The following is a 72089-nucleotide window of genomic DNA, read 5'->3' on the forward strand; positions in this document are numbered from 1 at the left end:
AAGCTCTCCTAATTGATCAATAAGGTCTTTGATTCAGCCTCAATGCTATCGAATATGTGTCAAAGGTGTCAAAGGTGAAGAGATCGTATAAGCTCTCCTAATTGATCAATAAGGTCTTTGATTCAGCCTCAATGCTATCGAATGTGTCAAAGGTGGAGATAGTATAAGCTCTCCTAATTGACCAATAAGGTCTTTCATTCAGCCTCAATGCTATCGAATATGTGTCAAAGGTGTCAAAGGTGAAGAGATGAAAAGGTATAGAAGTTCTATTATGAACGAGATTTTAGTTTTATATTAAGAGTTTCATGACATGTTGGTTATTTTATATTGATTCATATATATTAAGGATGTGAACAAATGTATGGGGAGAGCTTCTTTCTCACGTGTGGGTACACATAAAGGTGTAAATTTAGGGCTCGGATTGCACTGAACCATATTGATTCGTGTACCAGTACAACCTACGTGCGCCGAATGCCAGACCGATCAAGGTAAATAATGATCATTAATCATTGATCTAAGCTTCTATATAAGGAGTGCGATCATAGGCAAGGTACACACAACAACACAAGCAGCAGTTCTCCACCTTCATTCCCTCCTCTGTCGTGCAACTCTTACTTAGTAGAGTGCGCATGATTGCAATCGGGTGCCACTATCAATTTCTAAAACCAAACATCAATTTTTCATTTCGTTCCAATTCCCCATCCTCATATCATCCAACCAAGCACTCCCTTAGATTTTTTGGGGGCTAAATACCTTTAACCCATATAGTATTTTACCCTCTATATTTTAAAAATAATATTTAGCCCCTACTAAAACATAGATATAAAAATATGTACCAGAGATAATTTCACCTTGTCTTTTTTATCATTTTCTATAATAATTTTAAAAGGTAAAAAACATATTGAATACATCATTATATATTTTGGACATTACAAAATCTAGAAAAGAATTTTATAGGCTACTGTGACTACAAATTACTACTTAAATATCTTAATATACTGCATAAACCTAAAACCACATATAAAGAAATAATGTATGTGGATTCTTTTGATAGATGAATGAAATAGAAGAAAGTACATAAGATTTTAACAACTTCACTTTCCAAAAGTCTAGGAATTGTACTTAAAAATCATAATACTTAATAGAAGAAAGGTTAAATATTGGTATAATTTTACTACATCAATACTTTACTCCTATTTTATTATATGTGATATTTGATGATGAAAAGATTTTAATGATGAATTTTATTTCATCTTTATTTGAATTTGATTCATCAATTTAGAATTTTGATTCTTTTTGAGTTTGGTGAGAATGATAGAATAAAATTTTGACTAGTTATTTTTTTTTAGAGTTGTTACTATTTTATTATTTATATTGGTCCATGTATTAATTTTATAAGGATTTTATCGAAAGATTTAATAGTTAATTTAATACTTAAAAAAAAAGATAAAAAAATGATAATGGCACAGTCACGCTTTATAAATTTTCTTAACTTTTGGCAAAGAGGATTAAATATTCTTTTTGAATTACAAAGGGATAAAATACTACTTTATAGTAAACACAGGCATTCAAGGTATTTAATTTATTTTCTAAAAAATAATGGAGGGTATTTTCTTAAAAAAAGAGACGTCCAAGAAAATGTTACAATTCTAGCGGCCGAAAATTGACATGGAGAAACCTCTGGAAGTGAAGCAAAAGACAAACTATATATTCACTCAAAATAATTGAAAAATACAGAGTCAAAGTAAATAAAAAGATAATTCAATTCTATTTTTTCTCAGTTACACAATCTATGTTTTTTTTTCTTTTTAGAATATTGACATTTTTGCTAAATTGGAATTTATTTTCAATAAAATTTGAGAAAAAGACAATTAGTTGGCAGGTGAGCACCATATAATCTATAATCACTGTACGTGGCGTGATGGGCTCCAAATGATAGTGTCGGATTGGAATAGCGATAGACTATTTTTGAAAAAATGTACCGCTTTTGTCTTCCACGCGTCAGCTTCTCCATATGATAACGTTTTTAATTACTATTAAATTAGAAAAAGGAGGGTCTTTGCCAAACGTTTTCTTTTCTAAACGTGTAGTATTTTATCCTAAAAATCCTTCAATTAACTACGGTTAAGTTTTTATCGGAGAGCAACCGTTTGATTATATGATAATATAATTAGCTAAGATGGACAACTCCTTGCTCTGTCATCAAAGATTCGTGATGTGATAAGGATTCGAGATCTGTCCTACGTGTATTATCAATATTGCAGTACTGTAGAGCTAAATTATTTGCTCTAAACAGATAAAATTAATTTTAATTTTCAAGATACGGGAATGCAAGCAAGCAAGCAACACGTGAACTTAAATGCGAAGGAGAATTAAACAAAAAAAAATCAAGAAATTATGAAAATTAATTACCAACCTGCGGGCGAAGGGAAATCCGTAGGAAGGGGGGTAGCAATCGAAAGTGGCGGCGGAGACGATGGCGACGAGGGAGTCGGCGAAGCGCTTGCCCTTCTTGAAGCAGGAGAAGGCCGAGGCGTCGCCGACGCCGAGCGATATCAGCGGCTTGTTGTTCTCCGTCTGGCGGGCCACCGCTAGCAGCTGCGCCACCACGCCCCGTATCGACGTCTTGCTCTCCGACAGGATCGGGTTGCACCTGGCCGCCAGGGGGCCGTTCGCCTTCTGGGCGGCTGCCCCGATATCGGCGCCGGCATCGGATGCGATAGGTTCCTGCGGAAACTGGTTGCTCGAGATGCGAATCTGGGACGTGGGCGCCATTGAAGGGAGGGAGAGAGAGGGAGTGAGATTTGGGAGAGACGCAAGTTCTTGTGATGTGAAATGGTTGCTTCGACGAAGTGTCGCTTCAATTGTTCTGTTTATAATTATTTGGACCACAAACATTGTACAAATCACGAACGAGGCGTGGGGTGTGTGGACTGTATTCACTTAATTGGGAGCATTCAATTCATGACTGTAATTAGTTAGAGATACAATCTTTAAATTATGATAGGATACTGTAATTAATTAAGAATATAATTTTTAAATTATGATAGGATAGATAGTATTAATTAGTATTTAATTTTTATTTAATTTTTTACTATAATTCATATTATGTTATATCATTATATAATGTATATTTTTTCGATAAATAAAGTATGACTTCTACCTAAAGGTTTGACATTGTATCAGAGTCAGGTTCAATCTCTACCATGATTGTCGAAATTCCTTCAACCGACCTAACCACTCAATCCAATTAACTCGCCAGCCAAATTACCTTCGGATCTGACATAGTATAGCTCCGATAGGCCTAAAACTGGATGACTCCAACTATGTTTTATGGTCCCAGGTGGCTGAAATGTATATCTCAGGCAAAGATAAACTGAGATATATCAATGGAGATTTCCCTCAGCCAGCCCTGGCCGATCCGACTTTTCGACGATGGCGTACTGAGAATGCTATTGTCAAAGGTTGGCTAATCAACTCTATGGATGTTTCCCTTATTGGGAATTTCATTCGTTTCCCAACTGCGAAATCGGTATGGGACGCCCTGGCCACGACATACTTTGACGACAGCGACACCTCTCAAGTGTATGATCTTCACCGTCGGGTGACACGACTTAAACAAGCTGGTGGTTCTCTACAGAAGTTTTATTCAGATCTTTAAGGACTTTGGCGAGAAATTGATTTTCGACGACTAAATCCGATGGAATGTCCTGGTGATATTGAGCGGTATAATTTCTTGGTTCAAGAAGACCGCGTCTACCAATTTTTGGATGGTCTTGATGATCATCTTGATAATATTCGTAGTGATATTCTACAACTTCAGCCGTTTCCCACACTAGAGCAGACTTTTGCCCATGTTCGTCGAGAGGCTACTCGACGATCAGTAATGACCAACCACCCTGCAGATGATCTACATAGAGCAGGCTTAGCAACACGAGGTTCTAAGTCAGGTCCTCGGGTTCCACCTCACGTTGGTGCTCAGTCGAGTTCTGGTAGGAGAACAGACCCTACCACCAAGGCCCTTCCTTGCTCGCATTGTGGTAGCATTAAGCACTCCCGTGACAACTGTTTTAAACTTCATGGATACCCCAACTTGTGACACAACCTCCAGGCCCGCAAGAGGAAAAATAGCAGTGGGCAGGGCTCTTGGTCAAGCTAGGCAGGCAGACTTAGCAAGGCATCCCTTATTGACGGGCGAGATATTGGAAAGGAGGGCAGTTCATTTGGTGCAATGGTTAGACCAGGCCGAGTTGCAGTGGCAGGAGCCGCTACCCAAACAACAGGGCAGAATATTGATCTAGGCCAGACCAGTGGACAAGATGTCCCAAACCGAATAGTCGAGCAACAACTGTCCATCCTTCCACCTGATGGTCTACCTACTTCTTTAGGTAATACTCTTCTTGGCTCGACCCAAGGGATAGCAGATCATTCCTGGATACTTGATTTTGGTGCGACGGATCACATGACTTTTGATGTGATGGATTTTAGTCAACGCACTCCTCCCAGGCGAACCACAATTGTCAATGCTAATGGCGACATATCTTTGGTAACTGGGGCTGAGATTGTGCAATTGTTCCCTACCCTATCCTTATCTAATACCCTATTAGTGCCTTCCTTGTCCCACAAGTTACTATCTATTGGCCAACTTACTAAAGATTTGCATTGTATTATACTGATTTATCCCACGTTTTGTGTCATTCAGGATATTCTCACAAAAGAGATCATTGGGCGTGGTACTAAGGGGGGGGGGACTTTATTACATGGATGACTTCATCAATGGTAGTGCTCACCACACATCTAGTGATTATCAAGCACAACAGGTTCTTCTGTGGCATCACCGACAGGGCCACCCTTCTTTCAGTTATTTGCAGCATGTGTTTCCAGCGTTATTTGTGGGTTTACCTTCTATGGATTTTAAATGCGAAACTTGTTTATTAGTAAAAAACCACAGAGTCTCGTATCCATTATGACATAATAAATGTGATATTCTGTTTGCATTAGTCCATTCTGATGTTTGGGGTCCTGTTCCAAATCCCACGTCGTCTGGTTACCGACGATTTGTGACATTTATTGATGATTGTACCCGCATGACTTGGATTTATCTACTGCGCCATAAAAAGGAAGTGTTAACTATATTTTAGTCTTTTCAGACTCTTATTTAGACGCAATTTGGAGCTAAAATCAAGACGCTTCGCTCCGACAATGGAGGCGAGTATATTAATCAATCCTTCTTTCAATATTTTAGTTCACATGGTCTCATTCATGAGACCTCTTGCCCTCATACTCCCCAACAGAATGGTATTGCGGAGTGAAAAAATCTATATATCCTGGAGACTACTCGAGCTCTCCTTCTTGGGGCCCATGCCCCGCAGCACCTCTGGGCTGAAGCTGTCTGTACCACCGTATATCTCATTAATCGAATGCCCTCTAAAGTATTAGGGTTCCAAACTCCGTTACAAGTTCTGGCGACCGCAATCTCATTACCTACCATTCTGATGCTTCCACCTCGTGTTTTTGGATGTGTGGCTCTTGTCCATCTTCCTGAAACCCAACGGACTAAGCTTGATCCCCGTGCCATCCGTTGTATTTTTGTGGGATATGGTACCCACCAGAAGGGGGTATCGATGTTATGATCCATCGACTCGCTGTACATATGTTACTCTGGATGTTACCTTCATGGAATCTGAATTATGTTACTCCCCCACTACTTCCCTTCAGGGGGAGACGATATCAGAAGGGACTACGTGGCTCTCGTATGACCAACTAAATGAAGCAAGTATTTCACTTTCTGACTTAAGAGAAACAACAAAAGAAACAACAAATTATTCGGAAGATTGCCCAGGAGGAACCTCTCCCTGTCCGGGCAACACAGTAAAGCTGCCGGAAGAATCTCACTCTGCCCGAACAATACCATGCAAGTACCGCTCGAGACCCCTCCCTCGCCAGTATCCACCAGTCTATCTCCTGAGAATATCATTGAGGTACATCCTTATGCTAGTGATAAAACTACTATTGTTGGCTATGAATTACCTTTCAGGCACAATAGGGGTAAACCTCCAAACCAGTACTCTCCTGAAGGGAAAACTAGGCAGTCTAAATATCCCATTGCAAATTATGTATCTACACAAAGATTATCCACCCCTCTAAAACACTTTGTATCTGAACTATCTTCAAATCAAGTTCCTACAAGTGTAGAAGAGGCATTGGGAAATCCTAGGTGACTCAAGCAATGGAAGAAGAGATGGCAGCATTGCTTAAAAACAAGACATGGACGCTAGTATCACTACCAGAGAATAAAAATATAGTGGGATGCAAATGGGTATTTTCTATCAAATATAACGCCAATGGATCGATTGAGAGATACAAATCAAGGTTGATAGCGAAAGGCTATACACAGACAAATGGTATAGACTATCAAGAAACTTTCTCACCAGTAGCAAAATTAAATATTGTCAGGGTACTGTTGTCTCTTGCAGCAAATCTTGATTGGTCTTTACATCAGTTTGATGTAAAGAATGCTTTTCTCCATGGTGACCTAGAAGAAGAAATATACATGGAAGTGCCTCCAGGTTATCAGGCAGATACTTAAACTAAAGTGGTATGTAAGTTGCAAAGAACTCTATATGGGCTGAAGCAATCTCCTAGAGCATGGTTTGGTCGTCTAACTACTCCCGTGAAAAGATATGAGTTCAAGCAAAGCCACTCAGACCACACGTTATTCTTAAAACATCATCAAGGTAAGATAGCTGCTCTAATAGTATATGTGGATGATATGATCATTACAGGAGATGACTCAGAAGGAATGACTAATTTAGAAAGGAGGCTTGCCACTGAATTTGAAATGAAGAATCTCGGAGGATTGAAGTATTTCTTGGGTGATGCGGATATGTTGAGGGGCCCAGAGGGAATTAATGGAAAGGAGAGGGGCATTTCAGTCTTTTGGGCGTGAGTAGGGTTTGGTGTTAAAAGGGGGGGGGGGGGGGCGGGTAGCAGAAAAAGGGGGGCAATTTTTGGTCCGCCGCCAATAGGACCTTCTTCCTCCTTCCTCGTCGGCACCGGAGCCAGCCGCCAGCTGCTCCTCTCCTCCACCTCCTGTCCTCCAGCCTCCACTACAATGCCGCCACCAGGAGCAAAGGGGGTTGGGCTCGTGGTTTTTTCCGCCGCCGCCAACAGGAGGTCGTCTTCTTCTCCCTCCCACGCTCCTTGCCAGTGCCAACGCCGGCTGCCGGCCGTCGGCTGCCCCTTCTTATCTTCTCTCCCTCTATTATCGCCGATAGCCGCGACCGTGGCCTAGGACGCCGCCCCTGACTCCTCTGCTCTCTCGCTCCTCTCCCCTCGCCGGCAGAGACCACCGGCCGTAGTGGCCTCCCCTTTCCCGGCCCCTCATCGGCGGGCCGAGCAGGTTCCTGTTGCACGCCCTCGTGTTCTCCATAGTCGTCTTGACCTCGTCGACTTCACCCTTCGACAGCCACCCGACTCCGACACCTGCACGTCCATCCCGCCACATCCCATTCATGCCGAAGCCCACGGGCCAGCTGCCTCTATGCGTGGCAGCCACCTCCTCGCACTGGCAGCCGCCGCTGCCCCCTCCCGCGGCCACATTCACCGCTGGCAGCCGCTGCTGCCTTCTCCCGCTGCCACAGTGGCAGCCGGCAACCGCCGTTGCCTCCTCCTGCGGCCATGGCCGCGTCTCTAGTGGACGTCGTTGCCTTCCGAGTCGTCGCAGCCTTCATACTATTTGTCTACACCGACCTTCGAGCCGAGAGGGTGTTCGGTCGACAAGCCGATGTGGTTCCGACCATCGAGTCGTTGTGCTTCGCGATTCACACCGTTATTATGCTTGGGTGTTACTAGTATTATCCAACCTGTGTGCCGTGTGCCGGCCTGCGAGCCGCTATCATATCAGGCCTGCGTGCAGTCTTCTTTGATTCTTACTGCACTAGACTCCCTGTCGTCGCTTCCAGGTCTGGCTTCTCAGCTGGCTCGCATACATCCACTCGTCAGGGTTGCGATGGCTCGATTCACATCGCGACCAGCTCACCGATCCATCTGAGGGCGCCCCGGGGCCAGGGTATGTCACCATATTCATTTCGTATTTATTGCACTGTTCTACTATTATTCGACTGCTCATATATTTATGGGATTCGCCTTGAGCACCGGGGGACCAGAGACCGGGTCCACCCGGTCGCTGGCTGCAGGGATTGTTGACCAGAGGACCTCTGATGACTTGGTCAACACAGGAGACAACTCACCATCCGGGTCATGGAGATGCGGTCAACATTCCAGACACGACACTCCGACAGGTCCATCTTCTCAGATTCGCGACAGGATCATTGGGCATTGAAGTTGCTCGCTCGAAGCAGGGTATATTTCTTTCTTAAAGAAAATATGTTCTTGACTTATTGGCAGAAGTTGGACTACTAGATTGTAAACCTGTGGACACCCCAATAATCCAAAATCACAGGCTTGGAGGATACATAGATTAGGTTCCAATAGACAAGGGCAGGTATCAAAAATTGGTGGGGAAATTACTTTATCTCTCCCATACTCAGCCTGATATTGCATATGCAGTAAGTGTGGTGAGCTAGTTCATGCACAATCCAAGTAAAGATCACATGAGAGCGATAATTCGTATTCTCCAATATCTAAAGTCATTTCTAGGAAAGAGACTTATGTTTACAAAGAACAACCATTTGTTGATTGAGGGGTATACAGATGCTGATTGGGCCGGAACAATTTCGGATAGGAAGTCCACCTCTGGGTATTTTACATTTGTCGGTGGTAATCTAGTCACTTGGAAAAGTAAGAAGTAGAATGTGGTGGCTCTATCTAGCGCTGAAGCGGAATTCCGAGGCATAGCAAAAGGGGTGTGTGAACTCCTCTGGCTAAGGAATCTATTAACTGAAATATGCTTTGCGTCTGATCATGAAATTGATCTATTTTGTGATAACAAAGCAGCTGTTGCTATTGCTTATAATCCAGTTCAACATGATCGGACGAAGCATATGGAAGTTGATCGGCACTTTATTAAAGAAAATCTGGAGGCAAAGATAATTCGATTTCCTTTTGTCAAATTTGAAGATCAACTAGCAGATATACTTACAAAAGCAGTATGTAGCATAAATTTTCATGACTCGCTCGACAAGTTGGGATTGCGAGACATCTACCTATCAACTTGAAGGGGAGTGTTGGAGTGAGTTAGAAAAGATAATCATTGAGTTGACAGTATTCAATTCTTACTGTAATTAGTTAGGAATATAATCTTTAAATTATGATAGGGTAGACACTATTAATTAATATTTAATTAGTATTTAATTTTTTATTATAATTTATATTATGTTGTATTATTATATAATATATGTTTTCTTGATCAATAAAATATGATTTCTACCTAAAGATTTGACATGGACTATTGTGGGCTGTTAATTTCCAATTAATTAATTTTCTGCTGGTCTGGTTAAATTGAAACCACAAGCTACTAAAGTACAAGGACTGTTTCATCACCATCTATATATCTACAAACTCGAGGACGAAGACTTTAGTTAAATTAATTATGGCGGAGGTATTACTAATAACGTGGAGACGTTCAGGTCACCATTATGTTGAATACACATGACACATCTCGAAGTTATTCTTTATCATTAATTCTGAATAAAGATTGACTACGGATTAATGTGGTGAGGTTGACAGTAGCTAGGGGAATTAATTAGCAACTGTCAAGTTTGTTAATTAGATTTCAAAGGAGAGCGTTGATTAGATTTCTTGGAGCGATCCCAGCAACAGAAGCTGGAGAAGATAGGTGTCGTTCGTTTGGACAAGAAGTGCGCGTCCCAACCGTCGAATGGCTCTGTGATTCTGAGCACATTCCAAGTGCTGGGAAACTTCCAAGGTGCCATCCGGCAGACAGCCTGTTCGCCGTTGATGATTTTTTGGTACTTGGCTTTGAGTTAAGCCACCACATGAGTGTCTCACTCGAGAGAACTCCAAAATAACTCCCTGTTCATGCATGTGCATCTGAAAAAGAGCAACAGCGACAGAGTAACTTACGATGGCTCCACGATATTCTTGCGATGGATGGATTCAAGATTCTGTTATAAGACGAACTACCATGAAGTGTTAAATTGAGAGAGAGGGGAGACTTCTGGACCTCCATATATGGTATATATATGGAATAATGGTCTAGTAAGTAAGATACTATGAAATATTCAATCTAAGATAGATTCACTATGGATAAGATGGGTTCATCAATATTATAGCAAGGGAGTTAACTTTTGACAATGGAAGGTCAAGGTCTCGGACTTTCCTTTGATCAAGTGGTTGGTGAACAATCGAAATCAGATAATCTAGAGGCTACACGGGCAAGGGGAAGCAAATATGACATTGCTGGTGTCGCTTGCTTGCGGGAAAAAAGTGGGACTTGAGTTTTTCAAGTCAAGGGGACATGTGGCAACTTGGGCATTGGTAGTTTGAAGGCTATAACTCATGCCAAAACACTGTTTTTTTTTGTGTGATTGCTCGCACATGGGAAGTTATGGATATCAGACAAATTACTATATGAGCCAAATAAGGTTTGTGCTCTATGCCGACTGCAAAATGAATCAAATGTGTATATCTTTTTTTGACTTCCCCATCACCCGGGACAAGGTTAAGAGATGGATATGTTAGGACCGATAGAGATAGGAGGGTGGATAGTTTATTTCGATTTCTTATTTGTAACATATACTTGAAGTTTAGAATGTTACAATGCTAACAACTTAATTTACTTAGTTTTCACCTCCTTGAGGTGACTAATTGATATAGGCACAACCCGTGTTGAAGTACAATATGAACCTTTAAAGTTCAAACAATCATAACTTTTGACTCGGAACTGAAATCAAGCTCTGTCAGTCGTCATGCGTGAAAACCTACATTTGTTAAGGGTGAAACTATAATTGTCAAATTTTCAGTCCCAAATCCCGCCGTTTGAACCCTTTTTAGGGCCTTTTTGCTAATTTTAGTAATTTTTATTTTTTTAGATATTTAGGTAATTTTCATATTTCTAGTATTTTTAGAGAGGATTTGTCTTGATCTGCATCTTGATTTGAGTTAATATCGCTAAGTTAATTACTTTCCTTTTCGTGTAAAAATATATTTCCTTTCTTTATAAGATTGAAATTAAGATATGTCAATTGTAATTTCTTTTCTTATTTGAGTTTTAGGTGGTGGTCAATATAAGAGTCATGTTTAAAAGTTGAGGGATCAATCCTCTAGAACTAATAAAAAGTTTCCTTTTTGGAGGTTCCTCTTCTTGTATTCTCCTCAATTTTTCTCTTCTTGTTAGCCCGCAGGATAATCACTATCCTGCCGGCGTTAGTTGGTATCAGAGCACAAGAAGGTCATCAACAGATCCAACAGCGGGTCGTCGTGGTCATAGTCACGATCGTAACAGTAGGCAGGCTTCAGCAGAGGAAGCTGAGCACCGTGGTCATAGCGTCCATGACATAATGACGATTGAGGATTTATAGAGGTAAGTTGCAGATTTAACCCAGCGTATGACAGCGCGAGATCTCGAAGATCATGAGATTTCATATCGTGGATCTGAGTCTTCTTTTGAGAACCCATATCACCAGCGAGACTCACCTCAGGAATGCTGTGAACGAGAGGAGTCTGCTCGAGACTTTGGAATTCGAGATCTGCCCGAATTTTCTGGTTCGTTATGAGTAGAGGACTTCACTGATTGGATCAACGAAGTACAACTGATCTTCGATTACAAGCAAGTTCCAAATCAGATGAAAGTGAAGTTAATTGCCATCAAACTCAAAGGACGAGCATCAGAATGGTAGGAACAGATACGACACTTTAGGGATAAACAAGGTAAATCCCAAATAACTGTCTAGGAAGATATGAAAGAAAATATGAAGGAATACTTCATTCCTTTCGCCTACACTCAGACTATGTTCTAGTGACTTCACTCATTAAGACATGGCGTAAGATTGGTCGATGAATATACAAAAGAGTTTTTACAGCTGGTGGCCCGAAATGACCTATCAGAGATAGAGGAGAAGTAGGTGGCACGTTACTTAGGAGGTCTGCGCTTGGCCTTGTAAGATGCCCTCAGTCTTCATTCACTCTCGATGGTGTTAGAGGTCTTTCAACGTGTACTGACGGCTGAAAGTCAACAAAATAGGAAACCAGTGGGGAGGTGACCAGAACAATCAGCTACCTCGCCCTTCAGAGTAGCAGCCACCGCAGCAGCCATCACAGTGACCACCGCAGCGGTCACCATATGTTTATTTTAAGGCCCTTATCAGATGTTATCAATGTGGTGAACAAGGACATATGACATACCAATACAAGAAGCCCTCTTCTACTGATCCGAAGGGTAAAAACTTGTTGATCGAGGAAAAAGTGATAGAAGATACAACAATAATTAGCGATCTGATGTATGAAGCATCTGATGAAGTGATTTATGGCGATAGCCATGAGACTTTGGTCGTTTATAAGAGTCTGCTGACTCCCAAAGGAAATTTGGGGGATGATTTATTGAGAACCAATATTTTTCATACTACCTGCACCATCACGGATAATGTTTACAAGATGATTATCGACAACAACAGTTGTGAGAATGTAATATCGGTAGAGGCTATCCAGAAATTACAATTGAAAATAGACCGTTATCTTAAATCCTATAAGTTATCTTGGTTGAATAAAAAAATGATGTAACAGTAGACCAGCAATGCCTCGTTTTCTTTTCAATTGACAAATATTTTAATAGTGCTTGGTGTGATGTGGTGGTCATGGATGCATATCATATATTGTTGGGATGACCTTAGCAGTATGATTGTAGTGTTGTTCATGATGGGCAAAAGAATACCTATACCCTTAATGTCAAAGGAAAAAAAATTGTGTTGGCACCTCGGCGGGAAGGAACTACTCTAATTTTGATAGCTAAAAATACTAATCTACTTTCTATATCCAGGTTTTTAGATGAAGTGGAGCAAGGAGTTGCATATGCAAAGCATTGCTCCAACCATGGACGTTGAGTTACCATCTGATGTACAAGAGCCGCTAGCGGATTTTGATAAGCTGATGCCGAAGGATCTTCCTTCTGGGCTATCACCTATGCGAGATATCTAACATCAGATTGACCTTGTTCAGGGGTCGAGTTTACCTAATCGACCAGCTTATTGCCTTTGCCCTAAGGAATTAGAAGAATTACAGTATCAGGTGATGGAGTTGCTGGAAAAGGGACACATCCGAGAGATCGTGAGTCCTTGTGCAATTCCTACCCTACAAGTATCGAAGAAGGATGACTCATGGCGTATGTGTGCCGATAGTAGAGCTATCAACAGGATTACAATGAAATACAGATTTCCAATTTCCCGCTTGGACGACATGTTGGATTAGCTATCTAGTTCTAAGATCTTCTCAAAAATTGACCTTAAAAGCGGATACCACCAGATCCGAATAAGGCCAGGTGATAAATGGATGACGACATTCAAGATGTAGCATGGGCTATATGAGTGGATAATCATGCCTTTTGGATTGTCCAATGCACCTAGTACCTTTATGAGGTTTATGCATTAGATCTTGTAGCCCTTTATGGGAAAGTTTGTGATGGTATACTTTTATGACATCCTTTGTCATAATAAGGGGCACTTTGGATATGATAAGACGTTGGCCCTCATCTCTATCAATTTCTATTTAGGGATGTGCAAAAAAACCGACAAACCGAAAATCGGACCGGAACCGGTAGCTTACCGGTTCTAGTTTACCGGTTAATTGGTTAACCGGTTTTAACCGGTTCCGGTTAACCGATTTTAACCGGTTTACTAGTTAGTTCCCGGTTTTGGATTTTTTTTACCGGTTTAACCTGTAAACCGGTAAAACTGGGTCATGTTTGATGTTACCCTAGAGCCTTTCCTCATTCAAGATCGATGCTGTTAATTCTATCCCATCTCTCTGCCTAATCAGCATACCCTTTCAGTTTCAAATATCAGTGTTTACACTCTTTATCCTTGCTTTCCATCATTCCAGGCTCTGGATGCCGCGTTTACTCATTACGATGCAGAACAACATAAGCATTCAACAAAAAATGGAGCCAAACCGAATGGTTTTGTTCAATAACAATATTTTTTTTCATCTGTACATTTAATTAAATTTTGATATAAACATATTCTTGGAGCAACTTTAAACCGAAGAGAGGAGAGAAGACTACACATCGACAGTTATGCTTCAGATGTTTATGGCACTTCCTGCATCCACAATAGGCCGGTGAATTTTTGAATCTGTTGGATCACTTGTCGCTTGGATTGGTTTTGTGCCATCATATTCTTTCTAGTTACACATTGTGCATGCTACTACATGTAACTCCATGTATCAGGATTATGACAAGGAAACAGTTATGTCACCCTTCCCCATGTATGTTTAGTTCATCGATCTACCGGTTCTCGGTTGGAACCGGTTAACCGACCGGAACCGGTTCAACCGGAACCGATAGAAGCCGATAAGATACCGGCCGGTTAACCGATTTTAAATAAATCATGATAAACCGGAATTAACCGGAACCAATAAACCGGTAAACCGGTTAACCGACCGGTTGAACAGGCCTATTGCTATTGGCCCAAGTTGACTAGTGATGTGGCTCACTTTGTTGATCGATGTTCTGTATGCCAGTGATCTAAGGGGGGTTCTAATCAATGCATGCTTGTACACTCCCCTACCCATTCCTGAAGCTTCTTGGCTCGATGTCAGTATTAATTTTGTATTGGGAATACCCCACACCCAACGAGCATCAGACTCAGTTCTTATTGTTGTTGATAGATTTTCAAAGATGGTGCATTTTGTAGCCTGTAGGAAGACTATGGATGTTTCTCAAATTGCCCATCCTTACTTGAAGGAGATCATACATTTACATGGCGTTCCTTGGTCTATTAATTTAGATTGAGATACCAAATTTATTAGTCATTTATGGAAGAGCTTATGAGGGAAATGGGGAACACGGTTAAACTTTAGCAGTGCTTACTACTCTTAGATAAATGGACAAACCAAGGTGGCGAATTAGAGTTTGGGTAATCTTCTGAGATGCCTTACAGGAACTAAACCAAAGTAGTGGTATTTGAGGTTACCTCAAGCAGAGTTTGCCCACAGCAGATTGAAAAATAGGGCCACGGGATTGAGTCCTTTTGAGATTATCTATGACTAGAATCCATTAGGAGTTCTAGACTTAGGCCCTATTCTACATGTAAGGTGAATTAGTCTTAAAGCAGATAGGAAGACAGAGCATCTTCGAGGTATTTATGAGCAGCTAAAACTAAAAAATTATGGAAAGCAATACTAAGTATAAGGCTCGGGTCGATCATCATTGTCGATAGGTACTTTTTGAGATTGGAGATTTTGTCTAGGCCGTATTGACTTGTAATCGTTTCCCTGTTGGAGAATATAATAAGCTAAAGGATAAAAAAATTAGACCATGTGAGATACTGCAGAATATTAACGACAATTTTACAAGTTGTGCTTTCCTAATAATATAAAGACTTCTAATATCTTCAACATGAAGCACCTAACTCCTTATTCGATGTATGCTAATGAGGTTAATCTAAACTTGAGGGCGAGTTCTTTTCAACTGGGGAGACTGATGCAGGCCTAATCCATGTTGAAGCATAATATGAGCCTTCAAACTTCAAACGGTCATAACTTTTGATTCAGGACTCAAAATCAGGCGGCTCTGTTTTTCGTCACACATGCAAAATTAAAAAACCTACATTTGTGATGGGTGAAACCATAACCATTAATTTTTTAGCCCTAAATTCTGCCATTTGAATCCTTTTCAGGGTCATTTTACTATTTTTAATAATTTTTTTTGTTGGTATTTAGGATAATTTTCATATTTCTAGTATTTTTTAGAGAGGATTTATCTTGATCCATGTCTTAATTTGAGTTAAAATCATTAAGTTAATTAATTTTCTTTTTGGGTAAAAATATATTTTCTTTCTTTACCAGATTGGAATTAAGATATGTCAATTATAATTTTTTTTCCTTATTTGAGTTTTATGTGGTGGTTTATATAAGAGCTATATTTAGATGCTGAGGAATCAACCCTCTAGAACTAATAAAAAGTTTCCTTTTTGAGGTTCCTCTTCTAGTTTTCTCCTTAATTTTCCTCTTCTCGTCAACCCGCAAGATAATCTCTATCCTGCCTGGCATCACTAATCTAAGGGCCCACACTAGCCGTCACAGATTCCACTATGAACTCTCCTTCTTGGACCAAACCGAAGGTGGAGAAATCCTTTACAATAAGCTTTCAAAGCTCTCAAAAGAATATAGCAACAAAGGAGAAGAAGAAAGGAGGTCAGATCCTCTGGTCCAGAAGATTCTGGACCAGAGGAGGCCCTGCATGTTCATTGGTGGGATGAACTGGACCCCATCTATTTAATAGGTGGGGTACAGTCTACCCATCCAATGAACATGCAAGGGTCCAGAATTGGTCCAGGAATCCTGGACCAGAGGATCCCGACCCAGAAGAAAGAAAAGATTACAAGTTTTTGACTTGGTTCTTCTTCTCTTGATTGCTTGAAGATTGAAGATGAGAACTTGGCTAGGAGAATAGTTGTAGAATCGCAATGGAACAGTGTTGTCGCTTTGTGCCTAAAATCTTCCTTTTGAGTGCTTCGAAATCTAGCTTTTTCTCATCTTTTTGTTGCCGTTAATCGATTAACCAAAATCTCAATCAATTACGGATTTTCTGATAGATTCGTTGAATGCTACCAACTTCATATCGACGAATGAGATTATTCCATTTTGAATCCCAATCGATTTGTATCAAACACTGATTGATTAGTCACCTTAATCGATCAGTCAATCGATTAGAAAACTTTCTATTTTCATAATGAAAACTTCTCAATTAATTAGCCAATAGATTGCTAATCTCACAATTGATCAGTCAATCGATATGAGACATTTCTGTTCTCAAGAAAAAAACATCTAATTGATCAGCCAATCGATTGGTAATCTCCCAATCGATCAACCAATCGATCTAAGACCTTTTTGTTCTCGCAAAGAAAGTGTCCTAGTCGATCAGCCAATCAATTGACAATCTCCTAATCGATATGAGACCTTTCTATTCTCATGAAGAAAGTGTCCCAATCAATCTTCCAATCGATTGGTAATCTCCCAATCAATCTGAGACTTTTCTATTTTCGCGAAGAAATCATCTCAATCGACTAGCCAATCGATTGGTAATCTCCTAATCGATTAACTAATCGATCACAGAGCTTTCTGTTCTAGTGATACATTCTTCTTAATCAATATCAGCTAATCGATTAATAATTTACAAATCGTTCAGCCAATCGATTGTGAAGCTCTTTGTGTGCTTGAATTTAATTACCAATCGATTGACAATTTTATCCAATTGATTGATACACTCTTTGGTTTCCAAGTTTTGGGTTTTAGCTCACCAATCGATTTGTAAACTTACTAATCAATTGGTGAACTCCAAAATAGAATTTTCACCCTAAAACCTTTAGCACACGCTCTCTTTGATCCCAAATACCTCATGCTAGATAAACCTCCTGTTCACTGAATTTTGTGTCCGGAGTTTCCTAATCTCTGGATCTTCATGCTAAGAATCTGGTCCCTGATCTTCTTGGACTTCTCTTACTTTGGCCATCTAGTCTTCTGACCTATGAGGACTTCTTCTAGCTAAGAATCTAGTCCTCGATCTTCTTGGACTTCTTTTGCCTTGCATCCGATCTTCCGACTTGTAAGGACTTCTTCTTTCCAAGAATCTAGTCCTCGACCTTCGTGGACAATCTTGTTGCGCAAAATTCTAAATCAAATTAAATCCAATGTATTAACCTAAACTTAAATAATTATCAATTATTGAAACTTTCAGGACATGATTATACTAACAGGATAGACATCAGATATGAGATCCGAACAATTGAAAAGTTATTCTAGATTTTAAGTTAGCACTACAAGAGCGGATGCCGCATTATAAAAGCAAGACACCTTGCTATTTTGAGCATGGTCTCTGTATTGTAGGAAGCTCGTAATAAATATCATTTTAAAGATCTTGGTCTTGATGTTGATAGGAAGTTTTATAAGCTACAGATATATGTGTATGGACTTATGGACTTTTAGTGATTGTAACTCATGATTGTATGTTGATTATAAATTGTTAGTGCTTTCTCTTGAGATATTTATAAATTCTTTATTTTTTGGGGGAGATAGAGAGAGGTAAAAAGGAAAGAGAAAAAAAACAAACTTATTTAACTTATTTAACTTGCTAAAAGATTATATTATTTATAAATATAACGAAGGAGTTGAGGATGTATTAATTTAGAAGAGGAATATAATTAAAAAAAAATTATTTTATTTTTTCTCATTGTCTTTTTTTTGCTAAAATTTGACTTAGTCTAAAAGTAACTTGGTGTCTTCCTACATTAAAGATATTATTATATTTTTTTAATACTAGATAATTTAATTCAGTATCGTAATTTAATTAACCACTATATTATTTTATCAAATTTGATTTGACAACGACCAAAATAATTTAGTTTTAAGTTGACAATGCAATTTGGTTATTTAGACTTCGTCTTAAGAAAGAAAGGCCGATGGAGTCTCCACTTTGACCTTAATATTATTATTATTTATAGGGATACAATTAACTAAAGGGGTGTGTCAATATTTAAAGGAATGACTCGACGTCGATGAACTTACCCTACATCCATGAAATTTTTTTGAAGGAGTTCCATGAAGATGAAGCAAATCCATAGAGAGTTCCACCGATTATGAGGAAATAATTCATCTATGATATTAAGGAAATCTTAGACCATAATCTTCATAATGAGAAAAAAAAAAGATAAAGAACAAAATTCTTAGTTTTTTGGAAGGGAAAACTTGACTAGGAGGTTACTTGCGAAAGAAATGTTACACTTCAACAATTCGAAAAGAAAATTGAGGTATAAATGTAGAAGCGTTCCATGAGGACATTGAGTTCTTTTGGTGGGGGAGGTTAGTTAGTCCCCTAATTCGATGGCAAGGCTGGGCATAAGGATTGGGTCGTTTCTCCTTTGACCTAGCCTATTGGGTATGTGTATAAGGAATGTCAAACAACGATAGGATTTATAGCAACACGCGGTTGTTATTCAAGCACAATTCAAGCAAGAAGTAGATTTGGATTATGATGAGAAGATGCGAGGATTGGACATGTTGACAACATTTAGCCAAGCAAATTTGCAAACAATGCGAGCGATGACTGTTAGATCTAAAATAATTTACATATCTCCATAATGATATGATATTGTCTACTTTGTTGATGCATCGTCCTTGGGTCAAGTTTGACTAGTTTGACTAATCTCAAGTTGACTCGAGCTTGAGTTTTGATGTTTGACAATATTTGAGGGAAAAGACAAGTAGGTTAAGGGATGACCAGATACTTGTTTGAGAAATTCCTAAATGAAGGTTGGATAATGGAAAGACCTAACTGGAAATTAGGCAGTGGAAATCCTAACTGGAGGTTAGACAATGAAAAGGTCCTAGTGAGTGAAGCTAGACAGTGGAAGTCCTAACTGGTGGTTAGATAATGGAAAATCCTTAGTAAGCGAAGCTTGGCAATGGAAGTCTTAGTGGAGCTAGGTAGTGAAGACCTAATTAGGAACTAGACAGTGAAAGTCCTAGTGGGGCTAGACGGTGAAGACCTAGTTGGGAACTAGACAATGAAAGTCCTAGCTGGGCTAGCTAAGAAAAAAGTTCAAGTGGATCAAAGGTTGATTGGATACTTGGTGAAAAAGTCCTGGTAGGTCAATGTTGACCAGATGCTAGGTAACGAAAAATCCCAATGAGTCAAGGATGACTTTGGAGTTGGACAAAAGAACCCTAAACTTGGGTTCAGAGTTTAGGGTTAGTCGATTAGCCTTAACCCAATCAATTAAGATAATCGATTGGAAGACTCTTTCATGAAGCATAGAAAAATATTGAATCGATTAGGCTAATCAATTCAGTATGACCCAATCGATTGGGGCAAATTTATTGGATGGTGTTTCATGAGCATGGAAAGATGGTGAATCAATTATGGTAGTCGATTTACCTTCCTTAATCGATTAGGCTAATCAATTGGGGTCTTTTTTGTGAAAAAATAAAGAGTGCGGGAATCGATTGGGCAGGTAGTTTTTTCTCATGAACAAAAAATTTCTAAATCGATTAGGACAATCAATTAGAATCTGCCAAATCAATTGGTATTACTCACCAATAGATTAGATGAGCGAAAGAGAGTCGTTCAGTAGGTTTTTAAATGATTGTTAGATTAGGGGTAAGCCTAATTTATTAGGAGGCATCAAAGTAACCATAGAAAAAGAGTTTCATGAAGAATTGAAGCAAGAGTTGTTCACGCCAGTTCTTATGAGTTTTGGAGTAAAGTGCTATTACATTTCCATCCACCAAGAGACAATCAAAAGTAAGAAAAGAGCAAACAAAGTAAGGTTCATGTTGTAAAGTCGTTTTCATTTTCCATTATAACCTAGTTTGCATTTCTTATTGTATTCTCATGCTCGAGCTTGTACAAGACTTCTTCGCCTCTAGGAAGGGGGTTTTCATAGTGCATCTGTGAGAATAAGAAGTGGACCCTTGAATTAGTCACCTCAAGAATGTGGATACTAAATAAAATGAAGTTGTTAGCATTCCATCAAGTTTTCCATTGCAAATCAAGTTCAAAGAAACGATCGAAGTTATTCACCCTTTTCTAGCTCTCTACATGTCCTAACACACTTTGGCCTAAGTCCTCATAGATGTATTTTTAGGTTCTATCCAAAAAGCCTTATACAATGGAGATATGTTTCATATTTTAAACTCATGATATTTTCCATGTATTTTCAATGTGTGACTTTGATTGTATTTCCAACAATCCTCCTCTTAAATAAAGGATCACCATTACTTTCATGATCTGAAACTCCCCTTAAGTATTCGGTCACTCTTGACCTGCTCTGGGTCTCCAGGAAAGCGTCCGGTCACTCTTGATCCATTCTGGGCCTCCCCTCAACATCTTTCTAGGTCACCTTATATGACATCTAGTCTGAACCATGACTCTGATACTACTTGTTAGGTCCAAAAGAATTCACATATCTCCATAATGGTATGATATTATCCACTTTGGGCTTAAGTTCTCATGAATTTATTTTTGGACTCTACCCAAAAGATTTCATACTAATGGAGATATTTTTTATCTTTTAAACTCATGATCTTTTTCATATATTTCCAATGCGAGACTTTAATTGTGTAAGTACCCCGTGGTAGTTTTGATGTGATTAACCAAGTAAAATTAGGTCATGTTGGTATTTAACCTTTGTGTCTAAGTGTGCATGAACTTAGGAGCATAGGAAGTCGAGCAAAAGATGTAGCTAGCAAAAAAGACGACATGGGAGAGAGCCGATGGACTTGGTGCGTCTGAGACACGAGGTATTGTGGAAGAGTAATCGGACAGACAAGAAGGAGGCGTGAGGCGTTTTCGAGGGACGAGAAGCTAGAGTGGAAATTTGCTTAAAGGTCAAAAAATGGGTTCGGGTGAGCCCTATTCCGGATGACGGAAATCACCCAAGCGAGCGAAGCCAAAGCAGAAGATCTGGACCATTGCGAGCAGAATTGGAGAGGAAGGCCGGGACGAAAAGTGAACAGAATGTTGACTTTCTGAATCTGGACACCTAGAGCAGGTTTCTATCCGAAATGTGACGTGGCACATTCCGTTGTGACGGGGATAAAAGTTTATCTTCCCAGGTGCCTGGAACCCTTCTAGGCTCCCCGACCATGACTATAAATACAGCCCTGGTCTTAGAAGCTAAAACAGAATACTTGTAATCATTTCTATTTCGATTTAGCTTTCTGATCTAGTACTTTAAGTGCTGTAAAAAGGCTTCTCCACCTGAAGGAGAGTTTAGTGAGCCTTCAACTTTCTTGGATTAACAACCTCTCTACTTATAACCAAGTAAACCTTGTTGTGTCTCTTCCTTTTTAGTATCTTATTTCTTTTATGCAAGTGTTGATTATTGTTAAACTATAAAGTCGATAAAGGTATTTTTGTATTTTTATTGTATAGGCTATTCATCCCTCTCTAGCCGGTCGCCAAATGGACCTATAAGTAGTATCAGAGCCCAACAACTTCAGGAGGACTAACCGCCGAACGAAGCACACGAGATGGCTGGACCGAGCATCTACCTACCAAAGTTCGAGGGGAATTTATGAGCTAGAAGAAAAGGATGGAGGTATTTTTTAAAACAGATTTCAATTTACTTTTAATAATGAAATTTGGTTTTATAACACCTGGGGATAAAGAAGAATACCAATGGACGAAAAAGGAGCAGGCCAACTTCGTGGCAAATGAAAAAGCAGAGTTCCATCTCCTAAGCGTCTTACCGTCACAGGAAGTCAATTGGATCGGAGCCTACGAGTTAGCAAAGGAACTATGGGAGAAATTCCTGAAACTATACGAAGGGACCTAGGAGGTGAAGCTTGTGAGACGGGATCCTGTTGATAGTTTTGATGTGATCAATCAAGTAAAGTTAGGTTATGTTGGTATTTAACCCCTGCGTCTAAGTGTGCAGGAACATAGGAGCACAGGAAGTCGAGCAAAAGACGCAGCTAGCGAGAAGGGCGGCATGAGAGAGAGCCAATGGGCTCAATGCGTTCGAGGTACGAGGTGTTGTGTAAGAGTACGTGGGTGGACGAGAAGGAGGCGCGCGACTTTTCGTAGGGATGAGAAGCTAGAGCGGAACTTTGCTCAAAACCCGAAAAATGAGTTCAGGTGAGCCCTATTTCATATGGCCAAAATCACTCAAGCGACCATAGCCGGAGCAAAAGACTCAGACCTAAACCCTGTTGTGCCTCTTCCTTTTTAGTTTCTTATTTCTTTTATGCAAGTGTTGATTATTATTAAACTATAAAGACGAGAGAGGTATTTTTATATTTTTGTTGTGCAGGCTATTCACCCCCTCTAGTAGGCCACCAAAGGGTCCTACAGATTGTATTCTCAACAATGACATGTGGTGAGCATATGTAATGCAACACGACAGATGGAGCAGCAAAGGGGATGTGTCATCTAATTTCGTCGAGCCGAGCTTGGGCTAAGCACAAGGCGTGCATGCCAACTTTTTGGCATGGTATCGAAGCACAAATGATATGGACAAATAATTTGTACATGTGTGATGGTAGTTGCCAAAATTGTCATGTAATCGCCAAACCAATTGATGCCTATGCATTATAAATAGACAAAGTTGGAAAATAGTAAAGGGAGAAGAATGTGTGAGTAAATATGTAAAGAGTCTATTTTGTAACCTTTTATTGCCTGAATAATATAAGTTGGGGGTTTTCTTGTATATTGTGTGTTGCTTGCTTGTCATTTTTGTAAGTCAAATTTGAGCAAGACATTCTCTTGCACTTTTGTAGTTCATTTGTAGGATGAATCAAGTGTGAGACTTAATGGTTGTGTAGAAAAATTTCTAAGGCAGATATTGACCATGTGACTATTGGTGCAATCAACCTCTGGTCCAACTTGACAAGGTTGATTAAACTTGAGTTGACTTTGATATTTGATTAGTATGTTAGTTGGATGTCAAGTAGGTCAACATTGATTGAATACTTTATAGTTGATCAATATGCTAATTTTATTGAGAGAAAAGTTAAGTCAAAATTGATCGAGTACTTGACAAGATATAAAAAGTCCAAGTGGGTCATGGTTAATCGGACACTTGAAGGTCAAAAGTTTAATAGAAAGTTGACAAGTGAGAAGTCCAAGTGGGTCATGATCAGTATTCGAACACTTGACGGTCGGAAGTCCACAGGAAATTGGCATGAGGTGTGCATCCTGACGTGATAGGATGCCAGACAAGGATGAAGCTCCATAGATTAAAGTTGATTGGATACTAGACAATAAGAAAGTCTCTACAGGTTAAGATTGATCAGATGTCGGACAAAAAAAATCCTAGTAGGTTGAAATCAAATAGATACCGAATAAGACAAGAATTCAACTTTGATAATGCTAAAACATAAGTATTAGTTAATTGATAGGTTATATCGATCGACTAATAACCTAAAATTTTAAAAAATAAGGTTACTATAGTAACTATGAATAGGATTTTGGTACAGTAAAAGTTGACTGATGTGTTTGATTAGTTGATTGTGTTGGGAATACAATCAAAGTCTCACATTGAAAATTCATATATTTTCTTGGTTACGCCTTTTGGGTAGAGCTCAAAAATAAATTCATAAGGACTTAGACCCAAAGTGGATAACATCATACCATTATAGAGAAAAATGAATTCTTTTGGTCCTAACAAGTGGTATCAGAGCCATGGTCTAGATCCAGCTATGTGGGTGAAATAGTGGCCTTAAATGAAGAAAGTGGGGGCTCCTAGGGGAATGAACTCTAAGTGAAAAGTTCAAGCAAGTTAAGGATGATCAGATGCTTGATGCAAATCCCAGAGGAGTGAATCCTAGGTGGTGAAAATTCTAAGCAGGTCAAGGGTGACCGGATGTTTGATGAAAATCTTGAGGGATTGAACCTTAGGTGGTGAAAAAATCTTAGAGGAGAGGAGTGACCGACAAGTTTCTTAAGGGGAGGGCCAAAGCAGGTCAATAGTGTGGATGCTTGAGGAGAGGTGGAGAACAAGTCAATAATTATCGGATGCTTGAAGAGAGACCCAGAGCAAGTCAAGGGTGACTAGATGCTTGAGGGGAGGCTTAAAGCAGGTCAAGGGTGATCAGATACTTGAGGGAAGACCCGAACCATGAGAATAATGATGATCCTTCATTTGAGGGAAGGATTGTTGAGAATACAATCAAAGTCTCACATTGAAAATACATAGAAAAGATCATGAGTTTATAAGATGAAAGATATCTCCATTGGTTGAAGTCTTTTTCTTAGAGTCCAAAAATAAATCCATGAGGGTTTAAATCCATATCATTGTTGAGATATGTAGATTCTTTTGATCCTAATAGATTGATGGTATTGTTGCAACATAAGAAGCTTCAAAACTCGACTATTTATGATCAATTGATTGATAGAGTGTATCAATCAACTAATATCATTGTTCTGGTAAATAGAGAGTTCAAAACTCAACTGTGAGATTCATCTGATTAGGGAACAGTTGATTAATGGTAATGGACAGCCGACTGATGCCAAGATGGATGGAGCCGTTGAGTTGGAAGGTTAGAGCAACGTTCAAATTTATAGTGGAATATCAATCGATTGATGAGTAAAATCAATTGATTGATAGACGAAAATTAGCCCGACATCAACCCTATAAAAGTGGGTTTCGAGGAAGATCGAACAAGCCGGATATTGGAGGTTTGAGGATAAAATGCTAGTGCATTTCTATGTAGGGATCTAGCGCGCTAAACATGCTTAAGCGCAGCGAAAAATTAACTAGATCATCTCCAGAAGATCCATGAGAAGGAGAAAATAATCATATACTAAGTTTTACATGAGAGGTATACCTTTGTTGCGTGCCCTTCACAATCCCGACAACAACTTTTTCTTTGGATGCAGATCTTAGCGTGATCAAGCATCCGCGCCTCTACGGTATCCACACGAACACATCCTTCATTCGTCACACGAACGAAGCCTTCGAAGAAGAACCACCTTCATGGTGCTAGCCACTCATGGAGGTTCGGCCAAGAGCAAAAATCACCCAAGGAGGAAGAAGAGGGAAGATTAAGAGTCACACTTTTCATTTTTTTCCATCTCTTTTAAAAATTCATTCCAAAAGCCTATTTATATTCATCCCATGAATACCAAGGATTTTTGTCTCTTTGTATTCTTCTTAATGGGTTGGATTATTATATTGGATTAACCATTAATCCAATAACTCAATAAGTCTAACCCATTGAGTCTAACCTATTAATCCAATATGACTAATTCGGATTGGACTCAATCCAATGAGTGAGTTCATTTGAGTTTAATTCAATGAGTAACCCAAAAAGTCTAATCATCTTATAATTGGCTCTTAGGGCTAATTACTATCATTCTAAACCAATAAGATCAACCAACAACGTTCAAAAGTAAAATTCATTGTTGTAATACATTTTACTTACATTGCTTATTTCTATTTGTATCTTTTTTTGTATTCGCATTGCTTGTGCAAGACAGATTTGTAAGAGACTTTGTTGCCTTCAAAAGATATTTGAAAAGGAGAAAGATAGTAGTGATAGTCGTTAGGATTAGACTTTAGGTGTAGTCTCCTTGGAAGAACCAATTAAAATAGTTTGTATTGTGCTTGTGCCTCTTGTGTATTGCTTACTTGTTTCCATTGTGTACTAATAAATTGTAGACAAGCACACAAAATTGAGATAAAGCGATGGGAGCTATTTACCTTCCCTCTAGCTCGTACGGGTCCTAATAGCGTGACAAAACAAAAAGGTGATTCGCTCGCTCTCAGCGCCCCTACGAACCTATTCCTAGGGCTACACGAAAGAGGTAAATTATGAGTGACTACTAGTTATTAGTGTAATGACTAAGGCATGAAGGAAGATATACTCAGATACGCTGAATTTTAATCTCATGACCTAATGATGTGATAATATTTTATGTTTTAACTATCGTATCGTCCTTAGAGGAAAAAAAATAATGACAATTAGCTTGTGTATCGTGTTTAAATTAAGTAAGAAGAGAGAAGTAGAGAAATAGAAAAAATAGAAAGAGATAAATATTACCTTAATTAATTTACCAAAAAATTACATTATTTACAGATATTATATTGTATGATCAACAATATTAATTGCTAATTAATAAAAATTATTTATTCTACCAATTACTTTCTTTTATGAATAATAATTTAAGTTGAGAGAGTAATCTCTAATTAATAAAAATTTTACCCTTTATGATGGTTAATCGTGGTAAATGTTCCGTGTTTATTTATTTATTTATTTTTTAGTCTTTTGGTATGGAATAATATGAATACATCATATTAAAAATTAATTAATTTTTAATAACAATAATAGCCTCAATACCTCTTCAAACCTTTTGTAAGGCAGTGACAATGTCTATGCTAACATCCTTCAATGACAATGGAGGTTTTGAATTTAAAATAATTAACTTCTAAAACTCTTATCATAGTTGATACATAATTTGTTTCAATGCATGTGTGCGAGTTGGATTTTCAAATTTATTTATTTTTGGATCAATAAAACTCTAAATTATTTTAAATAATTAAAAATAAATTTCAAAATTTTAGTTATCGATTTTTAAAATTTAAAATTAAGAATTAATTCTCGATCGGCACTTGTAATTCGTGGACCTGTCTCATGATATATATATTATTTAAGGCTGTCTTCAAATCCGACATATCGTTGAGAGACTCCCAAAAAGCTTTTGGTGATCGTGGTCAAACCGGACACATAGACAGCGCGTCATCCAACCTATTGAAGATGTAGTTCTACCTAATGAGGTTGTCGTCATGCACAAAAGTCTTTTTATACAAAATTAGTTAATCTGTCCTTCACTTGAGGTCATCTTTGGATATACATGACAGGAACGTGCCTTGATAAGAACTTGACAATACATCTCATGAAATTGATCCCGAGAATTTCTTGTTGGACAATCTTACTGCTCAAGAATGTTATCGGATTTGAAGTTACAAAATTGACATTTCGATTTTATGTTAAGTTGACTTCAATTGATAATCTCAAATTATGAGATTATCAGATTGGGTTGGTTAGGCTGAGCAATTGGATTGACCAAGCTGCCAAAAACCATCCTGGCCAAGTTGCCTAGTGCCCGAGTTGCTAAGTGCTCGAGCAAGGTTGAGTTCCGTCTTGGCCGAGGGTCGAGCCAATCTAGTAGTCACCTGTTGGACTTGTTGGTTGCTACTCAGAAAACCTAGAGGTTCCACTGTACAAAAATTTTGTACAAAGGTCTGAACCTTTTCCTAGCTACCATGTGTTCTTTTAAATTAAATTTTGAATCGCCTGCGGAACTTAACACGTTTGATCCAAAACTTAATCTATTTGTTCTTTTAGGTTTAGACTTGGATCTCCTGCGAAACTTAACACGTTTGATCCAAATCACCTAAGTTATTAATTCTATTAAATATTAATTTCCATAATTGGTTCCCAGTACTGACGTGGCGAGGCACATGATCTTCTTGGATATGGGAGCAACCACCACCGACTAGACAAAACCTTTTATGGAAAGCTAATATTTAATTTCCTAAAATAACTTTAGGTCAACCGAAAAGAACAATCAAATCACAAGGAAAAGAAAAACAAAAGAACACTATATCGAAAATAAATTCGAAACACTAAAATCGTATGCCTCTTGTATTTGGTATTATTTCCAAAAATAACTAGTATGATGCGGAAAGGAAAAATACTAGTTATACCTTTTAGAAAGACCTCTTGATCTTCTATCGTATTCCTCTTCTAACCTCAGACGTTGTGTGGGCAACGATCTTCCGAGATGAGAACCACCAAGCACCTTCTTCTTCCTTGCAAGTTTCGGCCATCAAAACATCTTCTAGGATGAAGAGGTTCGGCCACCACCACCATGCTCCAAGGGATGCTAGAAACAAAGCTTTCTTTCTCTCCTTCTTCTTCTTCTTCTCTAAACTTGATCTGGCCACCATATGAGTCTCCACAAGAAAGATGAGGTTCGGCCATCAAAGAGAAGAAAGGAGGAGAGGATGGCCGGCCACACCAAGGAAGAAAAAGAGAGAGGAAAAATAATAGAGTTGTTAACCATGAAGGCACCTCTACCCTCTCTTTTATAATCCTTGGTCTTGGCAAATAAGGAAATTTAAATAAAAATTTCCTTAATTCTTTTGCCATTGATAAGGAAAATTTATTTAATTAAAAATAATTTTTTTCTCATCAACAATGCGGCCGGCCACTTTAAACCAAGCAAAGTAAATTTAATTCAATCAAGAATTAAAACTTTCCTAATTTGTTTCCGGAAATTTTATAAAAAATTTCTCTAATAATTTTTCCCTTCATGATGATTAATAAAAAGGAAATTTTATAAATTAAAATATTTCTTTTAAACATGTGGATAAAAAGAAAGTTATCTTTAAAAATTAAAATATCTTCCAATCTACAAATAAGGAAAGATATCTAATCTTTTCTTAATCTTTGTAGAAGCTTTATAAAAGAGATATTTAATTTTTAAACTCTCTTTTAAATCATGAAATTAAAAGGAAAGTTTTTACCAAAATTAAAATCAACCTTTTAATCTACAAATAAGGAAAGAGATTTAACTCTTCTCTTAATCTTTTGTAGAATCTCATAAAAGGAAAGATTTAAATTTTTTAAACTCTCTATTAAATCATGTTATCCACATAAGAAAAATTTTAAAAATAAAATTCCTTTTTATTTTAATAGGGCCGGCCACCTAAGCTTGAGTTCAAGCTAGGGCCGGCCACATGAATTCACACATGAACCAAAACATGGCCGGTCCTAGCTTGGTCTCCAAGCTAGCTTGGCCGGCCCCCTATAGGATGGGTAAGAAGGTGGGTATAGGTGGGTATAGTACTCTATAATCAAGAGGCTATGATAGGGACCGAGAGGAGGAATTGGCTTTGGTCTCCCGATAAAATTAAGCATCCCGTGTTCGCCCCAACTTAATTTTATCAATAATAATTCATTCCACTAGAGAATTATTATTGAACTACCGCACCAATCCCAAATTACATTTTTGGGCTCCTTCTTATTATGAGTGTGTTAGTCTCTCTGTGTTTAAGATAACAAATGTCCACTAATTAAGTAAGTTACTGACAACTCACTTAATTAATATCTAGCTCCAAGAGTAGAACCACTCAACTTCATCGTCATGTCGGACTAAGTCCACCTGCAGGGTTTAACATGACAATCCTTTTGAGCTCCTCTTGGGGACATTCTCAACATAGTATCTCTAGGACACAGTTTCCTTCTATAATCAACAACACACACTATAAGTGATATCATTTCCCAACTTATCGAGCTTATTGATTTATCGAACTAAATCTCACCCATTGATAAATTAAAGAAATAAATATCAAATATATGTGCTTGTTATTATATTAGGATTAAGAGCACACACTTCCATAATAACTGAGGTCTTTGTTCCTTTATAAAGTTAGTATAAAAGGAATGAACTCAAATGGTCCTACTCAATACACTCTAAGTGTACTAGTGTAATTATATAGTTAAGATAAACTAATACCTAATTACACTACGACCTTCCAATGGTTTGTTCCTTTCCATCTTGGTCGTGAGCTACTGTTTATAATTTATAAGGAACCGATAACATGATCTTCTGTGTGTGACACCACACACCATGTTATCTTCAATATAAATTAATTGAGCAACTACATTTATCATAAATGTAGACATTTGACCAATGTGATTCTTATTTCTAGATAAATATTTATACTAAAAGCTAGGCTTTTAGTATACATCCTAACAGGACTATCGAGTGGACTTCCTGTCCCAAGTCCAAGTAGGATGCTCGAGTAGTATGCTACTCATAGTTTCCTCAAGATGTATTCATCTCCTTGGAGGATGTATATTTCTTAGGATATAACGAGAAAATTACATAAACAATTAAGCATATACCCGAATGCTATTGTGGGTAGATATCTCAAGTGGAGTGCATGTTATTAAGAAGGAAGTGAGGGGGAATAAAGGTAGAAGAATTTATGTGATTCTGTGTCTGCCTTTCTACTCAAGGTCACAACATTCTTATATCTAGGAGTACATAACATTAAATGGTTGAAACGCCAACCACAGGCACTCAGGCAGTTACGGATACGCCATTAACATCCGATCATTTTAGATTCGGTACATTAATACATCCGTTATGTAACTGAGCATGTAATAAAATAAAATTCGAATGGCAAAACGTTAGTTGATTCTTGCTCGAGCAAATTTTACCTACATCGGTCCTGCATTCGATCGTGCAAGTTGAGCTTGCACACGAATCACCTTTGATTTAGTACAATTCAAATCCTGAATTTGTATCCCTTATATATATACACTATCAATTACAACACCTGGGAGGATATCATAAGTCATATATATATATATTATCAATTGCAACACTTGGGAGGATATCCGGACTTATGAGAGTCACCTATAAATGTGTTGAATAAAGATGTACAAAAGTTATAGTGTAACGATATGCTACGAATCGTTCATTGTGAAAAGGTCCGCAACCAATTTTTCGGATGCATGCCTAGAATTAATCCATGCACCTTGATTTATTTTTTTTATTATTCTTTAAATATTTAGTTGAGACACCGGATTTAATCCAGACATCTCGATTTTTTTTTATTTTTATAAATAAAAAATTTCTTAAATTTTAAATCTAAAATATCCTAAATACATATATTATATCCCATGAACACAAAATTATTTATCTTGAATACTATAACAAAAAGGGAAGCCTGGACCTAGAAGAAAATCATATTAGCTAAAACCCATTATAACCCAACGCCTAAATTCTAAAATCTAAAAACCTAAATATATATAATATACCCCGTGAGCATCTAAAATTTTTAATCTTAGTACTATAATCCAAGAGGGGAGCTTGAAACCTAGAGGAAAAATCTTATTGACTTAAACTCGTTATAACCCAACTCTTAAATCCTAATATTTTAAATTCTAAATACATATAATATATCCTAAAATAAAAAAAAAATATTGAAGGAGTCCAGGCACCTAGGCCATGTCACCCACGAGCATTTGGATCAATTCTAGACAACCCGAATCAAGTACGGATGAATCCATATATATCTATATATCCTAAGCATCGTTCCCTACCGGATAGTTCGTGATATATTTTTTTTTTTGAAATGTTTGGTCGAGGATTTAAATCCAAACACCTCAACTTTATTTATTTATTTTTTAAATTTTAAAAATAAAAAATTTCTTAAAACATCCTAAACACATATATTATAACCTGTAAGCATTTAAAATTTTTTATCTTGAATACTATAACCAAAGAAAAAAATATAAACCTTTGAAAATTTTTTTTATTAGTTTAAATCCATTATAATCCAACTCCTAAGTCCTAAAATCTTAAATCTAAATACATATAATAGGACATTTAACATTTTTAATTTTAAACACTATAATTCAAGAGGGAAGCCTGAACCCTAAGAGAAAATCTTATTGGCTCAAACCCATTATAACCCAACTCATAAATTTTAAAATTTTGAACTTTAAATATATATAATATATCCCTTAAATAAAAAAAAATACTTAGATGAATACAGGTGCCTAGAATCATTCTAATTGTGGCAAAAGATGAATACGCTCGCCCCGAGCACCCTCGCCAACCCGTCCCAAGGTCAATACGGAGGAGGTAAATCATGGGCAACTACTAGCCTTTGGAATAGTGACTTGCACATAGAGGAGGTATTTAACTCGGCTTTGTCGAGATTCGAACCTCAGACTTTATTATGACAACACCTCATGTGCTAACTACTAGATTCATCCGAGAGGACGCCTAAAATCATTCCAAGCGCTTATACAAGTTTTCTTACGGACGTCTCGATTAATTCTAGATGCCCCGAGTGAAGTCCGAACTTATTCCAGATGCCTCGAGTGAAATCCGGACGAATCCCTAGCCAAAGGTATATATAAAATCTTGAGCCATAAATACATTTAATATATCAACAAATAAATAAAAAATTAAGATGTATGAATTTGATCAAGGTAAAAATAAAATCCTAAGGCACCTTAAATGCGTACGAAGGTAAAAATAAAATCCTAAGGCACCTTAAATGCGTACGAATCCATAAGAATAAATCTACAGCAGAGAAACTCTCTCAGTCTCAGCTCTATATATATATATATATAGAAATGATATATAGAGAGAAATGATATGCTCAGCGAATGCAAAGCACGAAACGCTCAGCGAATGAGTCAGCACTGCTTACGTGGAGAAAAAAAAACAATAAACAAGAAACAGAGTCAAACAGCCAGCACTAAATCGCACGGACTCAAACAGCAAGCCCTAAATCTAATCGCTGCCTCCCTCCTCCTCCACTGTCGCCGCTCCCATCGCTGCCTCCCTCCTCCTCCACTGTCGCCGCTCCCGTGTCTTCTCCTTTCTCCTCCACCTGCAACGCGACGCGGCTCGGCTTCGCCCCACGGCCGCGGGAATCGCTGCCTCTCCCTTCTCCTCCACTGTCGCTTCTCCTTTCTCCTCCACCTACGACGCGACGCGGCTCGGCTGCGTAAGGTAGGTTGTGTAAGCAAATATGCTTCCCTTATATTGCTGTCACTGTTGAAGTTACTAATTTTCCGTAGTTCTTTTAAAGCTACTATAGCTCTTCCTGACCTTTAACAATGTTGCTCGACAATGGTGATGATTGAACAATTCATGAACTTTCTTGTCTATTTTTGATGAACCAACATGGATGAATAGACATAGCAGAATCTATTACCTTTAAGATTTCTTTCTATGCAAAGAGTTTTCAATGTATTGGAAGTGGATTCATTCATTGTATCTTCTCCTGTATTTTAGTTAAATTTCATGATTTATTATCCTGCTTAAAGCGGAACCTTGATTGATACTTTGTTGTTTCTTCACAATTCCGACTCATAGTTCTCATTTCAGTTTTCTTAATGGTGTTCTTAAACATTTCTTTGTGCTATTATTTATTTATGTTTGCTAATAACTATTTTGTTTGAATTTAGGTTATAAAATTGTTATGGAGCAAGAACTATTAATTGAGGGTGATGTGCAAGTGTTGGGTGATTCGTCAAGCTCAAATACAGTTGATGCTCCACAAGTTGGGATGTATTTTTCATCTGAAGAAGAAGTCCGTGCTTTTTACAAATCATATGCCCAAGGTCTTGGTTTTGGTATTTCAAAGTTGGGTTCCAAAAAAGGAGATGATGGTCAGATAAAGTATTTTTCATTCGGATGCTCTAAAAATGGTAAGACCGTTCCTAGAGTGAAAAATTCCTTTTATCCTAGAGCTTGTAGCAAAACAGATTGCAAAGCAAAGATTAATATTACAGTTCAGAATGATGAATTATGTGTCATTACTAGTATTCAACTAGAACATAATCATGCATTAAGTCCAAGGAAGTCAAGACATTTTAGATGCAATAAAGTGTTAGATTCCCAAACTAAGAGGAAATTAGAGTTGAATGATCAAGCGGGAATAACTTTGAGTAAAAGTTTTCAATCATTTGTTGTTGAAGCTGGTGGTTATGAAAATTTATCGTTTGATGAGAGAAAGTGTAGAAATTATGTGGCTGAAGCTCGGAGATTAAGGCTTGGGAATGGTGATGCAGAAGCCTTGAATAATTACTTTTGTCGTATGCAATGTAGAAATTCAAATTTCTTTTATGTAATTGATGTAGATGAAGATTCTCGCATAAGAAATATATTTTGGGCTGATGCAAGATGTAGGGCTGCATGTGATTCTTTTTCTGATGTCGTTACATTTGATACCACATATCTTACTAATAGTTATGATATGCCATTTGCTCCGTTTGTTGGAGTAAATCATCATGGTGAATCTATATTACTTGGTTGTGGTTTGATATCTAAAGAAGATTCAGAAACTTTCATTTGGTTATTTAAATCATGGTTGGCATGCATTAGAGGAAGAGCTCCACGAGCTATTATTACGGATCAATGCAAAGCCATGGAAATTGCAATTCTTGAGGTATTTCCGGACTCTCATCATCGGTTATGTCTTTGGCATATTATGAAAAAACTTCCAGCTAAGTTTAGTAGTCATGCCGATTATAAGTTGATAAAGAGAAACTTGAAGAATATTGTTTATAATTCTTTGGCATCTACAGAATGTGATAGCAACTGGAAAAAATTTATCAAAGAATTTAACTTGGAGAAAAATGATTGGTTGAATTCTTTATATGAAATTCGTCATAAGTGGATGCCTGTGTATGTGAAAGATAAATTTTGGGCAGGGATGTCGACAAGTCAAAGAAGTGAAAGTATGAATGCTTTTTTTGATGATTATGTTCATTCAAAAACAACTTTGAAGCAGTTTGTTGAACAATATGACAATGCTTTGAAAAGCAAGATTGAAAAGGAAGATAATTCTGATTTTGCATCTTTTAATTCAATAATTCCGATTATCGGTGGCAATCCAATTGAAAAGCAGTTTCAAAGTGTTTACACTAACAAGATATTTAAGTTGTTTCAAAATGAACTACGAGGTTTGATGTTTTGTAATACTTCATTTATGAAGGAAGAAGGATCAACATTGTTTTTTGAGGTGATGGAAACTGTATATGGAAAAGATGGAACAACTCCAAAAGAGATTTCCTTTTGGGTACAATATAGTGAGTTACAATGTGAGATGAAGTGTTTGTGTCGTCTCTTTGAGTTTCGTGGAATTGTGTGTAGACATTTGCTTTCTGTTTTGGTAAAAAGAAAAGTCACTACAGTTCCAGAAAATTATATTTTGGAACGATGGCGCAAAGACATTAAACGTGGATATCAAGGAATCACTAATATTTATGATGATTCTTCTCAGCATGCAGAGGAAAGACGAAGATATAATAATCTTCAACCATTGTTACAGGAAGTGGGACAACTTGGGTCAAAAAATGATGAGAGATGTTTTGTTTTAATAGGGATATTAAAAGAAGCAAAAAAAAAGTTTATGGATACCAATATTGGCGATTCATTGGATGGTATTCAGGATAGCAACATAATACATGAGGAATCAAGAAATGAGAGCAAAAAATTTCATAGCCCACTGAAAGTAAGGTCTCGTGGACGTCCACCCACGAAAAGAAAACAATCCAAAATTGAACAAATTGAGAAAAGGGCAAAGGCAAAGTCTCGAAAAAAGGTTTGGTTTGTATATTTGGGTGTAATTTGTTACTTTGATGTTATGTTATATTGATAATTTGTATAAGTACATTTGTCTACAGGGTTCTATAATTGATAGAAAGCAAGATGACTTATCAAACATTGAAGAAATTGATAAATCTGCAGGTTTGATTGTAGATTCTTCATTTATTGTATTTCCAGTTTTTTTTGTTAAATCTAAGTGACGATTCTATTCTTATAGAGAGTCAGAGATTGTTTAGATTGGATAAAGAACTGTTGGTTCCTAATGATGTTGTTCAGGTATCATTATTGCTTCTTTCATTGTAAACTTTCTAATGTTTGACATATTACCATCATGTAGCCCTTCTATTATCGGTAACTATCATGTAGCCTCATTCTTTGTATCAAAATTCTGTGTTTTCTATGTAACATTTGGTTTGGAAAGAAAATATTCAAGTGTGTGGATATATGTGCAGACAATGGAGAGAACAAGGTCTTTTGAGAAGCCTATTGATTTGTTACAAATGCATGCTGATTTGTTGAAGGTATCTTCTCTTATCTAGAAAGATACAAATTTTAAAAAGAATTTTTCACACTCCTTGGCTTGATGGTAGATGCTCATGATTCTCTATTTGTTCCAGGAAGGCAAAAGTGCAAAGATGAATTTTGATTAATGATTATCCAGATTATGCTGCTACTGGAATGTAATAGAAGATTGTAATGCATGGAGATGAAGTATTCCATGAAGACATGATAGTTAAAATGCTGCTACTGGAATGTAATAGAAGATTGTAATGCACTTGAACTTTTAAATTTTGTGTATTTAGAGTTTGAAATGAAGCATAAATCTGGTGAACAGGTTATTTCCTTAGGTGATTCTAATTCTTCTTATTTTTATGACATTCTAAAATGTTGGCCTATCATCAAGGGTGATACTGTTAAATCCATAATGGATTTTTATTTTATTTTACTTTTCAGTACGTCAAGGTTATTGGTAAGCACTACATCTATTATCTCTATTGAAGAAGAAAAAGAATTCTTATTTCTTAGCTTTCTCTATTTTGCAGAATGGTAGATCGATTTGTTTTTTAATAATATTGTTAACAAATTGAAGGAGGTACACCCTCTTAACATCAAGAGTAGCCAGCATACTTTTACACAAAAGGGGGCATTCCATTCATTTAATAAAATTTTCTTGTTGATCTTCTATGACAATTAGGTTTTTTTTAATATTTGTCAACGTTAAAATATTATCACATTTTGAAGATATCATAAACCTTGATTAAGGAACGACAATGAAATCCCAGTTGCAATGGGAGATACTGAATTGTGAACCTCTCATTGCAGATCAGATAATTTGAACATGAAGACTTTTGCAAAGGGAGGAGTCGAAGTGTGAGCTTCACCACATTGCATTCCCTGGCACAATGAAGACTTGGTTTGCAAAAGGAGTAGCCAAAGTATGAGCTTCACCGGATTGCATTCCCTGAGCACCCAAACGATTTGTACAAGCAATGAAGACTTGAATTGCAAAGCGGAGGCATTGATGTGCAATGCTCCACCACGTTGCACACCCTATGCATCAGACATTTAAAGAAATCATATCTTGATATCAAGGACAAATTGTCAAGAATGAGAAATCTTTTCCAATAAAAGATATCATGCAAAACACTTCAAGAGAGAGACACTAAGGACAGCAACTATATTTCATCAACATATACAACTCATCTATCGAAAGAATTTCCCGATACAGACACTATGTCAATAACCACCAAACGCACAAACCCATAACACTGCAGAATCAAGGGTATGCTTAATGTGCAACACTTTTTTTTTGCAGCTTGTAAAGAAACCATTGTAACAAAACTAAGAAGGTACATTAAATTATAAAAACACTGATAAGGTACATTAAAAGCTTAGAAACATCCTTCATTACATCTAAAGTTATTTGCTTATAATAAATTACATCAACCATCTCAAAATCATCACAATCCAAGTAAAGACAACTACAACGATAGCAACTCTAAACTTCCTATTCAGTGAACATATTTCATCACTCAACTTTATAGTAACAGAGTTGTTCACATCCTCCAGGAGATCATTGCAATCAATTGCACCCTTGAAACTATTATTTTTCTTCAATTCACTAATCTCCATTTGTAATTTTTTGTTATCCATCTTCAAATGATTAATAATTGCCTTAGTTCTCTCTGACAATTCTGGGTCATGCCATAAGAAGAAGCCGCATCCCCTATCCTGCATATCGAATAAACTCAATGAAAACCCAATAGTTAAATAACATATAAGAGATCTCAATATATAAATAAAGTTGATTTTGAAACAATTATATATAAATAAAACTTACTCTAAATCTTGGACATGAAAAAAAGCGCCTTCCTGGATTAGTTTCCTTCCATGACGTCCAGAGGGTAGCTCTTAACCCACAATAACATGATATATTGGGAGTTTCACCTTGTTCATCATTCATGCATCTTCGAGTCAAAGATGTTGCTGATGAAGAGCTGGCTTCCATGGATATTTGTTCCTTTGTCCTACAATTTTTTTCATATCAATAGTTATCCTTAGTTAACAAGATACATATTCTAATCATTTCTCACAAATAATTCACATGCATCTCTGAGTTTCTAAACCAAACTCCAGTGTTGTGTTCACATGCAAAGAAATAGGACCACAGTTTCCTTTGATACAAGTGCCTAGTATAAAAGAAAGAAATAATCCTATAGAAGAACAACTCATCAATCATGACCAAAACATGTAATAGGAAAAAATTACAACAATATAAGAAGAAATGCCAGCACTCTTCCAATCCTAAGCATATCGAAAAGGATAGCTTTGACATGTTGACTTGTGATGAAACTAGTACATAATGTGGGGCAACTAAGAGACCCGAAGCCAGAGATAAAAAAATAATAGACAGTTTGCGAAATCTTGGTCAGTCCATGCTCGACAATATTCAGGTAAGATAGGCTTACTCCAACATTCTGAATGAAAAAGTCTATAATTTGAACTAAGACAATGATCGAAATACAGACATTGGATATCCGAAATACAGACATTGGATATCTGTCAATTTTTCTAGGAATATCATCATCACAAAAACTTGAATTGACTCATGCAAATGACCGAGATAGTCTTCCAGCAAGACAAAGGCAAACTCAATTCATTGGATAAATTGTCGAGCAACATTGTTAAAGGTCAGGGAAGAACTATAGTAGCCTTAAAAGAACTGCGAAAAATTAGTAACTCCGACAGCAATATAGCAAATGAATAACGCAGCGTACCTTAGCTTCCCTCCGAAGGAACTATAAGGAAGAAAATAACCCTTACCTTCCCTCCGAACGAGATCCTCTCCACATCGACCAAGTTAGTGTGGCGTTAGGGCGTGGAGGAGCTGTAGTGGAGGAGAAGGGAGAGGCAGCGATTCCTGCGGGCGTGGGGCGAAGCCGAGCCGCGTCGCGTCGCAGGTGGAGGAGAAAGGAGAAGCGACAGTGGAGGAGAAGGGAGAGGCAGCGATTCCCGCGGCCGTGGGGCGAAGCCGAGCCGCGTCGCGTTGCAGGTGGAGGAGAAAGGAGAAGACACGGGAGCGGCGACAGTGGAGGAGGAGGGAGGCAGCGATGGGAGCGGCGACAGTGGAGGAGGAGGGAGGCAGCGATTAGATTTAGGGCTTGCTGTTTGAGTCCGTGCGATTTAGTGCTGGCTGTTTGACTCTGTTTCTTGTTTATTGTTTTTTTTTCTCCACGTAAGCAGTGCTGACTCATTCGCTGAGCGTTTCGTGCTTTGCATTCGCTGAGCATATCATTTCTCATATATATATATAGCTCCTTTTTCCATTAGCATTTTCCGAGCGTTTCTTTGAACCTCTTTCGTGCGCTGGATTAGGATAGCCGTGACAATAAGCATTAACACAAACTATTTCTAGTCAAATGGTAAGCTGCCGCTCAGTGCGATGCAGTCGGTGGTCAACCACGTGTACCCAAACTTAGACATATCTTCCTGATAAAATTAAGCTTCCATATTTCTCCCACGAACAGAACAAACATGATACATATATATCCTTTCTTATTTTTATAAGAGAGTCTTTACTGAGTAATTAATGCATGCGTATCTACAATATGCGATGAGCTTCCAACTCCCCTCATCGATTTCTCTCGTACTTGGGGTTAGACGACAATATCTAACTCGATAATCATAATTAAAGATGTAAAATGAAAAATGCCCATCCCCCATTAACGATTTTCGATTCACCTTAATGCCACCGGAAGTTGCCGCTGTCGATATTGGGCTGGGCCGGTCCTGGTCCGAACAAGAACAACTCGGCCATCTCCGAACTAGTTGTTGGGTCGGAATTATTGGGCTGGAAAAATGCTTCGTTCGCCTTCGGAAATTGCTGCTGCTGATGATGATGGAAACGCGGGAACTGGAGCTGCGGCTGCTCCAGGAACAGCTGCGGCTGCGGGAAGTGCAGAGTCGGAGGAGGCATCACGGCGGCCGGCGGCGCGTCGTGGGCGCTGGGCCCGTACTGCTGGCCGGACGGGAAGCCGGTGAACTGCTGCACCATCGCGCGGAAGTTGGCGGTGTCGGTGTTGAGCAGCGTCACCGGCGCCTTCCTCGACACCCTCGTCCGCCGCCTCGCCGGGCGCGCCACCTTCCCGCCCGACGACGCGACCGCCACCGCCGTGGACTCCGTCGCCGCGTCGAACGAAGGAGGCAGGGCCTCGTTGCCCCCGCCGAACGGGACCCACTGGGCGGGGCTCGAGGACGCCTCGCTCGCTGCGTCCATCGCTAGATTGCGTGAGAGAGGAGGAAGGAGAGGGCGTGGCATTTTATTATATTTACACCAGGAGGAGGAACTGGCGAAGGCTGACCCAGACACTACGACTGCCGTCGATTCGATTGGCTCGACGGGTGAAACAATGCCACGTGGGAAGTTGTTTTGACCTTCTGGATGGATCGAGGATGAGCGTTCGAGGAAGCGTCGTGGTTGATGAGCACCGGCAGCGGCGTAACATGTGAAACAGGCCGGGGATTTGGGTGCCGTCTCCTTCGCGACGTGATGTTTCTGGAATTGGACCGGTCTTGGAATAATTACCCATCCATATCTGTTCGAATTACTATCAAAATGCAACACGTCGTACAGCGGTCACACACCAAACGCTATCGGTCCAAGAGGTTGGCCAACTCGAATCCTTATGCCACGATTGAGAAAGACAATGGGGAACCATTTATTAATCGTCGTACGTGTGCCATAATACCCGTTCCATTCTTCCGGTCCGGTCTGGTCTGGTCGAAATCTGACCACACAGTTTTAAATCGACTGCTGTATCTGGTCTGGTCTCCTCCTCTACTACCACCCCGCGGTCAAAACTCCTCCCGCGTGCCCGGCTCGATCCATTTATCTCCGGACCCGGTTTGGACCGAACAACTACTTCACAAAGGGAATCTTGGCCGAATAGATCACCTTCTACAAACGAATATGTTCACCCTTAATGTCTCTGTCAATCCGTTTCAGAGTCAACACGAAAGAGATAAATCATGAACGGATACAAGCCTTTGGAATAGTGACTAGCACATAAGGAAGATATTTATCTCGGCTTTGCTAAGATTCGAATCTCATACCTCATGGTGACAACACCTCATGTACTAACTACTAGACCGTCCCAAAAGGACTATGAGCATATTAATTCGGACATGACATGTAGTGACTACGTTATTTTTCCTTGCATTAGTGGTGATAAGATTTTCTATTTTTATGGGATAAGTTAGTTGAATTAGTCTTTCCTATTTTCATGAGTTAGTGGTGTTAGTTTGTGGTGTATTTAAAAAGTCCTAGAGACGTATAGTAAATTAATTCATTTTTTTCTTACTGTAAGAAAGTATTCTAGCAGTTATTTTCCTTCTCATTCTATTCGTTTTTCGCATTAGTGAGTGTATGTGTCTTTGGGTGTGAAACCAACAGTTTCTAAGCCAACATCTGGTATCAGAGCGAGATTAGTATAGAACTCCTAAGTTAGTATTGAACACCCAAGAATCCACGACTCCACAATAATGTCGGGTGTCCCACAAGATGCTATGAAGGAGAACGACGGAGTGTCATTTTCCTATCCAATACTAAGTCCTCACAATTATACTGTGTGGGCAATCAAGACAGAAGCGATTCTTGATGCCCAGGGAATTTGGAAGGTGGTGGAGCCAGCGGAAGGAGCCTAGCTGGATGCAAAGAAGGACAAAAATGTGTGTGCATACATCTTGCAGTGTGTCCCCGAAGACATCCTTCTCCAGATCGTAAAAAAAAAAAGACGACAAAGGAAGTCTGGGACAACCTCAAGATGAGGTATCGGTAGTGATCGGGTGAAGAAGACACGGTTACAAACGTTGAAGAGCGAGTTCGACGCCCTCCGGATGAAAGAGATCGAGACGATTGATGAGTTTTCTAGCAAAATCAGCACCATGAGCAGCAAGTTCTCCACTCTTGGTGTCACGCTTGAAGACTGCTCTTTGGTAAAGAAGTTGCTCAATTCTGTCTATGATAAATTCTTTCCTATTGTTATTGGCATTGAGCAGTTCCACGACCTTGAGACAATACTATTTGAGGAGACTATAGGACGATTGAAGGCGTACGAGGAATGAGCATTACGATTATGCGATAATACCAACAACACTGAAGGTGAGCTCCTACTTACTCATGCCACATGGCAAATGCGACAGAAAGAGAGCAACGAGGACATTTCGTCAGGAGGCAAGGGGCGTGGGTCCAGGATCCCTGGTCATGGAAAATGGTGTGGGCATGGGCATGGGCATGGGCGAGGGCGCGGTCGTGGTCGTGGTACACCACGCCAAGACAGTGCAAGAGGCACTAGCAGCAACGGCAGAGACACTCATGATAAGAGTCATATAAAGTGTTTCAATTGTAAGAAAATGGGGCATTATGCGTCTGAATGCTACAACAAGCGTCATGATGATGAGGCTCACCTCACTTGCGCCATCGATGAAGAGCTAACACTGATGATGACCGTGTCCCACGAGAAGTCTCACACTAGGCGTGAGCGGCAGGATACCATTCTGCTCAGTGAAGATAGGTTGTTGCTAGAGATGTACCGCGACGTTAAGAAAAGAGATAAAGACGTCTGGTACCTTGACAACGGTGCCAGCAACCACATGACTGGCCATCGCGAGAAGTTTCAAGAACTAGATGAAACCATCATCGGGAGGGTGAGGTTTGGTGATGGATCAACCATTGAGATCATCGGCAAGGGTACAGTTGTGTTCGAATGCAAGAACGGCGATCAGAAGGCTCTCCACGAGGTATACTACATTCTGAAACTTTGTAGTAATATCGTAAGTCTTGGTCAATTGATAGAAGCTGGGAATGAGGTGCATATGAAAGGAGATACCATGAAGGTGATTGATAAGAGCGGGAAGCTCTTGATGCTGGTAAAGCGAACACAGAATCGCTTGTACAAGATAACCTTGAAGATATTCAGGCAAGTCTGAATCCTAGCAAAACTAGAAAACCCAACCTGGTTATAATATGCAAGGCTCGGATATGTCAATTTTCATGACTTGAAGCTGTTGGGTGAGAAGAAATTAGCGATTGATGTGCCACTATTGCTCCAACCTCCAGCCGAACAAGCTTTGCGAGGTGTGTGTGATCGCTAAGTGATAAACCCTAATTTTGTCGTGAAATGGGTATCAAAAGAATTAAGTAACCGAATCCATTCTACACTAATGTAGCATAGAGATAACTCGGGTCGTCTCCCAATGAATGTAGCCAATGCTTAATATTTTAGGATTGAATTGTTATTTCTCTTGGGGTTTTGGGTTTTATTGACTTCTTGGATTAAGGAATGAAATAGCAAGACAAGTATGAAACTAAATCTAACGCAATGGAAGAAATCCTATCTATCTATCTATTAATCATGAACCCACAACATATTGTCACACTATGCTGTGAATTTCATCATTAACAGATCCAAACAAATTAGAAACTAAACAAGAGCAAAATAAGAACAAGACAAGAACAAAGTAAACAATTCAGATTCTTGCATTTATGAACTAAACAATGAACTCAAGAACAAATCATATCTCCACTCAAAGAGTTAACAAACATTCAGATGCATCGAAGACAACAAGAAACAGATCTAAACTTCGTGTAACCTTACCAATTCAGATCTATGAAACTAAACAGCCAAGAGACAATAAACGAAGCTGGAAATTGGAAAACAGAAATGCAGAAATTAAAGAGAAAAGTATTGAACCGAAGTGAGCTAGGGCATTCCCAAATACTCATTGGATTGGACGAAGATGTCCACAGCACACAAGTGGTGAATAACCAATCGAATTAGATGAAATGCAGCTAGGATTAGAAATCGATGCAGAAATCAGAGAAGTCCGAAGCAAATACTAAACAGAGCTTCGAGGAAGAAGGTCGCCGGTTGGAAGGAGGAAGAAAATTCGGCTGAAACCTCCAAATCGCTCCACTTCTCCGTTCTTCTTCTCCCTCTCAGAATCGCGGCATAAAATGCAGTCAAATCTGGATCAGGTTGTTGAAATGGCATCGCCAGCTCGAAGATGGAAGATCACCGGAGGAAGGGAAACGCCCTTGACCTCAGCAGCTCGCCGGCGGTGGAGTGGATCGGAATCCCGGAGAAGGATCGCGCTCCTCTGTTCTTGACGCGAAGCTACTGTAGAAAATTCACCAACGAACTGTAGCTTCTCTTGTGATTTAAATCAGATCTCAGATCTGTGACAAACGGCTATGATTCTTCCGGATCGATCCAACGGTCGAACTTGCTCCAAATCTGATCCAAATCTTCAGATCTTGATCACTGGTTATGATCTACTTCCCCTTTGCTTGGATGGATCAGATTCTTCACGGATCTGTCAGATCTCTCTTAATCTTGAACGAACGGTTCATGTGGCTTCAAAGCTTGATCTTCCCATTCAAGCTCGGATTTGAGTTCAATCTGGTTTGATCAACCTCGGATCCATGATCCCTTGATGCCTACAAAGATTATATCCAAATATTAGCATCAAATACCACAAATATGATATAATTTGTAATTAAATCCACAAATGACTCTAACTCATGAAACAAGGTGTAAACATGACATTAACATATGAGAAGATTAAAATGTATGCCTATATGGATCAAAATGTTATGACAAAATGATAGTTATCACTAAGCATGCAAGGTCACCATTCCCGTGCCAAGCAAACTTTAGAGCGGAGAAGCCATTGGAACTTCTCCATGCTGATATTTGCAGGCCAATCACATCATGTACACTCGCCGGTAACAAGTATTTCCTTTTGATTGTTGATGATTTCACAAGATGGATGTGGGTGTTTGTATTGGCAGCAAAGAATGATGCTTTCTAAGCATTCAAGAAGTTCAAATTCTTGACGGAGAATAAGACTGGGCACAAGATCAGAACACTCCGGACAGATCGGGACGGCGAGTTTCTATAGCTATGAAAATAATTTCCATGTACTCGTTGAATGTAGTTCTTGCATTTCGGATAGTCGCATCGCAGTGCAGTTGCCGTTGAGCTTTACAATAAAAATTATAAATTAAATTAAAATAAAATATATTCTTAAATTGAATTGAAATAGACAAAATTTTATATCAAATGGTTTATAAGTAGAAAAGAACTACGTCTACTTGACTGAATATTGATATTTTACATCCATGATTCATTATGTGTTGCCGCCTAGAAATAATTGTTTGTATTTGAGGGAGTGAGATTGATGCAAGTACATGTATATCGGTCCCTAAACATTTTGTTTGATATGATTCTTTATCAAATGTAAGTAACTTGGATTTATAATGCATATTCTAACTTACGCATATATAAACACGCTCATTTACTTATAAAAAAATAAAATCCAAAAAGAAATTACTAATTTTCGGAGCCATAAGACACCGGACACGACGCGAGCATCACGTCACGCGCTTGAAGGCGCGGTTGGAGCGGTTCCCCCGACCTCAACGGTCAATAACGACCTCCTTGTTTCCAACGTCTCTTCGAAAGCTGGGGACAGAGTGCGACCCGCGCGCGTAGTTGATGCCAACCTCAACCCACCAAAAAATTCCCCTAAAATAGAATAGCAATCCACGGAATGAGTCAATTTTCGATCTTTCCAAAGCTCCCATCCAACCTTCATCACCCGCGATCGAAATCCAATCCATGATGCTAAACGTGCACGCAGAGCAGCACGAAGTCCGGCCGTCCATGGAGATCTTCCGCTTCCAATCGGTCAGCAGAGACGAGCGCCGGTGGCTGAACCACGAACTTCAGGCGAAGGTAGAGGAGTTGGAGAGCTTTTATGCGTCTTACAAGCTAAGCACAGCGCGAAGAAGAAACCAAACAGAGGATTTTGGTGAATCGGCGAAGTTCGACAGAGACTTGCTGCTGAAGATGGTGGACAACTAAGGCACTGGGAGAATGTACCCCATTTGAAGCTTGGATAGGGAGAAAGCCACATCTCACCCACTTGAGAGTATTCGGTTGTGTTGTATATGTGAAAAATACAACCCCTCATCTTAAGAAACTTGACGATAGAAGCTCACCCATGGTATACTTGGGTGTCGAGGAAGACTGCAAAGCTCATCGTGTATTTGATCCAAGGCATGACAAGCTACAAATAAGTAGAGATGTAATGCTTCAAGAAAATTGTGAATGGACATGAAATGCAGATGCTAACAAGGACGAAAACTTATCGGAATTTATGGTGGTGGATTCATTTGACACCGAAGAGGTGATTGTTGCAGCAGACGTTGAGGCAGGGACAGAACATGTCACACCACCGGCAATAGCTGTAGTACCCATGCCAAGAGTGTCAAGTCCATCTACACCACCATCGAACGCCCATGCAGTTACCTCGCCTCTAGTAACAAACACACCCGAGTCTTATGAAGGGCCCGTTCGTTTTAGATCCATTGTTGATATCTATGCCAACACAGAGGAAGTGGTTGATGTTGACGAAGAAGAGAATGAGGTGATGATGGTGATGTCTGAAGAGCCGACATGCTACCAAGAGGCTGCAATCGAGGCTTACTGGTACGAAGCAATGGAGGAAGAGCTGAGATCTATTGAGATGAACAAGACTTGGACCCTAACTGAGCTCCCATTAGGCCACAAATCTATTAGCCTAAAGTGGGTGTTCAAATTGAAAAAAGATTCAACGGGGGAAGTCGTTAAGCACAAAGCAAGATTAGTGACTAAAGGCTATGTACAAAAATAAGGCATCGACTTTGAAGAGGTGTTTGCACCTGTCGCTAGACTTGACACTGTTCAAGTCATTCTTGCGCTTGCAGCAAATCAAAGTTGGGAGGTACACCATCTAGATGTGAAGTCAGGATTTCTTAATGGAGAGTTAAAAGAAGAAATATATGTCACTTAACCGGAAGGGTTTGAGGTACAAAATCAGAAACACAAGGTGTACAGGTTGTCCAAAGCCCTCTATGGACTGCGGCAAGCTCCATGAGCTTGGAACATGCGATTGAACAGGAGTCTGGAAGAGCTTGGTTTCAAAAAATGTATTCAAGAACATGCAGTATATACAAGAGGTGAAGGAGAAGCAAGTATACTTGTTGGAGTGTATGTCGACGATCTCATCGTGACAGGAAGTATCATAGAAGAAATCAACAAATTCAAACAACAAATGATGACGGAATTTGAGATGAGTAATTTGGGTTTTCTCTCTTACCACTTAGGAATTGAAGTAGAACAACAGAAGAACCGAATTTTACTTAGACAATCAACTTATGCCAAGAAGATCTTGTCTCAATTCAAGATGGAAGATTGTAATGCCACAAAGCATCCGATGGAACCCAAGACATAACTGCATAAAGACTTGGAAGGGACTGTAATTGACGCCACGGAGTACAGGCACATCATTGTTCATTTGAGATATTTGCTACACACACTGCCTGACATATCATATTATATTGGAATGACGAACAGATACATGGAGAGGCCTATAATCATCCATCATAAGGTGGTCAAACAGATTCTCAGGTATTTGAAAGGTACAATTCACTTTGGACTTGTTTACAAGAAGGGACCCGAGGAAATTAGTATTTTCGGCTATTTGGACAGTGATCTAGCCAGCAATCTAGATGGGAGGAAAAACACAAGTGGAATGACTTTCTATTTTAATGAAAGTTTGGTGTCCTGAAATTCACAAAAGCAGAAGACAGTGGTGCTTTCATCTTGTGAGGTAGAGTTCATGGCAACCACAACTGCAGCCTGACATGCTTTGTGGTTAAGGAGCCTTGCCAACGAATTAACCGGTGTAGAGCCAAAGCCGGTGACTCTATTTGTCGACAAAAAATCTGCCATAGCTCTCATGAAGAATCCAGTATTTCATGGTCGCAGCAAGCATATAGATACAAGGTTCTATTTTATCAGAGAATGTATTGAGAAGGGACGGATTGTGGTTGAGTTCGTTAATACCGGAGAACAACGAGCCGATGTATTAACTAAAGCATTGCCAGGAGTGAAGTTTGCTGCCATGCGACAACTACTCGGCGTCCGTGATTTAGAGCCATGTCAGGATTAGGAGGGGTAATGTGAGTATATTAATCCGGACATGACACGTAGTGACCATATTTTTTTTTCCTTGCATTAGTGGTGATAAAATTTCCTATTTTAATGGGATAAATTAGTGGAATTAGTCTTTCCTATTTTCATGAGTTAATGATGTTAGTTTGTGGTGTATTTAAAGAGTTTTAGAGATGTGTAGTAAATTAATTCATTTTTTTCTCACTGTAAGAAAATATTCTAGCAGTTATTTTCCTCCTTCCTCTATTCGTTTTTCACATTAGTGAGTGTACGTGTCTTTGGGTGTGATACCAATAGTTTCTAAGCCAACAACCACGTACCCTGCTGCCTAGAACTGCCCTTGTGAGACACTCGAAACTGAGGATGATATTTGGCCAACGGTATGATCATGTCTAATGTATGACTTCGTCGTTATCGCCTCTAGTGTATGATCTTACTCTGTTCAACTAGTCGGCTAACTCCCGGCTCCTTGTGCATGCAGTGGCAGACCGACGATCTTGCTCTTCTTCCCTCTAGTGTGCACATGCGTGAGCGTCTTTTCTTCATTCCAGCACTTGGCCATCGAAGGGGGGGTCACATCAGTCATGCGGACACCCGCTGATGAGTGTTGATTAGTAGGACACTCATATTTAGCCGATCAAACGATGAATGCTACCATGACCCTTAGACCGAAGGGGAGAGGAGGAGCCTGAATCAAATGAGAGGAGGAGAACACCATCATCGACGAGTCAATAATCAGCTTAACGTTTCAAAATTTGTTGACCCATAAATTATTATTATATTGAATATGAAGAAATTGAGATGAAAGATCAAGGGATGGGAAGAACACGAAGAAAAAGATAAAAAAATCATTTTTTTTTTTTTTGGGTATATTCAAACTTTGTTACAAGAACGATTAGGTTTCACAATGGAAGACGATAGCTTCGACAGTCAAGATGACTTGAACGAATTCGAAGATGATTTAGAGGAGGAATTTGACCCAAAAGAAATTAAAAAGGAATCTTGATCTCATATTGGAGATGAGACTGAGGTGATTAGCAAGTCGATTGATCCTGTCTAAAAACTAGGAAGATGACACGCTGAGTACGTGACTCTGAGGTTGACAATTGAGGAGACAAAAACCTTGATTGCGTGGATGAATCTACGTGGCAAAGATAGAAATTATTGTTGAGGAAGCACCAGATGATTAAACCCCAGTTTTGATAAGGACAAATGGTTCAATGTTAACAATTATTGTGGTTTTAATAAGTCTGACTGAATGTGCAGGAAAGTTCTAAGTGAGTCTAGGCAAGATAGGCAAGTGGAAGTCTAGTTGTGGATATGCAAGGAAGTCCTAGTCCGAGGGATTGGGTAGAAGTCTTAGTAGATCGAAGACATCAGACATAAAATCGTATGGCTCAAAGATAGTAGATGAAAGTACTGAGGTCGCGGACACCAGGTGGAAGTCTGGATGGGTCGGGGATCGGACATCCAGCTGAAAGTCTTGAAGTCTCAGATACTGAGCAAAAAATCCAAATGGTCTGGAGCACCGGTTTGACATCAGGTAAACTCTCCTGAGAGGAGTAGGTGAGGATGTGTTCCCCGTAGAAGGAACAGTAGGCGTCGGTTCGACCTACGATTTCACGGAAATCAAAAGTTAAAATCGGACAATCCAGAGATCGTGAAATATTTTATTTCCATATTATTGTTTGTTGTGCTAACCTTGTAATGTAGGAAATCATGTGGCTGGAAAAAGGAGCTCCAAGCACCTAGACAAAGTCTAGGTGCTCAATGGTCTAAGCGCCCAGAGTTGGTCCATATACCAGGGAAGGGACAGAACGGGCGACTAGCAGGAGTTGAGGTGGCGCACGCTAATTGACCAGCATGCGTCACAGTTTAGGCGCTCGGACAGGTCTAGGCACCCGGAGATGGATAAAGTTCGCCGGTTAGAGTTTCGCTGCGGTCACGCCATGTCAGCCTTGTGAGGACGCCTAGGATCGGTTCAGGCGCCCAAATAGGGCTATAAAAAGAGAGTTCGACCAACGCCACAAGAGGAACAACTCATATGACTTTCATACTTGCGAGCTGCTTTGGAAATTGCTCTACGACGTCGAAACACTTCTCTGATGACTACACTCAAGTTTCTTAATTAAGTTGTCGGTATATTATTTTATTTTTATACAAGTTAAATTCTATATTCAATGTAATTCTTCAATCTTACAGTGAATTGCTCAACGAAAGTGATCGACGATCGTGAGCTTTGGAGTAAGAGTCATCACATTCTCCGAACTAAGCAAAACCTGTAACACCCCAGCCGGGGCGGGGCCCACCCGGACCGAACTGGGAACACCACCAGAATTGCCCATCGGGTTGACGATTAGCTCCACAGACCATCGGAGGTCCTTTCAGCGTGCTTTGTCCTCACTCACACGCACCCTGGAAAACTTCCCAGGAGGTCACCCATCCTCAGATTTCTCCAAGTCAAGCACGCTTAACTTTGGAGTTCTTAAGTTTGGAGTTGAGGTGGCGCACGCTAATTGACCAGCATGCGTCACAGTTTAGTCGCTCGGACAGGTCTAGGCACCCGGAGATGGATAAAGTTCGCCGGTTAGAGTTTCGCTGCGGTCACGCCATGTCAGCCTTGTGAGGACGCCTAGGATCGGTTCAGGCGCCCAGATAGGGCTATAAAAAGAGAGTTCGACCAACGCCACAAGAGGAACAACTCATATGACTTTCATACTTGCGAGCTGCTTTGGAAATTGCTCTACGACGTCGAAACACTTCTCTGATGACTACACTCAAAAAAGGTAGATCCGCTACCTTAGCGGCCCCCCTAGTGCCGGCCCCACGGATATGGAGGGAGGTTCATGCAGGTACACAGGCCATAGGCGCATGGCGGGATAAACCCCAGGTCGTCAGTTCCTGAGAATCGACCCCTGGCCATTACGCCAGAGATACCATGCGCCCACCGTCTGGGCTACGCCCTGGGGGCTCTGATGACTACACTCAAGTTTCTTAATTAAGTTGTCGGTATATTATTTTATTTTTATACAAGTTAAATTCTATATTCAATGTAATTCTTCAATCTTACAGTGAATTGCTCAAAGAAAGTGATCGACGATCGTGAGCTTTGGAGTAAGAGTCATCACATTCTCCGAACTAAGCAAAACCTGTAACACCCCAGCCGGGGCGGGGCCCACCCGGACCGAACTGGGAACACCACCAGAATTGCCCATCGGGTTGACGATTAGCTCCACAGACCACCGGAGGTCCTTTCAGCGTGCTTTGTCCTCACTCACACGCACCCTGGAAAACTTCCCAGGAGGTCACCCATCCTCAGATTTCTCCAAGTCAAGCACGCTTAACTTTGGAGTTCTTAAGTTTGGGCTTCCGAAAAGGAAGATGCACCTTGGTAATATGAATAGTATCATCTAACCTTTTAAGTCATACTTAACCAGAATCTCAGAATCAGGGTATTACAATCACCCCTACTTAAAGCCACAACGTCCTCGTTGTGTAATTACGAATCACACTACAGACAAATCCCAGAATCTCCCTCGTTAGGTGGTGCCTTGGGTGCTCCTGCCATAGGCACACTCACGGTCGCAAGGTCGCTCTGATACCATCTGTAACGCCCCAGCCGTAGCGGGCCTCACCCGGACTGAACCGGGAACACCACCGGAGGTCCTTTCAGCGTGCTTTGTCCTCACTCACACGTACCCTGGAAAACTTCCCAGGAGGTCACCCATCCTCAGATTTCTCCAAATCAAGCACGCTTAACTTTTTAAGTTTGGGCTTCCGAAAAGGAAGATGCACATTGATGATATGGATAGTACCATCTAACCTTTTAGCCATACTTAACCAGAATCTCAGAATCAGGGTATTCATACTTGCGAGCTGCTTTAGAAATTGCTCTACGACGTCGAAACACTTCTCTGATGACTACACTCAAGTTTCTTAATTAAGTTGTCGGCATATTATTTTATTTTTATACAAGTTAAATTCTATATTCAATGTAATTCTTCAATCTTACAGTGAATTGCTCAACGAAAGTGATCGACGATCGTGAGCTTTGGAGTAAGAGTCATCACATTCTCCGAACTACCAACCCGTGTCAAGTTTTATTTTATTCCATTGTATTTATTACTCTACATTATTCTCTTCGAGTTCTTACAAAAAATGTGAAAAAGCCACAATTAATATTTACTCCCCCTCTAATACTTTTCGATACTATAGATTCACACCCCGGGGAAGTCCCTGCCAGAAGAAATTTTGGTAGCATCTTCCCTGTACGGGTGACAATCTGAGACATACCTACAAGCCCTCTGGGCCACATAAACCTCGGCCAACACAACCGGAACATATATATATATATATATATATATATATATATATATATATAAAATAAGCAAGCACCCACATAGTTTAATAATAAAAACTAAACCTAAGCAACAATAAAGAAATCATGTCTCGGCCAACACAGTGCATATGATGCAACATGTCCTGGTCACCCCTGACGCAGTCAGCCGTCTCACACACGATGGCGAGACCGAGTGGGTAGGGTTGTGACAACCGTGCACTCTGCCATCACTGCTCCTAAGTGACCAAATGGACGGGATGCTGTCGGAGTACACCTATCATCCTTTCCCCAAATCATAAGTGGGGGAGCTCAATGCTCTCATCTTCATGAGATAATCTAGAAGAGGGATCCCTGTCCTGCTACCACGTTGCGTCACACTACCCATGAGTGGACCAGCAGAGCCCTTGACAGAGCAACCTACTGCAACACACCCTGCCTGATAAAAACCACTAACCCATGAGTGGTTGTGTGTGCAGATCCATGTAATTGGCGATGTGCTCAACAATAATGGAGTCAACAATCGCACAACATGCAATCATGCGAGATGATGCATGACACTAAGCATGGAAATATCTTGATCATATCCATCTCTACATAATGTGTACCAAGAGATATATGGATCAAATAGAATGTCCTAGGTACACAGGTCATGTATGGTAAAATAAATCAATGTCCTGAACATAATAAGGCATGGTATGACATTACCTTAAGGGCATAAATAATCGAAGGAACATGAATGCAAAAGTAGGTAATAAATACAACATGCTCAGGTAATAGATAATGACATACCAATGCAGAAATGAACATAAATATTACTACTCGTTAAATATTACTATGCATATCAAACAACAATATCTTAAAAGATAAGTCAAAGAACCCGCCTCAAATGTAAAGTTAAAATATTTTTTTTTTAAAAAAACTATTTTAAACATCTTTTTAAATGATTTTTTTTAAAAACTATTTTAAAAATTCTTCTAAAAATCATTTAGAAAATATTTTTAAATAAAAAATAGTTTACATTCTATTTTAAAAATACTTTTAAAAACCATTTTAAAAATCCTTTTAAATTTTTTTTTATTATTCTTTAAAAAAATATTTAAAAAAATTAAACATAAATTGAAAATTTAATTTAACTTTAATATCTTAATTTAACCTAATTAAAACTTTAATCCAACTTAATTTAATTAAACATAGTATAAGTCTTAAAATTAAAATTAAATTAAATTCAATTAAATTTATTTAAAATAAATTCAGTTATAATTAATTCTACTTAATCAATCTAAAATTCAGTAATTAATCAATAATAACTAATTAATCCTACTTTTCTATCATAATTTGATTAATACCAATTTACTGACCGAATATTAATAAAAAATTTATTTTTAAAATTATTTTTTTTTTAAAAAATCTTTTTAAACCTTTTATAAACTTTTTATCTTAAAAACTTAATTAAAATTTAAACACTCAGCTAAAATTTAAAAACTCAAAACATTAAACTAACTTAATCAATCTAATTACTAATCAATTAACTTAAAATTCAATTAAATCAATTCTAAAAAGTAATTAATCAAGTCATACTTAAAATAAACCCTTAATTTAACTTAAATTAAAATGTAATTAAACTTCAATTTATACAATTAAAATTTCAATAATAGTTAATCAATATTGATAACAAACAATGCAATTTAGTTTCAAGTAAATTATCAATCCAAAAATAAATTTATTAAAATTTGCTTTAAATAAATTTAATAAATCCTTGTAACATGCTTTTTCACTTCGTTGAACTTTGATTGAAAAATATTTTTAAAATATTTCTAAATTGATTTTGCTAAATTTTTTAAAAAATGTTTTATAAAATGACTTCAGAAATGACTTTCAAAAACTTACTCTTCTACTTTTTAAATATCTATTTTGAATACTGATTAAAATTACTTTTTCAAAAATATTTTTAAAAATTACTTTGAAAATATTTGAAAACTTTTTCCTTTGGAAATTCATTGTTTTAAAATTACTTATTTGAAAAATGCTTTAAAAATACTTACAAAATTTTAATTACATGATCATCTTTATGAAATACTAAATTACTAAACTATGTTTGAAAAGTTTGTTTTCAAAACTTTTGTTTTGAAATGTTTTTGAAAATTTAACTGAAAATTCATTTGAAAAATTTGTCTGTTTTAAAAACTCTGTTTGTTTTTAGATTTGAACAATCTGTTACCAAAAGCGTTTTGAAAAATGTGTTTGCCTGCTTAAAAACCTCACTTGACAAGTGATTTACTTGAAAATTTATTTGAAAATATTAGTTGGAAAATTTTGTTTAGAAAATTTGTATTGTAGAAAATATCTTCCTTGCAAAATATCTGTCTAAAACATTTCTTTCCAAAGATAGCATTTTCTATTTAAAAAAATATTTGTTTTCAAAAACTTATTTTTGAAATATTACTTTGAAACCGTACTTAAAAATTTATTTCAAACTATAATTAAAAAATTATTATTTGAAAACTTGTTTGAAAAACTTGGTTTACAAAATCTATTTACTTTGTTAAAAGTTTATTTAAGTTGTTCAAAAAATTCCTAAATTTTATCAAAGAATTGGTTGAAATATTTACAACTTTTGGTACAATTTTTTTAAAATATTTTGAAAGTCAAGTTGTCAATTTTTATAAATAATTCAAATTGGAAATTTTTTAAGAGTTCCTCAAAAACTAGTTTTAAATTAGTTTATAGAACAACTACTTGATTGATGTGCTTTATTTTTAAACATCTAAACTGTTCTAATATTTAATGCGTTGCATTATATTTTATATATGTCAAAGGGGGAGGATAATGGGTTAGGTTAGAAAAATTAACTCACTTTACTCAAATTTGCATCACATGTTTAAATGCTCATTTGCAAGTATGTATTTTTTTTGCTAATTTTAATCCAGGTTATCAATACATCAAAAATGGAGAGTTTGTTGGTGCAAGTTATACTAATAATCAAATTTTGATATATGAAAAATAAATTAAAGTTAGATATGTTGTTTATTTAACCTTTTACTAAGTGTACATGACTTGATGAGTTTAGAGGATTGAAACACCAGGCTGAAGTCCAGCTATATTGATAACTGGTATGAAGTCTAAATTGATTGAGATCTAGCAGAAAAAAGTCCAGATTGGTTGAGATCTAGTAGAAGGAAGTCCAGTTGGGTTGACAATTGACTGAAGTTCATATTGGTTGATATTTGACAAGAAGTCCGGGTGGGTCAAGGGACTTGACATCAAGGAAGTTTGCGATTGGTAAGTGGAGGTAAGCAATTGGAGGAGAGATCCAATGAAGACGTGTTCCCGGTTAAGGGAATAGTAGGTGTTGGTACCTCAATTGGAGGAGAGATCCAATGAAGACGTGTTCCCGGTTAAGGGAATAGTAGGTGTTGGTCTGACCTAAAGTTTCAGCGAAACTCAAAGTCAGGATTGGGCAGTCTAAAAACTATCAAAATTTACCTTACTCTATATATTATTGTTGTCTGGACTAACCTGTGATGCAGGATGAAGATTGCTAGAAAACAGGCATCCAGGCGCTTGGAGCTTGTCCAGGAGCATGGACAGTCCGAGCACTCGGAGGTGCTCCGGGCGCCTAGGTCAGGGCCTTCAAGGGAGCACGGGTAGGCACTCAGACGGTCTAGACGCCCAGAGTTTCTCCATACGCTCAGATTGGCAAAGCTCATCTCCAAGCTGAGTTGGAGCATGACGATTGGCTGACCCACGTCAGCGGTCCAGGCGCTTGGCGGGGAGGATGAAGTTTCGATGAGAGTTCTCTACGTTAGCACAGTCTAAGCATCCAAGAGGATGAGGTTATAAAAGGAGAGTTTGACCAACAGCTTAAAAACCATATTCTCTACAACTTTCGTACTCGTACGATGCTCCAAAAAGGCCTCCGGGATACCGAAAAGCTACTCCGACAAATTAGCTTGTTCCTTCTACTTTGTATTGTCGGTATATTTTTATTTATTGCAATCTCTACTTAATCTTTGTATTCATTATTCGTGATTATAGTGATTACCCAACGAAAGCACTCAGCGAGTGCGGGCCTTGGAGTAAAAGTTTTCGAAGGCTCCGAACCAAGTAAAAATTATTCTGTTAGCGTTTTGAGTTTGTTTATTTTCCGCTATGTATTCTTGTGATTTATGAAAAAGCAATAGACAATATTCATCCCCTTTTTGGTGTCTTTACGATCCTACACCAGGAGAAGTCCGACCGGCTCTAGGGCCTATCGGATATAAGCTGGGAGCTATACTAATGAGGAGTGATGAGGAACTGAGTTTGGAGGTTCGACCAGTTCAGGGGGGGCGGATGTATGCTTCGGGGCCTTGCCCCTACGGGGTGATGAGGAGTTGACCTCTGGATGCCAGATGGACTCTGGGTCAGGTTGGACATATGCTGGGAGCTACGCCTAGGAGTAGTCGGGAGTTGGGCCCTGGATATCCAATTGGCTCTTAGATTGATTGGTTGTAGACTGGGAGCCCTTACTAGGAGAACTGGTTCGTTCAGCTATATACATCTTAATTTTAACTACCACATCACCTTGACTTGGATTGTTATATCATCTTGACTTCGATTACTACTTCGGAGGCCCTACCTTATTGGTCGCATAACCGGTATATGACAATTATGGAACGGACGAAGTGCTTGATGATAATCCTTTATTCATTTTGGATTCATGTTCTATCTAGCAAGGTAATTCTGAATATTTTATCAAATTTTATCAAGCAACTTATTGTAGACCATCTAAAGAAGACCTAAATGGTAAGACAAAAGAGATTTGCGAACTGATTTATAATGATGGAGTAAACGAGGTGCAATAATTATTTTTAGACTATGCTAAATTTATTCCAAATGATCTCCCTCCTGTAGTACTCTTGTGATTATTGTTACCAACATTATCATCATTCTTTGAAAGCAAGATATTGAATGTGATTTTCACACGTGATTTCAAAATTTTGTCTAGAAAGATGAATATATGTTTGATGATTAAAACAATCCTTATGAGTTGGGCCACATAGAATAATATAAGAAAGAAATTAATGCTATGAAACATTAGAAAAAATAAAATCAAACAAATCTCAAGACCAGATAATGAACAAATGGATACACCAAATTTCAATGGACAATTATGTCCATTATGGATTGATGAGGATTTTTAAAGTTGAATAGCTACTAGTAGATTTTATCGATTTACTTAGATGATTTGTTTTCTAGATTATTATTTGATATTATTTTAAATTTAAGAACGAGTTCTTTCAACAGGGAGAAACTAATGTAGGAGGATTCAAATATTATTATTATTATTATTATTATTATTATTATTAAATTTTATTTTGTTGTCAATTTTTTTTTTGGTATTTTAAGTACTTTATATCCTTTTATATATTTTTTTATTTTAAATCGGTTTAGAAATTTTAGGATTATAAATTGGTTAATCATTTTTATTTTCTTTCATAATTTATTTATTTTTCTTTATAAGTTCGGAATTATAGTTCATTTATTAGGATTTTTTTCTTCATTGTGTATTTAGATTTATAGTCAATATAACATCTGTTTAGCTGTTTAAGGATTAATCCTCGATTATAAATAATATTTTTTTTAGAAAAATTAAAGAATGAATACCTAGGATAATTGTTATCATATTTGATATCAATTTTCTACCAACTTAATAAATTAGGTGTTAAATAATGAAATTATTAAATAAAGTTAATAAATAGTACATAGAGTTAAATAAAATTATTAATTTAATAAGTTAATGGGCTAGCACCACATAAAACTTTAGGACTAATAGATTGAAAAATAAAACTAAAATAGTATCACATTAACAAAATTTAAAGTAAATGAATTGGTTTATATCAAATCACACTAATAATAGGTTATGAATATTATTAAAATAGAGATTCCCATTGGAAAAATCTAAATGAAATTTAAAAATCAATATTTTTTTTTAAAAAAAAAAGTACAGGTGAATCGAGTTAGCCACCGTTGAAGTGGTAGGTTCACCTATTACATTTGGGTGGCCCATGAACCGGATTAATCGAGCGATCGAGCCGTTGACTCGAATGATTACGATTCCAAGACGACTCTGGTTCGAGCCTAGCTCTTGGGCAACATAGTTTGGTTCTAGATAATAGGACAAAAACTAAAAAAGATATTTTTATTTTTTTTATTAATTTCAAAAATAAAATAAAATAAAATGCATCCTCTTCTATTTTTTATTTAAAAAAATTATTATTATTGTAATAATTTTATCTCAAATTAATATAAATATATAGAGTATTTTTGGCTAAAATTATAGCAATTTTGCTAAAGCTGCTTTAATATAGAATGTTTACTTAATATTGTTCAAGTACTTTCGATTAGAATTATTTCAACATTAGCTACAATTTTTCTAATACTAAATAGTTTTGATCAAACTGTTAAAATATGAAGAAGCTTGGGTCAAAATTGTTCTAGATAATTTTTAATAATTGTTCTAAGTTGTAATAAATTTTAAATAAAATTACTATAATAATATTTAATAAATTTTAATTGAATTAGAATCATTTTAATGAATTAAAATAATTTTAATCAATATTTATGCAGATTGAATAATATTAAAAGTGTTTTAACTAAAATTAAATAAATTATTTTCAAATATATGACTTATTATAACAATACTAGAATAAGAATATAAGAAAATAAGAAAATAAAATAATATTAGAATAAAAAATAAAATGAGACACTCTAAATTAGTATATTCTTTGATGAGAACAAAGATAAAGAATTTTTTTTTTTTAAAAAAATTATCTTAAATTATAAAATGCTATTATACTTGGACGAGGCATAACTTTTGGTCTCTGAAATTTCACGTGTTTGGAATTAGCATGAAGATGAACCGGGTGGGGCGGCGCCGACCAGTCAAAGGGGGGCCCCACCTGTATATTCCAAAGAGAATTTTGGTTTTTGTAATGCGACGCCGTCAATCCATCGGTGGATTGACGGAATCCATCAGAAACGTGCGTTTTAAGGTGTATTTTGAAACGTGGTGGCAGGTTTGAGGAATAGAGTGCCACTGCGTGAGCTGCGGTCAATGAAAGGCAAAGGAAAGGGGTGGGTCAATGAAAGAGTTTGGATGCCACCTACTTACTGACAGTAAATCTTGCATTAATATTTGACTTCTGGTTCCAATTACCAGACCATGCTGAAGAAATAAAGTTTTCCTTAGGGTTATCTTGTGACTGCAAAATACTTCTATTATGACTTAATATAATTTGTAAATTCTCATCTTTAAGGCTATAATAGAATGAAGTTTATATGTAAATATTATTATTGCCTTTTTATGCTTTCTTTTGCAGGCTATTTCATATATATTAAGACCTACATAAATTATCATAAACTAGTATGCTTTCTTTTCCTGGCTGGTGTAGGTTGGGGGAAGGCGTGGCAATTGGAGACGTTCGTTTCGGAAGAAATTGTGGTGTAGTATGGATGAGTCAGCGCCTTTTGCATCTCACCTTCGGTGGCACCTCAAGTTTAGGAGAGGAGGGCGTCTCCTAGTACTGGGAGAGGGTCATAAGGCAACTCCCCTTCTATAGCTGACACTTCACTTGTATTACCCACCCGACTGTTGGACGTTTTTCTAGAAGGATCGGTCGATTGATGCTCCTGCTCGGCCAGAAGGAGTTGTTCTTGTCGATCCAACTCAATCTCCTCTAACTATAGATATTCGAAAACTAGATCTAAGAGAAAGGTGTCCACTGTATAAAAGAAAAAAGAGCTTAGTTAGTGATAACACGGATGTTAAGTTACTAATCCTTACCAAAGGGAGAGGGAAGTGTCGTTCTGATTGAGCTCAACCCGAACAAGTAGAGGAGGTTTTCATGTAGCAGTTGGAGACTATTGAACGGTAGGGCATTCATCCTCTCCAAAGCAAAAACAAAAACAAGATCATATTTGTAATCTCCTAGATCGAGAATAGGAGGAAGGTCTGACCATCATTCGGTTAGCCAAGATATAGGATTAGGCATTTGAATGAAAAAAGAAATGAAATTTTTATCCCTTATTAGAATAAGGTAGTTTCTTAAAAAAAACTGTCTTGGGGTGTAATTAAAACAAAAAGATTCCGAGTTCCGATTTCTTAGAGTAAGAGAAATAATGAAAGTTGTGTGGGAGTTAGGATGATGACATACAAGCAAAACAGAATGACCATTATTCTGCACATGGAGTGCAATGACAATAATAGAAAATAATCTCGAATTGATTTTAATCAATTAGATTTATTATATTTGACATTATAGTCAAGATCATCATCATAATCAAGATCGACATGAATCAAATAGCAAAAATAATATTTCTAAATCTATTATATTTATTACTATGCTTATAATTGTATGTCATATTTAATTTTTTCATTATTGTTTGGACAACTATAAATAAGTTTATTGACTTTAGTACATCACAGATCAAAGAATTATTCTCTATTTTGTTTCTTTCCTCTATTTATTAGTATCTACATGGTATCAAAGTTATCTTCTCTACCTTCTAATTTTCCTCTTCCGAATTTTTGTTACAACCACTATGAGAGTTCTACATGCTGGTTTGATATCATCGTTTACAGTGCGGCAATCTCGACAACTTTGACGATGGCAACAACAACTTCGGCGGTAACAACTTTTCTTCTCTTTTCATCAACAACTCTTTTCCGTTGGCAGCAGTAACTTCGGCAACGTCAATCATAGTAAGGCAGAGTTGCTATTTGTTCATTTTATTCATCTCTTCATTTTTTTTCTCTTCTTTGTTTTTTTTCGCCTCCTTACTATTTTCCTTCTCCATAGTGTTAAAAAAAAAGCTAGAGAGCAAAAAAATGGAAAAAAAAACTAGAGAGAAAAAAATAACCAGAGAGGGAAGATAAAAAAAGTAAAAACAAAATAGAGGGAAAAAACATAGTGCAAAAAAAAATGTCTTCTTTAGATTCTATTGAGATCCTTGCGCTATCATAAAATATCTCTTTCCCTTTTCATATAGTCTGTTAAACTTTACCATGATAACTATTTATTATGAAAATTACAATTTCTTCCATTACTTTATGTTCATGACTTACTTGGTCATATTGATGTTACTTCATCTCCACTTCAAAAAGATGATGCTATTTAGTTTAAGAAGGATCAATTAGTCTTGACTTGGTTAATCTCATTAATTACTGAGCTTATACTTCCCATGCTCGTTAGCCTCAACGCTTCTCGTCAGGTTGATCATTCTTTTGCATTCCATTCTCAAGCACGAGTTCTCCGAATTCGTCTATAATTATAGTCTGTGCAATGAGGAGATGTCTCTATGAATGACTATATGTAATCAGTCAAGACCATTGCTAATAACCTAGCTGCAATTGGACATCCGGTCTCTGATCCAAAATTATTAATGCATGCTCTTGCAAGTTTGGGTTCTCAATATGATAGCTTTGTTCCCAGTGTGACAACTCACATGGATCAAGTGTCACTCGAAACTCTTCATGGTATGCTATCTTCTCATGAAAAGCTTCTATAAATACAATCTCAAAGGATGTCATATCCTCTGTCTTTATTGACACACATGATTAATAAAACTCCACAACCTGATCAACATAATCAGCTTCCTCCCCAACATGGTCATCAAAATCATATTGGAGATTTCAGAGGTCGAGGTTGAGGTTGAGGTCAAGGTTGAGGTCGAGGTCGAGGACGCTATCAGATTTGCTTCAACTATAGTCATTATGCTCAAAATTGTTATAAAAGTTATGATTCAAATTTTCAAGCAGGACCTGTATTATCAAATCGACCCCCTCCCTCATCTTGATAATCTAATACTCAATCATCTCATTCTAGAGCATTCTCACTCTTCATCCCTCCTAATGCAACGTCATCGATTCCTAAAACCCCAAGATGACATCTGAATTCTGGAGCGACTCATCATGTTACATCAGAGTATGATATTCTTATAGAAGCTTCGCCTTATCATATACCTGACATGGTACAAATAGGCAATGCCTCATGTTTGCAAATTACTCACATTGGAAACACATCTTTTCATTCATGTGGTTATACTTTTTGCATGCGCAACATTCTTCATGTTCCTTCTATCATTAAAAATTTACTTTTCGTACGTCAATTTGCTCTTGATAATAATATATTTTTTGAATTTCATCCTCATCTTTGTCTTATGAAGGATTCTGCGACAGGAACTATTATATTCCAAGGGGACACTAAAAATGGTCTTTATCAGCTTTAACCCACCTCTCTCAAAACCTTTATTGGAGAACGCATAGATAAATTTTCTTAGCATGCACGTCTTGATCAGGATATTATTAATCGTTTTGTATTATCAACTTTTTTAGTGTCATGCATCATCTCATTTATATAAAGCTTGTATGAAAGCAAAATCTCATAAACTACCTTTTGCATCCTCTACTCGCAACTCTAGTTTTCCTTTAGAAATTATTCACTTTGATATATGGGGCCCTGCTTCTATTCTTTCTAATCAGGGTTTTCTTTACTATGTTATTTTTATTGACAACTTTAGCAAGTTCACTTGGATTTTTTCTAAGAAAAAAAAAATCTGATATCTTTGATATTTTTTATCGTTTTCAAAAGCATGTTGAGCATTATTTTGATCATAAAGACTGGCCTTTCATTTTGATTGGGGTGAAGAATATCAAGTGCTTCATCATCATCTTACTTCCTCTCGCATCCTCCATCGAGTCACTTGTCCCAGCACTCCTGAGTAAAATGGATCTGTCGAGAGAAAACATCGTTATATGGTTGAAACCGCCTTAGCTCTTCTTAATCATGCCTCAGTTCCACTTAAATTTTGCATTGACGTTGTCCATACCGCAGTCTACCTTATCAATTGTTTATCCACTCCCTACTTCAAAATAAGTGTCCCATGGAGAGACTTTATAATCGTCCTCCAGATTACTCTTTCTTCTGAATCTTTGGTTGCACATGTTATCCTTGGCTATGATCTTACTCTAAACACAAGTTAAACTCTCACTCTTAACAATGTATTTTGTTAGGTTTGAAATGTAGCTAGAGGGGAGGGTGAATTGCTCGTCGTGCTTGTCGTAGCTTGGTTCTTGATGATGATACGCAGCGGAATGTACAAGAAACAAAAATATAACACTAACACAAGGATTTACTTGGTATCCACCTCAAGAAGAGGTGACTAATCCAAGGATCCACACACACGAGCACTCTCCACTATGAAAACGCTCCTTCTCAGTCGCATCTGAAGGCGGAGAAGCCTCGTATAAACTCACATAACAACAAGAAGAAAAGAAGAAGCAAAATACAAGTAAACCTTACAAGACTTTACACAGTAAACCCTAGCTAGCTTCCCCTTCTTGTTTGGAATGCCTCTTGACCTTGGAAATACAAGAACACCTTGCTCAAAAAAGCTTCAAGAACTGGCAGTGAGTAGTGGAGAAGGCGCTGTAAGGATCGGAGAAGAATCGCAGCTGTAGCCGTGTGGAGAAGAACGCTCGCCAACGGATATAACCTGCGCCAACGGTCGGATCCCAATCGATTGAATTGCTCTCAATCGATTGAGGAGGCTTTGGATCAATCGGTCGATCGATCTAGAGCGCCTCTGTGCTCTATGGAACTCGCTTGAATCGATTACCCAATCAATTTACTAACCCTCGCACGATTCCAGCTTCTCAATCAATCGAGTGATCATTTGGGAGGGGCTCTGTGCTCGCGGTGATTCTCCCCAATCAATCCACCAATCGATTGGGAGAAGATTTTATCACAACACCTCACCCAATCGATTGGGCATGAGTCAATCGATCGGTTGGTCGATTGATCCAACTTGATTTGCCCTAATCAAGTCCCAAGCCCCTAAAACCCAACATCTGGTCAACCATGACCTGTTGGGACATCATGCCTAGCATCCGGTCACCCTTGACCTGCTAGGACTTCCTCATCAAGTGTCCGGTCAATCCCTTTGGCCTACTTGGACTTTTCTCCTTGTGCCAAGTATCTGGTCAACCCTTTGACCTACTTGGACTTCTCAATACCAGGTGTTCGGTCAACCTTGACCCACCTGGATTTCCACGTGTCTAGCTTCACTCACCAGGGCTTCCCTTCTGCCTAGCTTCACTCACTAGGACTTTCCATCTGTCTAGCTTCACTCACCAGGACTTTCACCTAACTTCACTCACTAGGATTTCCCATCTGCTTGACTTCACTCACCAGGACTTTCACCTAACTTCACTCACTAGGATTTTCATATTACCTAGCTTCACTCACTAGGTCTTTCACCTAGCTTCACTCACCAGGATTTCCCATCTGCCTGGCTTCACTCACCAGGACTTCTCATCTGCCTTGAGTCACTCACCAGGACTTCTCCTCTGCCTAGCTTCACTCACTAGGTCTTTCACCTGGCTTCACTCACCAGAATTTTCCAACTGTCTGGCTTCACTCGCCAGGACTTCTCAATCAAGTATCTAGTCAGTCTTGACCTACTTGACTCTTCTTCACATCTAACTGGCCAACCTTGACTAGAGGAGAATTGTACCAACAATCTCCCCAAAAGAACGATTGCACCTGTAATCTCCATGTATTATCAGTCTCCATGTATTGTCAAACATCGAAACCCAAACATCAAGACTCAAGCTTAAGCCATCTCAAACTTAGTCAACCAGGTCAACCTTAACCTAGGGAATATTGTACCAACAATTTGCATCATGGGTACCATTACCTTTATATTTCAATCGCACTACAAGAAAAAAGCTAATAGACAACGCTTTTAAAGCGTTGTCTTTGTGCCTGAAAAAGCCTTGTTAAAGGCACTGTTGTTAAAAGTTTGCTCAACGACAACGCTTTTAAAGCGTTGTCGTTTGTAGCAAAGACAACGCTTTAAAAGCGTTGTGTATTTTTTGCAAAAACATCATTATTACAACGCTTTAAAAGCGTTGTTGTTTTTGGCAAAGACAACACTTGTGCAACGCTTTAAAAGCGTTGTCTTTTAAAAAAAAAATTTAAAAATCTATTTACAAAATTATTTTTTCATATTTACAAAACTATTAATTTTATTTTACCATGTCCAAATTCAAATTTGACATATAAAATAGCATTAATTAGCTCAGCTAATGATTTCAAACTCGTACCAAACAATAGAATTCAATTACAAAGTATTAGTATTTACAGGAGAATTTAACTATACAAAAAGACTGAATATTTCTGTTTCAAAGTAGTTAGTGACATTCAAATTTAAAACAAAAAAAAGCACAAATCCACCAGACTCAGCATCCCTTGTTAGGTTCCTGTTTTTGGTGATCCTGGTTGCCGTCTCAAACTCAATAGCCACCATCCTCACCTTCCCCATTGAATATGTATTCCGAATGGAACTGAGAAGCTTGAAACCTCCTGATGCAGCTATATACTGCTGGAGGATGTATTGTGCTGAAGAAGTCTCCTGCCACAACAAGTTAAAAAATAAATGCTAGAAAGCTATGTTTAACAAGGAAAATATAAGCTGAAAAATAGGATGAATTTATCAAATTATGGAAGGAAATGCGTCATGTATTTTTATTATCAAATCCTACAAATAGGAATTTTACTTGAGGAATCGGAGAATGTAAAAGTCAACACGATTAGCATTTCGTCAGACAAGTTGCATTACTACGATTAAAATAACCGCAGTAAATCATGTGAAATATGATATTATTACCACCTAGATACTATTAAATACTCACAGCCTTCAGAATTGCCATAGTAGCCCTTTTCAATCTTCAGAATATAAGGAATTTCATTTTCATTTCAGGTAACTCTCTCAGGACTGGTTTAAGTTTATAAAAGAAATTGAACATAAAAAATCCAACTTACTATTTGATCCTGCAAAATTGAAATGACAAAGATCAAGACACATGACAAATTGGGAATATCTTCAATTCACAAAGTAACTTCTGTTCCTTGATAACGAAAGCAAAGTTTAAAACATAAAGAAAATTGCAGACATCCACATCAGAATCCTTCTCTTTGTTGTGAATGAATTAAGCTAGAGTATAAGCCCTTATGTCATTTGTAGAGAAACTATAGAATCTGATCTTGAGTATGTGCATATGCACAATTCTGTGACAATATCAATAGGAGATCATAAATGCAGTTAAATCCATGTACGATGGGAATATTGAACTTATGTCATATTTTCCAATGTATAAATAAATTGAATAGAAAAACTACAGTAAATTGATTAATAATCACCAGTATATCTAAAAATTCTCTAGTATATTAGTTTGTGTTAAAACATATTTGAAATGGAGACGACCAAGTAAATAATATCCTTTATGAATATGACATGCTCTTACATTGCCACAAAATGCCGAGAATGAATAAATATAGTTGCTACAAGAAACATAAACCAAAAGAATGTTGAATTATATTGGGAAGTTATGAAAATTAATACAGGCATATAATGGCCAGATGCATGCATATGCATTTTCACTGTCAATTTAATAATCTTCAATAGAGGAGGAAATATAATTAGCAGGCAGAAGATAATCGGCTGCATAAAAATGAATAAGCATTTCTCTGCTAACCTGATTATCTTAACAGTGATCATGCAATTTAATAATGAAGGCACATTATATTTCACTCCCCCGATCTTCTTGTTTGGTCAAAACCAATACTATGTTGTGTTAGCTTTCAACATGTAGATAGTCTAATTCACAACTATTTTGGGTCAGCGCATAGATCTTTCCCATAAATTGAGCTCTATGCATGACAACTTGTAACATTCAAATCAATTAGACGTTTTTATTATATTAACTTGAATTTTCATTGGTCTGACTCTACCTCTTCCACCTTTAATTCTAATTGATTCAACTTGTCCAATTCCGTGATTCTTGGTGGTAATTGAATATGTCCATACCATGTCAATCTTTTTATCCCAAAATTGCGAACTGAAGAACTATAAAGATATTCAAACAGACACATGTTTCAACATCTTTCTTTTTTGTTTTAGCAGCATTCATGCACATGGTAAAATTTCAAGAATTTTTTTTCCTTTTTATTTCAACCATACTTAAGAAGACAACCGAGATGTTACCTGAAGAAGATCATTGAATTCCAAGTATTCCTGATCATGAGCGTCAACAGCATCATCATCATCCTCAGCATCGGGCATCAGGACCACTCCATTAGCAATCTCTTGTTCTTCCCATTCCTCCTCAACGAACGGAGCCCCATATTGCGCCCCATTCTGTGGACCAACGCCGTTTTCTTCAGAATTGCAGAAACTAAGTTGATTTAGAGCTAACGTTATGTTTTTCTCTTTTCTAAAAACAAAATTCCAAAACAGGATATATTTACGAGTAAATCTTGATGATATATTAGAGAAGTTGGATGATTTGGATAATCTCTCAATTAAGACTACAAGGTTGAACTTAGATGGTTCACTCAACAGAACTAATGGTTCGTTGAGGAAGAAAAGAACAAGTTAGTCATCAAACCAGCTGGGTTCCACTGTTCTTGTCATTTCTTCAAAAACCTTACTGCTGCAGTTTCAATGTTCCAGCGGTGGATAACCACTGTTTCAGCAGATTATCATTAAGGATAAACAATGTAACTTAGATTGAAATTTAGGATGAGTTATGAACTTTGACCCGATCGAAGTCCTTCTTAAAGATATCATTTTCTAATCCTATGACCTTAGCTCACCAAAGTCCAAACGATCAAGCTATCTATGCATGAACGTATGATCCAACTTGGTGAACAAATTCATGAAAATAACTGATCAATAAGCTCAAATAAACATGAAAAGGATAACCAACCCTGTTGTTCCATCACGTTAGTATTATCGACACTTTGCAGCATCTGCAGAATCTCGCTGGCCAACTTATGCATCACCAGTTGTGACAACTGAATACACCCCTTTTTCTCTTCTCTGGATAACTTCATTCTGAGCATCCTCGCCTACTCAAGTCCAATGAAATGGGAAGTTCCACCAGTTAAATCCTCAATCCCAAACCGTGTGTTAAAGAACAGAAATCAAGCCTGCGAGCTTACCGCATTAACGAGAGCCAAAGGCCCCATTTCTCTTCGTATCCGGATCGATTCTTCCATTTTCTTTGTCTGATCTGCAACAACAAAAAAGATTCAATTTTATTTTTAAAATTACCGAAAAAAAGTCAACATATGTATACCGCAACAAGAAAAGGTTGATCTTTGTACCGGCGAGATAATTTCGGTTGAGCCCAGACGAAGGGCAGAAGAAGAAGGAAGTGTAGAACGAATGAATCACGAGGAGCGCGACAACCAGATTAACGCAGCAAATCACAAAGGTGATCTGCTTGAAGGAATAGCAGCATCTGCCGCTTCCGCCCCTCAACCACTCAATCGCGCTGACCCTCGCCATAATCCTATTGTCGCATTCGCAACCTCGACCGTGATGGAGAAAGCCCCCTCGCAACCTCCTCCCTTAGCACCGAGAAGAATCCTTGCTTCTTCTCCCCACGATCGTGATTAGGGCATTTACGTGAAGGAATTCAGAGGAGAGGAGCTTCGCGGAGAGGAGTTCGCCGGAGAGGGGTTTGCTGGAGAGGACGTGAGAGGAGGAGTTGGAAGGAGAGGGTGTTCGCGGAGAGGAGTTGGATGGAGAAGGTTGCGATGAGATGAGGAGTTGGGAGAAGGGCTCGGGATCAAAAACGATCGGAAGATAGAAGTTGGGAGAAGGGTTCGGGCTTTCTACTCCTTACCTAGATCCAACGGTTTGTATTAATCAAGATTTAGATCCAACGATTTGTATTAATCAAGATTTAGATGAGATTTTAAAAATAGACAACACTTTTTATAAAACGTTGTCGTAGACACTAAAAATCAGTCTAATAGACAACGCTTTTTACGAAGTGTTGTCTTTGACCCGTAAAAATCACTAATAGACAACGGTTTTTAGAAAAGCGATGTCTATTAATAAGAAAATAATGAAATAGACAACGCTTTTCACTAAAAGCGTTGTTAAAAAAAAATAGACAACGCTTTTTATAAAAAACGTTGTTGTTTAAGTGTTGTAGAATCCCAATTTTCTTGTAGTGTCGGATGGATATATATTTCTCGACATGTTACTTTTGATGAATCTCTTTTACCATTTGCAGTTGCTACCTCAGATCCTCCGTCAGATAACCAAGGAACCTATCTAATAACACCGAGTAATATACTAAAATTCTCACAAATTGCTTCATCAAGATATATTGAAAGTACAAGGGGGATGGTATCTTGGATCCTGCTCCATCTCCATAAATTCTAGTAGATTCAGCAGCTAGTGGTGATCCACTCTCTAGTTTTGATTTCAATCTGTCTGATCACTCATCTCCGAGTAGCTCTTATGATGATACTCCTTGGCAAATACTTCCTTTAAGTGATATTTATACACAATGTCAACCAGTTTCCACTCATTATCCTCTTCCACGTGCTCTTATTATTTTTTCAAATTTTATTGAACCTTCTACCTTCACACAGGTAGTCAAAGATCCAAATTGGCGTGCTGCGATGACTACAAAGTTTGATGTTCTTCTTCGCAATGCAATCTGTAGCTTAGTTCCTCATACTCCATCTATGAATATTGTATGCTATAAATGTGTTTATCGAATTAAGTAGGGTATAGATGGATCTATTGAACGTTATACAAAGTTTGTCTTGTTGCTAAAGGCTTTAATCAACAACCAGGTATTGACTTCAATGATACTTTTAGTCCAGTCATCAAAATTACAACTATCAGATTGCTACTATCTATAGTTGTTAGCTCCAATTGGCTGATACAATAATTAAATGTTTCCAATGCTTTCCTTCATGGACACCTTGAAGAAATTGTTTTTATGGAGCAATCACTTGAATTCATCCACCCATAACTTTAAACACATGTGTGTTAACTTCAAAAAACTATATATGGTCTTTGGCAAGCACCTCATTCATTATTTCATCGTCTATCTACCTTGTTTCATACTCATAGATGTTCTAACTTAAAGACTAACTGTTCCTTATTCTACAAATGAAATGAGGAATTTTTAATATTTATTCTGATTTATGTGGATGATATCTTAATAACTAGTAGTAATCAAAACGACATTACTACTTTACTCCATCTTCTTCGTCAAGAGTTTCTTATTCGAGATCTTGACAATGCTCATTTTTTCCTTAGCATAGAGTTTTTTCACATTCTAATGGTTATCTTCTCTCTCAGAGCAAATATATTACTAAACTTCTACAATGAGCTAAAATGGATGGTGCATTGCTTCGCATATCAAACTTATGGCATATGTTTTTCCAAGAAAGATAAAGTTGAATGTAATATTAATAGGCGGTTAGAAGCATGGCTAACTAGTCGGACCAGTTGATCAGGTGATCGGGTGGAAATACGACTCGGGTCTAGTCAGTCGACCACAAACCTCCTTAGATTAGATTCGAAAGGGAAACTAGTGATACAATATAATATGTTGTGAGTGGACTCGGAAGTAATGTGAAATCAATAGTCAAAATGATGTGACAGTCAAAGTCAAGGTGGGGTGGAGGTTAATTTCATGGTGATGAGTTAGAGTATATGCAACTGAACGAGTTACTCTCATTAAGACCAACTCCTCACTTCGTAGTGCTAAGACATTCAGTATGAATCCGGTTGGCCCTAGAATCGACCGGACTTAATGGTCATAGCACTTCACTGCTCAGTATCAAGGCGCTCAGTATATAGCCGACCGACTCAAAAGTCGATCAAATTTATGGGGTTTAGCCCTCTCATTCTTCAAGCACAAGTTTCTCAGCATACGGTCGATCGACCTTAGAGTCAGTCAAATTTAAGGGACTTAAGTCCCCGTTTTTACAATACAACTCTCAGTATATAACCGGTCGGCCCAAGAGTCGATCGGACTTCCTGGACGTGGTTCTCCATTTCTCAATGGCAAGACACTCTGTATACGGTCGGTCGACCATGGAGTTGGCCGGGCCTTAAGGGCTCAGTTCCCCATTGCTCATGTACAAGCCTCCTAGTATACAGTCAGTTGGCTACTTGGCTGGTCGGACTGCTTCTAGGAGACAACATTATCAGGGGGTCACAACAAACTGTCAAAAAATAACATCTAATCGTCAAGGAATATTCCACCGCCAAGGCATGTACAGGAGATGGAACCTTTCTCTAAGGACGGTCGTACAATTTTCATTGTCTGACGTTACTTGACATAGCCTAACATCAAACATTCTTAGCTGCCTCATGAATACTAGAATTACAAAAGATGGTTCATATGCATTAAGTGGAATCTTCCTTGAAGGATAGTTGTACATATTCCATTACTCGATATATTCTAACACCTCATAATTACGGAGGTTCTGAGGGTCCGTATAAAAAGTAGTTTTTCTCCATTGATCATGTACGTTTTTAC

At 38.1% G+C, this 72089-nt stretch overlaps 4 protein-coding genes and 2 long non-coding RNA genes across 6 annotated transcripts in view; 1 reads left to right on the forward strand and 5 right to left on the reverse strand.

Annotated features, from left to right (window-relative positions):
- Positions 1-2865, reverse strand: part of LOC121986016 (nicotianamine aminotransferase 1-like) — a 4388-nt gene extending 1523 nt beyond the window's left edge. Inside the window, exon 1 of the mRNA XM_042539775.1 lies at positions 2417-2865. Within this exon, the coding sequence (XP_042395709.1) occupies positions 2417-2775 (359 nt within the window). The 5' untranslated portion in view covers positions 2776-2865. The remainder of the gene's footprint in view (positions 1-2416) is intronic.
- A 9453-nt stretch (positions 2866-12318) lies between these two features.
- On the forward strand, positions 12319-36435 carry LOC121987052 (protein FAR-RED IMPAIRED RESPONSE 1-like). The gene is made up of 7 exons (XM_042540959.1): positions 12319-12606; positions 14017-14092; positions 33640-35780; positions 35863-35926; positions 36003-36061; positions 36238-36306; positions 36403-36435. The coding sequence occupies exons 1-7, from the start codon at positions 12319-12321 to the stop codon at positions 36433-36435; spliced, it is 2730 nt and encodes a 909-aa protein (XP_042396893.1).
- Positions 36436-37646: 1211 nt separating this feature from the next.
- Positions 37647-39652, reverse strand: LOC121986018. Its single transcript, XM_042539777.1, has 3 exons — positions 39110-39652; positions 38127-38313; positions 37647-38017 (listed from the first exon to the last, which is right to left on the reverse strand). Exons 1-3 carry the CDS (start codon positions 39586-39588, stop codon positions 37724-37726), a joined length of 960 nt encoding a protein of 319 aa, XP_042395711.1. The 5' UTR covers positions 39589-39652; the 3' UTR covers positions 37647-37723.
- A 124-nt stretch (positions 39653-39776) lies between these two features.
- LOC121986019 (VQ motif-containing protein 22-like) lies at positions 39777-40589 on the reverse strand. Its single transcript, XM_042539778.1, has one exon. The coding sequence runs from the start codon at positions 40560-40562 to the stop codon at positions 40029-40031; it is 534 nt and encodes a 177-aa protein (XP_042395712.1). The 5' UTR covers positions 40563-40589; the 3' UTR covers positions 39777-40028.
- Positions 40590-66481: 25892 nt separating this feature from the next.
- LOC121987882 lies at positions 66482-68520 on the reverse strand. The gene is made up of 3 exons (XR_006113754.1): positions 68496-68520; positions 67772-67924; positions 66482-66558 (listed from the first exon to the last, which is right to left on the reverse strand). It is a non-coding gene; the product is annotated as an uncharacterized LOC121987882 (long non-coding RNA).
- A 17-nt stretch (positions 68521-68537) lies between these two features.
- On the reverse strand, positions 68538-69015 carry LOC121987884. The gene is made up of 3 exons (XR_006113755.1): positions 68896-69015; positions 68731-68801; positions 68538-68637 (listed from the first exon to the last, which is right to left on the reverse strand). It is a non-coding gene; the product is annotated as an uncharacterized LOC121987884 (long non-coding RNA).
- Positions 69016-72089: the final 3074 nt, after the last annotated feature.

This window comes from Zingiber officinale, chromosome 5B (assembly GCF_018446385.1).
Source record: "Zingiber officinale cultivar Zhangliang chromosome 5B, Zo_v1.1, whole genome shotgun sequence".
Classification (NCBI taxonomy): Eukaryota; Viridiplantae; Streptophyta; class Magnoliopsida; order Zingiberales; family Zingiberaceae; genus Zingiber; species Zingiber officinale.

Bases quoted from the DNA above. Each gene is read 5' to 3' on its own strand.
- LOC121987052 (XM_042540959.1), top strand. From the start codon at position 12,319: ATGACATACCAATACAAGAAGCCCTCTTCTACTGATCCGAAGGGTAAA. The intron at 12,607-14,016 runs GTAATATCGGTA...CCATCATTCCAG, and splicing joins ACAACAACAGTTGTGAGAAT to GCTCTGGATGCCGCGTTTAC. The intron at 35,927-36,002 runs GTTTGATTGTAG...CTATTCTTATAG, and splicing joins AGAAATTGATAAATCTGCAG to AGAGTCAGAGATTGTTTAGA.
- LOC121986018 (XM_042539777.1), bottom strand. From the start codon at position 39,588: ATGAGAAATGATATGCTCAGCGAATGCAAAGCACGAAACGCTCAGCGA. The intron at 38,314-39,109 runs GTAAGGGTTATT...AAAAAATTGTAG, and splicing joins GGATCTCGTTCGGAGGGAAG to GACAAAGGAACAAATATCCA. The intron at 38,018-38,126 runs GTAAGTTTTATT...TTCGATATGCAG, and splicing joins TTTCATGTCCAAGATTTAGA to GATAGGGGATGCGGCTTCTT.
- LOC121986019 (XM_042539778.1), bottom strand. From the start codon at position 40,562: ATGGACGCAGCGAGCGAGGCGTCCTCGAGCCCCGCCCAGTGGGTCCCG.